This window comes from Panthera pardus, unplaced genomic scaffold (genome assembly GCF_024362965.1).
Source record: "Panthera pardus isolate Hobbes unplaced genomic scaffold, ASM2436296v1 HiC_scaffold_13, whole genome shotgun sequence".
NCBI classification, from domain to species: Eukaryota; Metazoa; Chordata; class Mammalia; order Carnivora; family Felidae; genus Panthera; species Panthera pardus.
Genome location: NW_026526688.1, coordinates 7373167 through 7444432, shown reverse-complemented (window position 1 = coordinate 7444432; position 71266 = coordinate 7373167). Strand labels below are relative to the sequence as shown.

Below are 71266 nucleotides of genomic sequence, written 5' to 3'. Positions count from 1 at the left end.
CACCCACTCCTCCCCTCTAGCAACCCTCACTTTCTTCTCTACACTTAAGGGTTCTCCTGGGGCACGTGGGTGTCTCAGCCGGTGTGGACTCTGATTCCGTCAGCTCATGATCTAAGGGTTTGAGACTTCAAGCCCCGTGTCCGGCGCTGTGATGACAGCTCAGAGCCTGGAGCCTGCTCTGGATTCTGGGTGCACGCCTCTCTCTGACACTCCCCTCGTCATGCTCTGTATCTCTGTCTCTGTCTCTGTCTCTGTGTCTCTCTCTCTCTCTCTCTAAGATAAAGAGAAAACAAAATTTTTTGAAGAGTCTCCTATGGCTTGCACCCGCTGTGATTTTATCTTATTTTATTTATTCTTCGCTTGCCCTAGGTTCTTCTATTTTGTTTTCTATTCCACAGATGAGTGATGACATGGCACGTTCTCAGTCAAAGAGTTCAACAGGGCTAGCTGGATGTTAGATCTCAAAAGACAGGCACACGTGAAATCTATCTTTCCTGTGGATTTGATTCTAAAGTGGGCAGAATCGTGGGTAAAACGCAAACAGTGTATGTGCAACTGAGCCACGAAGGGAAAAGCCACAGAAAATAACCATGCTAGGTCATCCTGTAGAAATTTTGGGATCCAACTTTCTCTTCCTGGATTCAAACCTGAATATCACACGCACACACACACACACACACGGACAATATTTGATCTGGATCTCAAGACGGCCTCCATAAGCATCCAGTCAGCTCCCCAGATGACTAGGACCAGCTCTTCCTGGGTGGCCGTGTGTCACGTGTTCCACCCACACATGATGAAGTCCACACCTCTGGCTCTGTAATCCGTGGGGGAGGTCACAAGAGGGAGTCTTGCACACTGCTCTCTGTCCAGCAGGGGGCGCCGCTGGCCAGCACGGGCATTGCCTAGACTTCCAGGAGGACCTGGCATTGGGCACTTGCTCAGGCTGGCAGGTCGGAGTCTCCATGCCTTGCACTGCAGCCTGAGCATTTCGTGGGGCATAAAGGCGACCATGAACATTTACAGAAGGTCTGGTGGGTCTAGGATTCCCTCCTTGTGACTTCACTTTGGCCGTGCTGGACCCTGGACTCTGAGCTAAAATAGACAACCTTGAGCTGCTCGGGCCACTGGTGACGATATATTTTCCAGGCATTCCAGGGACTTTTCTTTCAAAATATAAATCCAGTGAAGTCAAGACATTCAATTTTAAAAACTGTTGACAATTAGCAAAGAAGATTGCATATGGAAAACCAGGAGGTGGCCTCACGCGCGGTGATGTGGGAGCAATCATGGCAATGGGAACAGCGTTATTTGGTCTCGCCAAATCCAGCCAGCCTAATCTGGATTTCTCACGGAAAGCTTAATTCAGAGAAGTCACCCTGCAATTCCTAAGGGTACTGGTGACGATACAGAAAAGGCAGTGTGGGGGGAGGGGCCAAGGTGGCAGAAGAGCATGGAAGTGTTCTTTGCGTCTTGCATCCATAACATGCAGCCACATCAACACAAAACCATCCTGCACGCCTCGAAAACTGATCTGAGGATTCACGCAACGGGTTGCCCAACCTGAACCACAGAACTCAGTGGGGACGAGGCGCAGAGAGGTGACCTGGGGAAGAGAGAAGCCACAGAGGGCAGGGAGCTGTTTTTGCCTGCAGAGAGAGGACGGAGACAGGGGCAGAATATGGGGAAAGCAATCCCCTCGCCCTCCCCTCCCCCCGCCAAAAGCAGCTGGGGAGAAAGTGGAAATGTGGCAAGAGCCACAGGCACTGAACCAAAAAGGGAGGAAGGAGAAAGGAGCGGGTTTCAATTCCATGAAGACTGTACAAACAGGGGGAGGGCAGAGTGCGAAACTCCGCATCTGATACCTGGCGGTGCTCTGGTCGGAAGGGCGAATCCCGAGAGCAGAGTGAAGACTGGAGGGGTGGAGGAGGGGTGTCTCGAACCACACGGAGAAAGGCGGTTCCCCTGCTGCGAGGACACGAGGTAGTCTGTGTGGCCACCCCAGCCGACCCCAGAGGTCCCAGCAGACCCCGGAGAACAGCCACATTCGCTGGTGCTGGAACAAGGTCGTTAAGGGGGAAGCCCGCTACCAGAAGTGTGTGGTGATTTTCCATAATCCTCGAAACGCTGCTGCTACACCAGCGCGTGAACGTTTTCGGGCGCAGGCTGGCACCCAGCCTCAGTCTCTGGGCATCGGCGGCGGCACGGTGTTGCCGATGTTCCCGGGTGCGGCCGGCACCCGGCCACTGCTCGCTGAGACCCTGACGCAGAGGACCTGAGCAGGTCTCAGCCGCGGGCCCTCAGAAGTGAGGGGTCGGGAAACACAGCCGCCTGGGAGGTAAATCCCACGAGGAAGGTGCCGCCTGGCAACCTGACGGCTGGGCCACGGACAGTGTAAAAGCGGCGAGTGGACAGAAGCCGGAGAGAAAGGACGGGGGTAGGATGGCTGGTCGCAGACAGCCGAGTTCAGATACTACAGACTGGGCACCTGAGTGACGCCAAGGGCTCCGCTCCCGCGCATGCGCATCTGCACCTCCAAGCGCCCCGGCAATCCGCACTTGTAGGCTAGCTGCGCCATCTAGTGGAGAACAGAGCCGTGACACTTAGCACCGCCCAACTGGGCCAACCTGGCTCTTCAGGAACCCAAGTCTCTCCGCCTTCTGAGTGTATGGACTACAAAGTGCTTCATCCTTTGACTTCTAGGGGACAACAATGTAACTTCACTCGTATTTCAGTCTGTTCGCGGGTCCATCTCTTTTCTTGTCTTTTTCATTTCTTTTCTTTTTCATGAAGACAGAAAGAGAAAAAATATGTGGTTATTTTCCAGGGTTTAAAATAATTTCCTTGAGGTTTTTTCGACTATATTCGTTTAATTTTTTGTCAATGTGTCAAATTCCATTTGAATTCCATCATTTCAGTTTATCCTATTTCACTGTGTTCTTTTTTCCAAATTTTCATACGGTTTCCTTTTTTTATGTTCTTTCCCTTCTTCCTCTAATCTAGCAAGCCCATTTCAACAACCAGACCACAACTCACCCAGGATCTAGCATCATTTGTGTGATTCGTGTGTGTGTGTTGTTTCTTATTTTTTAGTTTTGAATTCTTTTATCTTATTCATTCCTTTCCTTCGGTCAAAAGGACGAAGCAACGGAATTCACCCCAACAGAACGAGCAGGAAGAAAGGACAGCCAGGCCCTTAACCAACACAGATAGAAACAAGCAAGATGTTTGAACCAGAATTTAGAATCACGATCATAAGAATACCAGCTGGGGTCGAAAGTAGATGAGAATGCCTTTCTGTGGGGATAAACGAAGGCAAAGCTAGCCAGGATGAAATAAACAATGCTACAAGCGAGCTGCGATCTGGAACAGATGCCACAGCGGCAAGGATGATAAGGCTGAGCAGGAAACCAGCGATAGAGGGGACAAAGCAATGGAGAATAACGAAGCAGAAGGAAAGAGGGAGACTAAAGCAAAAGAGCAGGGTTTAAGAATTCGGGAACTCAGCGACTCATTGAAAAGGAATAACATCACAATCATAGGGGTCCCAGAAGACGAGGAGAGAGAAAAGGGGGTAGAAGGGTTATGTGAGCACATCACAGCAGAAAACTTTCCTAACCTGGGAAAGACACACAAAATCCAGGAAGCACAGAAGACTCCCATTAGATTCGACAACGTCCAACCATCAACAAGGCAGAGCCTAGTGGAGTTCACAAAATACTCAGGCAAGGAAAGAATCATGAAAGCAGCAAGGGAAACAAAAGTCCTTCCCCTACAAGGGACGACTGACCACATTTGCAGCAGACCTATCCACAGAAACCTGGCAGCCCAGAAATGAGTGGCAGGCTATATTCATTGCACTGAGTCCTCAAAGTATGCGGCCAAAACTTATTTGTCCAGCAAAGCTGTCATTCCAAATAGAAGTAGAGATGGAAAGTGTCCCAAGCAAAAATGAAAGGAGTTCCTGACCACTCCACCAGCCCTGCAAGACATTTGAAGGCGGACTCTCCCAGGGGACAAAAGACATAAAAGAAAAAAACAGACCACAGGCAGAAAACACTGGCAAGGATCAGCGAACACCACCAGCAACTCCAACTCTACAAGCAACACAATGGCAATAACTTCATACCTTTCAGTACTCACTCCAAACGTCAATGGACTCAATGCTCCAATCAAAACACATAGGGTAACAGAATGGGTGAGAAAAGAAGATCGTCCATATGCTGCTTACAAGGGACCCACTTGGGACCTAAAGACGCCTTCAGATTGAAAGCAAGGGGATGGAAAACCATCTCTCATGCTCATGGTTGGCAAAAGAAAGCAGGAGTAGCCATACTGATATCGGACAATCTAGACTTTAAAATAAAGACTCTAACGAGACACGTAGAAGGGCGTTATATCATAATTATTGGGTCTGTCCACCAAGAAGACCTCACGATTGTAAACATTTGTGCACCAAATGTGGTGCGCCCAAATAGATACATCAATGCATCACAAACATAAAGAAACTCACTGAGAATGATACCATACTAGGAGGGAACGTCAACACCCCACTTACAGCAACGGACAGCTCACCTAAACCCACAATCAACAAGGAAGCAATGGTTTTGAATGACACACTGGACCAGATGGACTTGACAGATATAGTCAGAACATTTCATCCTAAAGCAGGCAAATATACATTCTTCTCCAGTGCACACGGAACATTCTCCACAATAGACCACATACTGGGACACAAATCAGCCCTCAACAAGGACAAAAAGATCGACACCATATCGTGCATATTCTCAGAACACAATGCTATGAAACTCGAAATCACGACAAGAAACAATGTGGAAATGTAACAAATACTTGGAGACTAAAGAACACCCTACTTAAGAGTGAATGGGCTAACCAAGAAGTTAAAGAGGAAATTAAACAGTCCATGGAAGCAAAGGAGAACGGTAACACCACAGGCCAAAACCTCTGGGACGCAGCAAAGGGGGTCATTCGAGGGAAGTATATAGCAATCCAGGCCTTCTGAAAGAAAGAAGAAACGGCTCAGAGACACAACCTAACCGTTCACCTTAAAGTGTTGGAAAAAGAACAGCAAAGAAAACCCCAAACCAGCAGAGACAGGATATAATGCAGATTAGAGCAGAAATCAATGCTATGGAAACCAAAAAAAAAAAACAAAAACAAAACAAAACAAAACACAAAAACAAACACAAGTACAAAAAGAAAAAAAAAACAAAACCAACGACACTAGAATGGATCAGTGAAACCAGAGCTGATTCGTTGAAAGAATTCACAAAATTGATAAATCCCTAGCCAGTTTGCTCAAAAAGAAAAAGGAAAGGACCCAAAGAAAGGCAATCAAGAATGAAAGAGGAGAGATCACAACCAACACAGCAGAAATACAAACAATACTACGAGCATATTGTGAGCAATTATACACCAATAAAATGGGCAATCTGGGAGAAATGGACAAATCCCAAGAAACATATAAACTACCAAAACTGAAACAGGAAGAAAGAAAATTTGAACAGACCAAAAGAAGTAAAGAAAATGAATTAGTAATCAAAAATCTCCCCCTCCCCCCACCCCCCACGAAAAGAAAAATACAGAGTCCAGGGCCAGACGGCTTTCCAGGGGAATTCTCCCAAACATTTAGAGAAGAGTTCACATCCATTCTCTTGAAGCTGCTCCAAAAGAGATAAACGGAAGGAACACTTCCAAGCTCTTTCTACGAAGCCAGTATTTCCTTGATTCCAAACCCAGACAGAGACCCCATGACAAAGGAGAACGATGGACCCATTTCCCTGAGGAACATGGATGCAAAACTGCTCAACAAGTTGTCAGCCGATCGGATCCAACAGGAATATATCCAAAAAATGATTCGCCACGACCAGGTGGGATCTATACCTGGGATGCAGATCTGGTTCGATATGCACAAAACAATCAATGTGATTCATCACACGCATCTAAGAAAAGAAAGGACAAGAACCACACGATCCTCTCGATCAATGCGGAGAAAGCATGGGACAAAATACAACATCCTATCTTGATACAAACCCTCAAGAAAGTAGGGCTAGAAGGACCATATAAGTCATATACGAAAGACCCAACGCGAATATCATCCCCCATGGGGAAAACCTGAGAGCTTTCCCCCTAAGGACAGGGACAAGACAGGGAGGTCCACTCTTGCCACTGTTATTCACCATCGCATTGGAAGCCTTAGCCTCAGCCATCAGACAACACAAAGAACTCAAAGGCCTCCAAATTGGCCGGGAGAGGTCAAACGTTCCCTCTTGGTGGACGACATGATACTCCATATGGAAAACCCAAAAGATTCCACCACAAACTGCTAGAACTGATCCATGAATTCAGCAAAGGTGCAGGATGTGAAATCAATGCACAGAAACGGGCTGCATTCCGATACACCAATGATGAAGCAACAGGAAGAAAAATCAAGCATCGGTCCCATTGACAATTGCACCCAAAATCATAAAATACCTAGGAATAAATCTAACCAAAGAGATGAAAAACCTATACACTGAAAACTACATGAAATTTTAGAAGACAGAAAACATAATGGAAAAAGATTCCACGCTCCTGGTTGGGAGGAACAAATATGGGTAAAATGTCAGTACCACCCAAAGCAATCTACATACTCCAAGCAACACCTATCCAAAGAACACCAGCACTCCTCGCAGAGCTGGAACACACAATCCTAGAATTTGGATGGGCCCAGAAAAGACCCTGAAGAGCCAAAGCACTGTTGAAAAAGAAAGGAAAGCTCGATGCATCACAATCGCAGTCGTCAAGCTGTAATTACACAGCTGTCATCATCAAGACAGTATGGTACTGGCACAAAAACGGACACTCAGCTCAAGAGAACAGAAATGGACCCACAAATGGATGGCCAACTACTCCTTGACAAAGCAGGAAAGAATATCCAATGGAATAAAGACAGTCTCTTCAACAAGCGGTGCTGGGAAAACTGGACAGCGACATGCAGAAAAAGGAACCCGCACCACTTTCTGACACCGTACACATAAAGAAACTCAAAAGGGAGGAACGTCCTAAGTGTAAGACGGGAAGCCATCAAAACCCTCGAGGAGAAAGCAGGGAAAAGCCTCTGTGATCTGGGCCACAGCAACTTCTTACTCAACGCGTCTCCGGAGGCAAGGGAAACAAAAGGAAACACGACCTATTGAGAACTCATCCAAAGAAAACTCTCCTGCGCCGTGAAGGAAACAGATCAGCTACACTAACACATCAGCTCAATCATCAATGGTAGAAGATATTTGCGAACGACACATCAGAGAAAGGCTCAGTAGACAAATCGATAAAGAACTGATCACACTCAACAGCCAAAACCCAACGAATCCAGCGAAGAATGGGCAAAAGTCATGAATAGACACTGCTCCAGGAAGACATCCAGATGGTCAACTGACACATGAAAAAATGCTCAACCTCACTCATCATCAGGGAAATCCATAGCAAGATCACAATGAGCTACCACTTCACACGTGTCATAATGGCTAACATTAACAAGTCAGGCAACAACCGATGTTGGCCAGGGTGCGGAGCAACAGGATCTCTTTTGCACTGCTGGTGGGAATGCAAACTGGCGCCGCCACTCTGGAAAACAGCATGGAGGTTCCTCAAAAAACTGAAAGCACAGCGACCCTACGAGCCAGCAATTGCACGACTAGGTATTTATCCAAGGGATATGGGTGCGCTGTTTCCAAGGGGCACCTGCACCCAAACACCCCCAAAAGCTTCTAGCAGCACTATCAACAATAGCCAAAGGATGGAAAGAGCCCGAATGTCCATAGATGCATGGAATGGAAAAAGAAGAGGTGGCACATATAGATACAATGGAACATTACGAGGCGATCGAAAGGAAAAACAGGGTGCCATTCGCAACGATGCGGCTACAAGGAGAGGGTATTCTCCTCAGCGAAATGAGTCAGAGAAAGACAACTATCACATGACTTCACTCATATGAAGGCTCTAAGGTGCAAAACAGATGAGCATCAGGGAAGGGAAGGAAAAACAATATAAAAACAGGGAGGGGTACAAAACCAAGCAGGGAGGGGGCCAACGGATATTTGAAGAAGAGGGAAAGGTGTGCTTGTGCCCTGGCCTCGCCCGCCCCCTCCCCCGCCCCCACTCTCTGGGGGCTTCTCCCTGGGGAGTGGTCCTGAGAGTGTCCGGCGCCAGGCTGGCCCCGTGGAGCCACGGCCTGGAAGCGAGGCCAAGCCAACGGAGGTTTGAGAGCATTGGGAAAGGGTGTGGGCATGGGTGTGGCAGGGGTAAGGATGCTGCGTGTAAGGGTGGGGCCGGGGTATGGTGCCATGGAGTGAGGAGGCCAGGCAGAGGCTGAAGGAAGCGGTGGACGGGGCTGGAGGGCCCCAGGTTGGGGGAGGGCCCTGCCTTGAGGGCAGTGGACAGAGGCCACAGGAGCAGCCTCCCGGAGAAGATAGGAAAGGCCAAAGAAAAGCGCACACGACGCCCAATACACGCCAGTGTTCAAGGAGGGAAACCATCCAGGGTGCCCACGGCACTGCCGACGCAGGCCCTCCACCTCGGCCAGTGGGGCCGCTAGCTTTTGCACTGCTGTGGGAGAAAGGCGCTCGCTTGCATGACACTCAGGAATGCCCCGCCGATGGGGTTGCACCTTGTCCCTTGGGTCTGGCCCTTCGGGATCCCAAAGACATCTCCCTGACACAGTGTCCGTGGCTGAGGCCAGCCAGGCCAGGCCAGGAGAAATGGTGGCAATCACACCAACATCCCCCAATGGGAGCAAAAGCGAAACAGAACGTCCGAGGTGATGGGCAACAACAAAGAGCCCCAAACGAGGGGCGTCGGACACAGGGAGCCCCCCCCCCCCGCGTCAACACAGGGACTTGTCAGGAACAGCGACTTGGGTCACGAGACCAAGTGCCAAGGCAGCTAGTTCCCAGGGGACACGGGACATAGGATCCCATTCCTCCGAAGGTCCCAGCAAGCGCAGTCACCGCCCTAGAGACAGAAAGGGGAACGGGGAGGGCAGGGCAGGGTGTGGAGTGAAGGGACACTGCAAATAGCTCATGGACACACCGCTCCCGTTGGGAAAGGGAGAAGCTTGGACACGGAGGACGCCGAAGGGGCCCCCAACCACAGGAACGTACGTGAGGCCAGGGGCCCCGCAAGCTTCCCTGGAGGCCCACGAGAAACACCAGTTTACGAATGAAACAGGCATGCACACACGAGTCTCTTTTTCCAAGGGTGAAGATGTGTTCTGAAACGTCTATCTCCACATGCATGCATACCAGTTACAACGGCAAGAAATCGCTAAACCTCCAGGATTCGTTCCTAGTGTGGAGACGTGAGGAGCACCAAGGTGATGGGCTGCCTGGGATTAAAGTGCCCGAGAGGTCACGTGACCTTGGGCGGGTCTAAGAGCCCGGGAAGGAAGGAAGTGTCCCTCACTGACCGTCCCTCGGGCACGCCGGACGGACGCTGAGTCTCCGCCACGGCAGTCCGCCTGCCACCCGCCGCTCTGGACGTCTCCTGACACACAGGAGGAGCACGTTGGCGATTCAGGTGGGTTGGGACGATCTGGGGTCACACGAGCTTGCACAGAAGTGGGACAGGGAGGAAATGGAGGTTGTGATGCGCCTCGACTCACCAGGTGAAGGACGCTTTAGTGTTGAAGACGAGTGTGAGAACAGAGACTGAGGAAAGGCGTGGCTCTCGGTGTTCCTGAGCACATGAGGTTCTGCTTCCAAAGGAACTGAACCCCAGAGTCGGACTGGTGTGAGGGCGTGCGGGAGCAGTGACAGCATCGTGCTCCATGTCGCCGTGGGGCCTGAGAGCCTAAGGAATTTTCTTGTTCACCCGAATTTCACGGCAAATACTCATTTGCCACGGCTGACACGTGAGTTCAGCGTGGGGCCCCGTCAAGGCCACATGAAAGGAAAGGGTTCAGGCCCTGCGTGGGGAAGCTTCCAGTCGAGTCGAGCAGAAACGAAACGTTTTCATTGACTTTGTCTTTGAGGGTGGTTTCTCTGGGGGTCAAGTAGGAGAGGTACATTCTGGAGAGGCAAGCATCCTTCTCGGTGCACATGCAACCCTGGGTGCCACAGGGAGTATCGCCGTAGCGTGGATTGCGGTGTCCGTGGGGGCCAGGACTTTGTGTGTGGTCTTCCTTCCGGAGGGCCCTGGGAGAGACTTCCCGAAAGTCTCTCCGGTGAGTCACGCAAGACCACCTCCACGGCCTTGCCTGAGGGTGCCGTCCTGCGGGTGGGTCCACGGGAGAGCGTGTAGAACATGCAGGAGGGAGAGGTCCCACCTCCCAGGTGAGGACCGTGTCCGACCTGGTGGGCATGACGCCCCCTCGTGCCCGCTGGGGGAGGAAGGTTCATGAAGGAGTCGTTGTGTCTGTGGGAATGACTCTCCTTTTCCCATTGACTCAGCAAGTCCAGAAACCCATCTTCAAGCAAGGCTGACTTGACCCTTCAAGGAGATGGGGCAGATGGCGGGTGGGCACACCCAGCACGTACCTTCCAGACCCTTGAAAGCCCCAAACGGGAAGAGGCAACGGAGAGCAGCCATGGCGCCCAGGGTTCCCAGGCTAGAGGACGAGGATCCTCGGGTAAGTGGAGCCCTGGAGGCGTGGTGAACCAGTGGGCGGGTTGGAGGGGCTGGGTCGGGTGGGGGTGGGGGAGCCATGCCTCTGAAGCCGGGGATCGCACATGACGAGGGAATGAAGACTCTGTGTCCGGAAGTCGGTCGTCCTTTCCTAGCCCACGGTGGCCTGCCTTGGCATCTCAGCAGCCTGCCCGTTGGGATAAGCTCCCTCGGCCGTAGGGTCGCGTCCAGCCTGGTGTTTGTCCCCATCGTGGCGTGGGGCTCATTCTACGCGGCCTGAGACCTGCAATCCCAACTCCCGGTCCGTCCCTCACAGAGGCTTGGGTAGAATCCTAGGCACTTCCATCTCCTGGCACCTCCCGAGCCGTCCACGATGTGCCCTGTCCCACACCAGTCCTCCGCTCCCCGAGTGTGTCCTTGTCATGTCCTTTGCAGTTGGCCTGTGATTGGTGCTGATTCACTGAGCACCCCACCCCTCCTTGGTCCGCAGCTCAAGTGTAAGGACTGCGGAGCCTTTGGGCACAACGCATCCAGCACCAGGTGCCCCATGAAGCGCTGGGACGGGTGCCTGGCCCCCCAGGCCTTTGTCCCCAGGAAGCCGAAGGAGAATGTGGAACCAGCCCAGCAGCAGGACCAGCACAAGCCCGGGCCCTTCAACCAGGCTGCGAGGGACATGGAAGAGGGACAAAGGTGAGGATGCGGCCGGCTCCGGCCTGCCCGTGGGCTGGCAGCTCAGGTCGCTGAGTCTCTGTACCCGGACACTGGGTGCTGTGTCGTCTTCACACACACACACACACACAGGGGTGGGGGAGGCAGAGAAAGGAGCTCCCCGCCCCCCAGGGGACCTCACGAGCCTATTGTGCTGCTCTGGGGGAGTCCCTGAGGCTGTGTGTCCTGGGGTAGGGAGACAGGGGGAGGCGGCAAATGACAGGCAGTGGCGCACACGGCTCTCGACACGAGGACGTCTTGGGCCAACCTGGACGGCTCGCTGGAGTGGGAGCCAGGGGGGCAGATGAAGAAAGGAGATCTTGCCCAAGCCCCATCACCCGCTCCCCAGGTGAACACACGAAATGCCGCTCCTTCACCTTCCCGTTCTTGGTCGTGCAGGCGAGAAGCCCAGCAGAGGAAGGCGCTGCTGCAGAGATTCCCCAGGATAGCCCCTGGAAGGCAGCAGCGAGCCTGGAGGGACTCCACAGAATCCTGCGACTATGTGAGGGTGAGTGTCCCCCGTCCCTGCTCTCGTTCTCTCCTGGGGACGGGGATGTGACGGGCTTGCCGGCCCTCCTGGCTGAGGAAGGGGGTCCGCCCCGATTGTCAACATGGGGATTTCCGTGCGGGTCCTTTCCAGCCACGTTTGCCGGGTGTCCATGATCCGGCAGGATTCCTTGCATGTGTGCTAACCGGGTGCCGGCTGGGCGTGCCAACATAATTTCGGGACGCTGTGCCCACACCTAGGCCTCTTGGGAGGCACAGGCATCTTTCCCTGGTGACACATAGACCCGCCCCATTGGCCATCCAAACTCAGTAGCCCCCACCGCGAACCTCCACCTGCAGGACGCCTGTACTTTCCCTAGAAGCCTGAATGGACGTGCTTGTCCACTTCGGGAGGCAGGCACGATGCACAACCTTTCTGGTCCGTCGCTCCCATGGAATCAAAGCATCAAGGGGCTACTGCCCAGTGTTTCTTCCCGATCGACGCTGAGCTGGAGGCCCTTGTCCTCTGTCAGTACAATCCTTTCCCGTGTCTCGCGGTTGCTTGCGTTTCTGTCGGTTTCTTTGCTGTGCTTGTCGTGCATGTGTCCTTGGTGGGGAGGAAGGACTAATGGCCGTTGTCTGTGTGTTGTGTGTTCCCACAGCATCCGCACAGGCCGATGCCCGTGTACAGCACCAAGAGGGTGTCCGTGCTGGAGCCGCACGTCCCGGCTGAGCCTCCTAGCGGGACGCCTGACACGACACAGCTGTCCCCGTCGGCTGCTCCTCTCGGGAGACCTGCGGCGAGCACCTTCCCGCCTGCTGGCCGACAGGATGCCCAGCAAGTGGGGACCCCTGCCCGGCCTGCCCCGCCTGCCCCGGCACACCAACGCTCTGCCCGGGATCCAGGCCTCGGTGTCCAGCTGAGACAACACCGGCCCCGATGTGCCTCCCTCGAAGCTTCCAGGGCCGTCTCCAAGGCGTGTGGCATTGGCCACGCCCAGGCACCAGCCAAGCGTCCTGAGGGGAGCCCTGATCCTCCTCCAACCCGTTTGGCTGCGAGTCCCCAGCCCCACATCCAGACACCAGGCACGAGATGGGCCCCGCTCCCCGACGACACGTGCCAGAACCCCCGAAAGAAACCACGTTGCAGCCCCTTCCAGCCACCCCACAAGAGCACAGGGAGCACCCATGTGGGGCTGCGCCAGAGTCTGTGTCGTCCAGCAAGGACAAGTGCATGTGGTCCCACGGGGGCAGCCCAACTGACCAGGAAGACACCTGCCTCGGTGCAAAGCAGGGGCCTCCAGCCTCCACGCCCCCAACCTCACCTGGACACTCTCCAGGCGTGCCCCTGGCCTCTGTGTCCGCCCTGTCCGCAGACACCCGGCCAGCCCCTGCGAATGGTCTTCAGCCGCCTGGACAAAGGCGGCTGGAGCTCCAGGTTCATAGCAGCTCCCTGTCTGCCACCTCCCGAGAGGCCAGTCCCCCCTGGCCAGGGTCCACCCATCACACACCAGTCTGAGGGAGGCTGTGTGCCTGTCTCCCTGAGCATCCTCCACGATGACCTGCAGCTTTCCTCGTCCTCGGAGGAGAGCGACCGGGAGTGAGACACCTCATGTCCTCGGACACTCGTCCTCTGGCCCTTGTGACCCCGAGCAGGTGACTGCGGAGCGGAGGCCAAGGCAGGGCCGTGACCTAGTTTTGCTAAAGCAGCAATTCCCCCAAAGACCTGCAAGGACAAAAACTTGCGTCCACACTGTGTTTGGTGTCCTGCTTGGGGCGGGGAGTGGGTTGAGCGCCCACGTGCAGACGCTCATGGCGCACTTTTCCTTTATGCATCTACACCTTCTGGTTCACCGGCTCCGTCTCAATCAACAAGGTCTCGTTTCTTCCGTTTCAATAGATTCTATGAGAAATTCCCCGCCAGGAGAGCAAGAGGTCGTCCACTCGAATGTCAACTTAAGGATCTGCGAAATGAATGTGTATCGGGTTTGCGAATGTCTGAATTTGGGGACACCGGAGGAATGATTCCAGTCTGGGCTGGGCAAGTGGAGGCAATCTTTTGTTTTAGAATAGTTCACTGATATCGTTTTTCTGCAGATCATATCGGGGACTATTTTACATGCTGTCTGCACTTTTGTTTTTCCCTGGTAGTGCAACGTTGTGTGTAGTGTTACCACAGCTAATAAAATTTGCTCAGAGACGACCGAATGTGCATGGTTTTCTTTTTTGTGTGTACACTGTAGTTTCCCGTCACATAGAGTAGAATCCTGCATTTGTTCCCAAGTGCACTGGGGACTTGGATCCTCACCTAGTGGAGAACAACTAAGGATTCAGAAGCAGCAAAGAAACACGGGTTAACCTCTCTTCTCCTTTCAAGATAAAGTCTCTCCAAGTGTCCTGGGAACAAGACAATGCTAGAGGTGAATTCGAAACCGATGAGGGTCGGGATGCCTGAGTGGCTCAGTCAGAGAAGTGTCTGACCTGGAGGCGGCTCACGTCATGATCTCAGGGTTGGGGAGACTGAACTTTGAGTTTCCCTCCCTCCTCGGGATCACCTCTCTCCTTTTCTCTCTAACCTTCCCCCACATTCTCTCTCCCTCCCTCCCTCCCTCCCTCCCTCCCTCCCTCCCTCTCTCTCTCTGTCTCTCTCTCTGTCTGTCTCTCTCTCTGTCTGTCGACATAAAAACCCATGAACTGAAAGAACATGTGCATGGGAAATCAATCAGCGTTAGGGGCTGCTGTCCGCATGTCTCTCAAAGGCATTTTCATTCACAAGTCACGTCAAGGAGGGTGGCATAGAAGAGATACAAAGGAAAGGATGAGAAAGACATTCCACAGATAGATACTAGAGAGGGGAAGGAGACACGAGAGTTAGGAGATAGACACGTAGAATGATGAGCGATTGATGAGAGAGGACAGAGAATTAGGTGGTCAAAGGTTCTTTGGAAGCAATTCTGCAGGCCTCTTTGCCCACGTGGCAGGTGGCCGGGGCTGAGGCTAGAGAAGCAAGGGGGTGTTCGTGGAGTCTGAAGACCGGCAGGCTCCAGACCCAGGGAGAATGGCCTTGTTGGGGCCAGGCCCTCAGACAGGAGCAGGTGTCTCGTCTTGGGACAGGGGTCAGCTTTATGCTCCAGGAAGGTGTGGAATGGACTGGCTCAAGTCACTACGTTAAATAGGGCAACTTGCTTTGCTCAGACCAGTCACGTGAGAGTTCCTACCATCTAACACCGTCCAGTGAAAACACAACCGGTTTTCTAGGACGAGATGACAACCAAAGGGAGAGATGATTCCTTGCAGAAACAGGTCCAAACTTGGCGCCTGCCAACGGATATTTGAAGAACAGGGAAAGGTGTGCTTGTGCCCTGGCCTCGCTCGCCCCCCTCCTCTGCCCACTCTCTGGTAGATTCTCCTTGGGGTGTGGTCCTGAGAGTGGCTGGCGCCAGGCTGGCCCGGTGGAGCAAAGGCCTGGACGTGAGGCCGGGCCAACCGAGGGCGGAGAGCATTGGGATGAGGTGTGGGCATGGGTGTGGCAGGGGTAAGGATGCTGCGGGTAAAGGTGGGGCCGTGGTCCGGTCCCATGCAGTGAGGCCAGGCAGAGGCTGAAGGAAACGGTGGGTGGGGCTGGAGGGCACCAGGCAGGGAGAGGGCCGTGTCTTCAGGCTGTGGTCACAAGAGTCTGAAGACTCCTTTTGTGCATCCCATTGGGTGTCCTCCTTGACCTCTTGCCCCTTTCCTTCCCCTCACATGAGTGTGTTTGGCACTGAGACACCTCACGTGCTCGCAGCCTTTTCCTCCTAGTTGGTGACCCTGAGGAGGTGACTGTTTAATTGAGGATCCTCTCTCCCTCTCTCTCTGTCTCTCCCTGGCTTGTCCACATGAGCGCTCTCTCTCGCTCTCTGTCTCTCTCTGTCTCTCCGTCTCTCTCTCTCTGTCTCTCTCTCTAAATAAATCAATTAAAATGTTAAAAGTGAAAAGCAAACAAACAGTAGAGAAGAAAGCACATTTTCAGTAGACCTGGTCAGTTCTGAAATCTGGTCTAGAGATACTGACACATTAAAGCCACAGTTTCCTCGAGGGGACATTGTTCCTTGCATGTCTAAATTCCCATTTCAAACCGTCTATAAATGTCACAAATCCACAACAAACATGTCCTGAACCACGGGAACCTGTACCTACCTTGCTATGTGATTTGCTAGGAATACCAGTGACACTTTGGCAAATGATGGGTTTAGGATTTGTTCTCCTATTGGGAAGGGAGCTACAAAATGAAGAAAGCATTTACAAAGCCCGCAACCAGGCCAAGGATATTTCTTGGGACAATTTCTCGGCCACCCCTTGGTAGACAGACGTGTTTCAAAGGACCTTCGTGATAGTTGTATACACAGATCCTATGGAGACAGTTCAGGAGTTTTAGAATCAAATCCATGGACAGTCATCATTCCAGAATAATTTGCTGGTGTCCCATGCGTTCTGGCTGACGGAGAGGAGGTGCTCCTACATGATACCAGAGCTCAATTGGTAAAACGATTTCCATAGCCTAACAAATTCATGGCCGTCATTCCTTGACACTTTGTGTTATCTAAAAGCAAAGTGGATACTCAAAAAAGGATTTCCTCTAGGTTGGAAATGCTCAAGTCCGTCTGTCCAGAGAGGGAGCGATGGAAATGAGGGAGGTGGAGAAAGTGGTGAAACGTGTGTGTGTGTGTGTGTGTGTGTGCCTCTTGAGGAGGGAGGGGCAGGAGGAAGGCTGGGCTGAGTGGTCTGTCTGCAGAAGAGTGGCCACACCCTAAGACCCTTCATCCAACTCCAGCTGGCGGCTGATTGGATGACGTGGTCCTAGTCAGGTGGGTGGGGCGAGCTTTACGAGGGCTGAGGAGAGGGCCACAGCCATCATTCTGAGACTGGCCTCCTGAGAGAAGCATCGCTCTGCAACGTGAGGCTCCACGTTTCAGGAGACATGGAGACGCCCTCTTCCCACTGCCCAGAGGAGTCTCAGATCCATGTCTTTCCAAACCTCAAACCTTGCGGGTCAAATACGGGTGGTGCTGAAGGCCACGGAGGACCCACTCTGCCTGAGAAGCCGTCACCGTCATCGCACACACCCTGCGACCTGCCGAACGGTTGGGCTCCCGCGTCAATAGGTCTGCCCCCCGCAAAGAAACCCGTGAGTTGGAGGAGACCTTCTGTGGTTGGGGCCGGCCTGCAGAACCTGGGGAACACGTGCTATGCGAATGCGGCCCTGCAGTGTCTGACGTACACACCACCCCTCGCCGGCTACATGCTGTCCCAGGAGCACTCCCGAAGCTGTGGGAGGCAGCCATTCTGCGTGCTGTGTGCTCTGCAGGCTCACGTGACCCGGGCCCTCTGCCGTCCGGGAGATGTGATCCGGCCTCCGCCCAAACTGCTCGCTGCCTTCCACACACACAGGCAGGAGGATGCCCATGAGTTTCTGATGTTCACTCTGGATGCTATGCAGCAAGCGTGTTTGCGTGAGGACAAGCCTTCAGAGCCTCAGGCTCAGGACGCCACCCTCATCCGGCAAATCTTTGGCGGGTACTGGAGGTCTCAAATCCAGTGTCTCCACTGCCAGGCTGTCTCCAGCACTTTGGACCCTTACCTGGACATTAGCCTGGATATCAGGGCGGCTCAGAGTGTGAGCCAAGCTTTGCAACACTTGGTGAAGCCCGAACAGTTGGACGGTGAAAATGCCTATCGTTGTAGTACCTGTCTCGACAAGGTACCTGCTTCCAAGACGTTGACTTTGCACACTTGCTCCAAGGTCCTGATGCTGGTATTGAAACGATTCTGCCATTTCACGGGCAGCAAACTGGCTAAGGAAGTGCAATATCCTGAGCGCCTTGACATGCGACGATACGTGTCTGGGCAGAACGGGGGGTCGCTGACTTATGTGCTCTATGCCGTGCTGGTGCACGCGGGCTGGAATTGTCACAGCGGACATTACTTCTGTTACATCAAAGCTGGGAACGGCCAGTGGTACAAAATGGATGATGCGAAGGTGACGGCCAGTGATGCGACGTCTGCCCTGAGCCAACATGCCTATGTCCTCTTTTACATCCAGAAGAGTGAATTGGAAAGAGACCGTGGGAGTGAGCCAGGTGCTGGGGAATCCACATCCCTCCAGGCTGACCACGCAGGCACGGCTGCGGCCCAAGGGGGGCCCGAAACCGACCCCGACATCGAGGTGCCACAATTGGAGGATCACGTGGAAGAGACACCACCGCCAGCAATCACGTTAGACCAGTGGAGATTCCTCCAAGAAAGCCACCGTCCCAAGTCTGAATTCAACCTCAGGAAATTAGAATTTGCCCTTCCCCCCGACGCAGTCCTAATTCACCAGTCCAAATACAGAGACGAGATGGGAAAGGATCACCGTGAACCAAACATCTACCGGCTCAACAGTTCAGCCAGGGACATCCCACCTCAGAGGGCAACGGCCAGTAACCAAGTCCCTTGTCTCCCCGGCAGAGCCAGAGCTACCAAGAGGAAGAACAAGAAGGGACAGAGGTCTCAGGAAGCAGTGCAGGGATCCCACTACAGGCTTTGAGATACATGCCTGCCCACGTGCACACTCACCCGCCCTCACTCACTACTCACTCACTCACAGTCCCTTGTAGGCCATATTTTGTGTGTTGTAGGTGGGTGTGATCCAGACATGTGGAGGGACCATGAATCTGGCTGGATTCATGGGCTATGGCGTTCCAGTGGACCTGGAGAATCCTGAGCTTTAAGGCTGGCTGTCTGTAATGAGGTTATTGGAGAGGTGTGGATTATGCTGGGGACTCGCAAGGTTTCTCCCCTCCATCAGCACCGAGGATCATCGGGCACTCTCAGAGCCTGAAAGGGTCAGAGGGAGTGGCCAATGAGGCATGAAGGTGGAAACAAGGCAGAGCCCCGGGAGTCCCTGTGAAAATGCCTGGGACTCACGGTCCCATCATCCCATTCCCTACTCTCTGTGTATCGGTAAAGTCCATGTGCCCAAACATGTGCGTGTGGGGACTCTCGGTGATATCCAAACATGCGCCGGCAGGGGAAGGAGTTTGAAACAATCTCAGTGCTTCCACACGGAGAAGTGGCAAATGACCAGGAAACGGGAAGAACTCTAGCTCTACGTGGGAGCAGACAGCCTTTTCAGGAATGTTTTGTGTCAGAAGGAGAGGAGCAGAAGGAAACACGAATTCATAACTGTGCAAAGTGTTTCCTTGTATACATAATCTATTTTGTAAAGTCTCCACATGTTCATGTGAACATTGGCTAATTGCCTGGAAATGGCAAAGAGCAAATAAATGCTTATTTCTCAGGAGACGGGTGGGTGGAGCCATCCTGGCCCATGTTCATTAGATTCGGTTCCCTTAACAATCCCCCTCCCATGAGGCTGCAGAGCAAATGGGGGAAAGGAACCTTCTCCCACCTCTTATTGCTCAGCCACCAAGCAGCTCTACCTTGTTCCGCAGAGTTGACCACCATCCCCCCATCGGACAATCTCCTCCACAAGGGAGGAGGCTCAGGGATTTCTGGTCAGTTGCATTGCAATCTTGGTCCTCGGTTGTACACCTCAGAAAAACAGTCTCAAGTGGACACTGAGGCAACAATGTGGTATTTCAGGTCAGGGTATGGATGGATGCTCTAAGTCACAACTGTATTTCATTTCTCAGGAGCGAGAGACTCACTAAATACATTGTTGAATGGGAATTAGTGCATCATCCTTCAATTCCCCCCAGGGGAGGGGGGCCATATAGGAGATCTCTGGTCGTTTGCCAATGGCACTGACAGGATAAAGCCTGTTGTTGCTGCTGCTGTTGTTGTTGTTGTTGTTGTTGTTTCCAGTCTGCATTAAACATACATACCACACTTAGTGGGAACTAACGTCAGCATGTGAATTTTGTACAGGAAATCTTATTGAATTCTGGATGTTCAAATATCAGAGCCGATAGAGGAAAAATACTTTTTCTTCATCTACTTTTAAAATTTATTGGTCTGTTGTTTTCATGTTTTAAACATGAAATAAAACGTTTAAATAAACAGAGAGAGACACACACACAAAAACAGAGACAGAGTGTGAGCATGGGAGGGGCAGAGAGAGAGAAACACAGAATCCAAAGCAGCTCCAGGCTCTGAGCTGTCAGCACAGAGCCCAACGTGGAGCTCAACCCCACGAACCATGAGATCCTGACCTGAGCTGAGGTTGGACACTCAACCGACTGAGGCACCCATTCCCCCCTCCATTTTCCAAATTGAAATCAAATTTAGTTAACATTGAGTGCAGTCTTGGTTTCAGGGGTGGAATTTAGGGCTTCGTCACTTACATGAAACACCCACTGCCAACCCCCACAGGGGCCCTCCATAACGCCCGTTGCCAAGGGAGCCCACCCACTCCTCCCCTCTAGCAACCCTCACTTTCTTCTCTACACTTAAGGGTTCTCCTGGGGCACGTGGGTGTCTCAGCCGGTGTGGACTCTGATTCCGTCAGCTCATGATCTAAGGGTTTGAGACTTCAAGCCCCGTGTCCGGCGCTGTGATGACAGCTCAGAGCCTGGAGCCTGCTCTGGATTCTGGGTGCACGCCTCTCTCTGACACTCCCCTCGTCATGCTCTGTATCTCTGTCTCTGTCTCTGTCTCTGTGTCTCTCTCTCTCTCTCTCTAAGATAAAGAGAAAACAAAATTTTTTGAAGAGTCTCCTATGGCTTGCACCCGCTGTGATTTTATCTTATTTTATTTATTCTTCGCTTGCCCTAGGTTCTTCTATTTTGTTTTCTATTCCACAGATGAGTGATGACATGGCACGTTCTCAGTCAAAGAGTTCAACAGGGCTAGCTGGATGTTAGATCTCAAAAGACAGGCACACGTGAAATCTATCTTTCCTGTGGATTTGATTCTAAAGTGGGCAGAATCGTGGGTAAAACGCAAACAGTGTATGTGCAACTGAGCCACGAAGGGAAAAGCCACAGAAAATAACCATGCTAGGTCATCCTGTAGAAATTTTGGGATCCAACTTTCTCTTCCTGGATTCAAACCTGAATATCACACGCACACACACACACACACACGGACAATATTTGATCTGGATCTCAAGACGGCCTCCATAAGCATCCAGTCAGCTCCCCAGATGACTAGGACCAGCTCTTCCTGGGTGGCCGTGTGTCACGTGTTCCACCCACACATGATGAAGTCCACACCTCTGGCTCTGTAATCCGTGGGGGAGGTCACAAGAGGGAGTCTTGCACACTGCTCTCTGTCCAGCAGGGGGCGCCGCTGGCCAGCACGGGCATTGCCTAGACTTCCAGGAGGACCTGGCATTGGGCACTTGCTCAGGCTGGCAGGTCGGAGTCTCCATGCCTTGCACTGCAGCCTGAGCATTTCGTGGGGCATAAAGGCGACCACGAACATTTACAGAAGGTCTGGTGGGTCTAGGATTCCCTCCTTGTGACTTCACTTTGGCCGTGCTGGACCCTGGACTCTGAGCTAAAATAGACAACCTTGAGCTGCTCGGGCCACTGGTGACGATATATTTTCCAGGCATTCCAGGGACTTTTCTTTCAAAATATAAATCCAGTGAAGTCAAGACATTCAATTTTAAAAACTGTTGACAATTAGCAAAGAAGATTGCATATGGAAAACCAGGAGGTGGCCTCACGCGCGGTGATGTGGGAGCAATCATGGCAATGGGAACAGCGTTATTTGGTCTCGCCAAATCCAGCCAGCCTAATCTGGATTTCTCACGGAAAGCTTAATTCAGAGAAGTCACCCTGCAATTCCTAAGGGTACTGGTGACGATACAGAAAAGGCAGTGTGGGGGGAGGGGCCAAGGTGGCAGAAGAGCATGGAAGTGTTCTTTGCGTCTTGCATCCATAACATGCAGCCACATCAACACAAAACCATCCTGCACGCCTCGAAAACTGATCTGAGGATTCACGCAACGGGTTGCCCAACCTGAACCACAGAACTCAGTGGGGACGAGGCGCAGAGAGGTGACCTGGGGAAGAGAGAAGCCACAGAGGGCAGGGAGCTGTTTTTGCCTGCAGAGAGAGGACGGAGACAGGGGCAGAATATGGGGAAAGCAATCCCCTCGCCCTCCCCTCCCCCCGCCAAAAGCAGCTGGGGAGAAAGTGGAAATGTGGCAAGAGCCACAGGCACTGAACCAAAAAGGGAGGAAGGAGAAAGGAGCGGGTTTCAATTCCATGAAGACTGTACAAACAGGGGGAGGGCAGAGTGCGAAACTCCGCATCTGATACCTGGCGGTGCTCTGGTCCGAAGGGCGAATCCCGAGAGCAGAGTGAAGACTGGAGGGGTGGAGGAGGGGTGTCTCGAACCACACGGAGAAAGGCGGTTCCCCTGCTGCGAGGACACGAGGTAGTCTGTGTGGCCACCCCAGCCGACCCCAGAGGTCCCAGCAGACCCCGGAGAACAGCCACATTCGCTGGTGCTGGAACAAGGTCGTTAAGGGGGAAGCCCGCTACCAGAAGTGTGTGGTGATTTTCCATAATCCTCGAAACGCTGCTGCTACACCAGCGCGTGAACGTTTTCGGGCGCAGGCTGGCACCCAGCCTCAGTCTCTGGGCATCGGCGGCGGCACGGTGTTGCCGATGTTCCCGGGTGCGGCCGGCACCCGGCCACTGCTCGCTGAGACCCTGACGCAGAGGACCTGAGCAGGTCTCAGCCGCGGGCCCTCAGAAGTGAGGGGTCGGGAAACACAGCCGCCTGGGAGGTAAATCCCACGAGGAAGGTGCCGCCTGGCAACCTGACGGCTGGGCCACGGACAGTGTAAAAGCGGCGAGTGGACAGAAGCCGGAGAGAAAGGACGGGGGTAGGATGGCTGGTCGCAGACAGCCGAGTTCAGATACTACAGACTGGGCACCTGAGTGACGCCAAGGGCTCCGCTCCCGCGCATGCGCATCTGCACCTCCAAGCGCCCCGGCAATCCGCACTTGTAGGCTAGCTGCGCCATCTAGTGGAGAACAGAGCCGTGACACTTAGCACCGCCCAACTGGGCCAACCTGGCTCTTCAGGAACCCAAGTCTCTCCGCCTTCTGAGTGTATGGACTACAAAGTGCTTCATCCTTTGACTTCTAGGGGACAACAATGTAACTTCACTCGTATTTCAGTCTGTTCGCGGGTCCATCTCTTTTCTTGTCTTTTTCATTTCTTTTCTTTTTCATGAAGACAGAAAGAGAAAAAATATGTGGTTATTTTCCAGGGTTTAAAATAATTTCCTTGAGGTTTTTTCGACTATATTCGTTTAATTTTTTGTCAATGTGTCAAATTCCATTTGAATTCCATCATTTCAGTTTATCCTATTTCACTGTGTTCTTTTTTCCAAATTTTCATACGGTTTCCTTTTTTTATGTTCTTTCCCTTCTTCCTCTAATCTAGCAAGCCCATTTCAACAACCAGACCACAACTCACCCAGGATCTAGCATCATTTGTGTGATTCGTGTGTGTGTGTTGTTTCTTATTTTTTAGTTTTGAATTCTTTTATCTTATTCATTCCTTTCCTTCGGTCAAAAGGACGAAGCAACGGAATTCACCCCAACAGAACGAGCAGGAAGAAAGGACAGCCAGGCCCTTAACCAACACAGATAGAAACAAGCAAGATGTTTGAACCAGAATTTAGAATCACGATCATAAGAATACCAGCTGGGGTCGAAAGTAGATGAGAATGCCTTTCTGTGGGGATAAACGAAGGCAAAGCTAGCCAGGATGAAATAAACAATGCTACAAGCGAGCTGCGATCTGGAACAGATGCCACAGCGGCAAGGATGATAAGGCTGAGCAGGAAACCAGCGATAGAGGGGACAAAGCAATGGAGAATAACGAAGCAGAAGGAAAGAGGGAGACTAAAGCAAAAGAGCAGGGTTTAAGAATTCGGGAACTCAGCGACTCATTGAAAAGGAATAACATCACAATCATAGGGGTCCCAGAAGACGAGGAGAGAGAAAAGGGGGTAGAAGGGTTATGTGAGCACATCACAGCAGAAAACTTTCCTAACCTGGGAAAGACACACAAAATCCAGGAAGCACAGAAGACTCCCATTAGATTCGACAACGTCCAACCATCAACAAGGCAGAGCCTAGTGGAGTTCACAAAATACTCAGGCAAGGAAAGAATCATGAAAGCAGCAAGGGAAACAAAAGTCCTTCCCCTACAAGGGACGACTGACCACATTTGCAGCAGACCTATCCACAGAAACCTGGCAGCCCAGAAATGAGTGGCAGGCTATATTCATTGCACTGAGTCCTCAAAGTATGCGGCCAAAACTTATTTGTCCAGCAAAGCTGTCATTCCAAATAGAAGTAGAGATGGAAAGTGTCCCAAGCAAAAATGAAAGGAGTTCCTGACCACTCCACCAGCCCTGCAAGACATTTGAAGGCGGACTCTCCCAGGGGACAAAAGACATAAAAGAAAAAAACAGACCACAGGCAGAAAACACTGGCAAGGATCAGCGAACACCACCAGCAACTCCAACTCTACAAGCAACACAATGGCAATAACTTCATACCTTTCAGTACTCACTCCAAACGTCAATGGACTCAATGCTCCAATCAAAACACATAGGGTAACAGAATGGGTGAGAAAAGAAGATCGTCCATATGCTGCTTACAAGGGACCCACTTGGGACCTAAAGACGCCTTCAGATTGAAAGCAAGGGGATGGAAAACCATCTCTCATGCTCATGGTTGGCAAAAGAAAGCAGGAGTAGCCATACTGATATCGGACAATCTAGACTTTAAAATAAAGACTCTAACGAGACACGTAGAAGGGCGTTATATCATAATTATTGGGTCTGTCCACCAAGAAGACCTCACGATTGTAAACATTTGTGCACCAAATGTGGTGCGCCCAAATAGATACATCAATGCATCACAAACATAAAGAAACTCACTGAGAATGATACCATACTAGGAGGGAACGTCAACACCCCACTTACAGCAACGGACAGCTCACCTAAACCCACAATCAACAAGGAAGCAATGGTTTTGAATGACACACTGGACCAGATGGACTTGACAGATATAGTCAGAACATTTCATCCTAAAGCAGGCAAATATACATTCTTCTCCAGTGCACACGGAACATTCTCCACAATAGACCACATACTGGGACACAAATCAGCCCTCAACAAGGACAAAAAGATCGACACCATATCGTGCATATTCTCAGAACACAATGCTATGAAACTCGAAATCACGACAAGAAACAATGTGGAAATGTAACAAATACTTGGAGACTAAAGAACACCCTACTTAAGAGTGAATGGGCTAACCAAGAAGTTAAAGAGGAAATTAAACAGTCCATGGAAGCAAAGGAGAACGGTAACACCACAGGCCAAAACCTCTGGGACGCAGCAAAGGGGGTCATTCGAGGGAAGTATATAGCAATCCAGGCCTTCTGAAAGAAAGAAGAAACGGCTCAGAGACACAACCTAACCGTTCACCTTAAAGTGTTGGAAAAAGAACAGCAAAGAAAACCCCAAACCAGCAGAGACAGGATATAATGCAGATTAGAGCAGAAATCAATGCTATGGAAACCAAAAAAAAAAAACAAAAACAAAACAAAACAAAACACAAAAACAAACACAAGTACAAAAAGAAAAAAAAAAACAAAACCAACGACACTAGAATGGATCAGTGAAACCAGAGCTGATTCGTTGAAAGAATTCACAAAATTGATAAATCCCTAGCCAGTTTGCTCAAAAAGAAAAAGGAAAGGACCCAAAGAAAGGCAATCAAGAATGAAAGAGGAGAGATCACAACCAACACAGCAGAAATACAAACAATACTACGAGCATATTGTGAGCAATTATACACCAATAAAATGGGCAATCTGGGAGAAATGGACAAATCCCAAGAAACATATAAACTACCAAAACTGAAACAGGAAGAAAGAAAATTTGAACAGACCAAAAGAAGTAAAGAAAATGAATTAGTAATCAAAAATCTCCCCCTCCCCCCACCCCCCACGAAAAGAAAAATACAGAGTCCAGGGCCAGACGGCTTTCCAGGGGAATTCTCCCAAACATTTAGAGAAGAGTTCACATCCATTCTCTTGAAGCTGCTCCAAAAGAGATAAACGGAAGGAACACTTCCAAGCTCTTTCTACGAAGCCAGTATTTCCTTGATTCCAAACCCAGACAGAGACCCCATGACAAAGGAGAACGATGGACCCATTTCCCTGAGGAACATGGATGCAAAACTGCTCAACAAGTTGTCAGCCGATCGGATCCAACAGGAATATATCCAAAAAATGATTCGCCACGACCAGGTGGGATCTATACCTGGGATGCAGATCTGGTTCGATATGCACAAAACAATCAATGTGATTCATCACACGCATCTAAGAAAAGAAAGGACAAGAACCACACGATCCTCTCGATCAATGCGGAGAAAGCATGGGACAAAATACAACATCCTATCTTGATACAAACCCTCAAGAAAGTAGGGCTAGAAGGACCATATAAGTCATATACGAAAGACCCAACGCGAATATCATCCCCCATGGGGAAAACCTGAGAGCTTTCCCCCTAAGGACAGGGACAAGACAGGGAGGTCCACTCTTGCCACTGTTATTCACCATCGCATTGGAAGCCTTAGCCTCAGCCATCAGACAACACAAAGAACTCAAAGGCCTCCAAATTGGCCGGGAGAGGTCAAACGTTCCCTCCTGGTGGACGACATGATACTCCATATGGAAAACCCAAAAGATTCCACCACAAACTGCTAGAACTGATCCATGAATTCAGCAAAGGTGCAGGATGTGAAATCAATGCACAGAAACGGGCTGCATTCCGATACACCAATGATGAAGCAACAGGAAGAAAAATCAAGCATCGGTCCCATTGACAATTGCACCCAAAATCATAAAATACCTAGGAATAAATCTAACCAAAGAGATGAAAAACCTATACACTGAAAACTACATGAAATTTTAGAAGACAGAAAACATAATGGAAAAAGATTCCACGCTCCTGGTTGGGAGGAACAAATATGGGTAAAATGTCAGTACCACCCAAAGCAATCTACATACTCCAAGCAACACCTATCCAAAGAACACCAGCACTCCTCGCAGAGCTGGAACACACAATCCTAGAATTTGCATGGGCCCAGAAAAGACCCTGAAGAGCCAAAGCACTGTTGAAAAAGAAAGGAAAGCTCGATGCATCACAATCGCAGTCGTCAAGCTGTAATTACACAGCTGTCATCATCAAGACAGTATGGTACTGGCACAAAAACGGACACTCAGCTCAAGAGAACAGAAATGGACCCACAAATGGATGGCCAACTACTCCTTGACAAAGCAGGAAAGAATATCCAATGGAATAAAGACAGTCTCTTCAACAAGCGGTGCTGGGAAAACTGGACAGCGACATGCAGAAAAAGGAACCCGCACCACTTTCTGACACCGTACACATAAAGAAACTCAAAAGGGAGGAACGTCCTAAGTGTAAGACGGGAAGCCATCAAAACCCTCGAGGAGAAAGCAGGGAAAAGCCTCTGTGATCTGGGCCACAGCAACTTCTTACTCAACGCGTCTCCGGAGGCAAGGGAAACAAAAGGAAACACGACCTATTGAGAACTCATCCAAAGAAAACTCTCCTGCGCCGTGAAGGAAACAGATCAGCTACACTAACACATCAGCTCAATCATCAATGGTAGAAGATATTTGCGAACGACACATCAGAGAAAGGCTCAGTAGACAAATCGATAAAGAACTGATCACACTCAACAGCCAAAACCCAACGAATCCAGCGAAGAATGGGCAAAAGTCATGAATAGACACTGCTCCAGGAAGACATCCAGATGGTCAACTGACACATGAAAAAATGCTCAACCTCACTCATCATCAGGGAAATCCATAGCAAGATCACAATGAGCTACCACTTCACACGTGTCATAATGGCTAACATTAACAAGTCAGGCAACAACCGATGTTGGCCAGGGTGCGGAGCAACAGGATCTCTTTTGCACTGCTGGTGGGAATGCAAACTGGCGCCGCCACTCTGGAAAACAGCATGGAGGTTCCTCAAAAAACTGAAAGCACAGCGACCCTACGAGCCAGCAATTGCACGACTAGGTATTTATCCAAGGGATATGGGTGCGCTGTTTCCAAGGGGCACCTGCACCCAAACACCCCCAAAAGCTTCTAGCAGCACTATCAACAATAGCCAAAGGATGGAAAGAGCCCGAATGTCCATAGATGCATGGAATGGAAAAAGAAGAGGTGGCACATATAGATACAATGGAACATTACGAGGCGATCGAAAGGAAAAACAGGGTGCCATTCGCAACGATGCGGCTACAAGGAGAGGGTATTCTCCTCAGCGAAATGAGTCAGAGAAAGACAACTATCACATGACTTCACTCATATGAAGGCTCTAAGGTGCAAAACAGATGAGCATCAGGGAAGGGAAGGAAAAACAATATAAAAACAGGGAGGGGTACAAAACCAAGCAGGGAGGGGGCCAACGGATATTTGAAGAAGAGGGAAAGGTGTGCTTGTGCCCTGGCCTCGCCCGCCCCCTCCCCCGCCCCCACTCTCTGGGGGCTTCTCCCTGGGGAGTGGTCCTGAGAGTGTCCGGCGCCAGGCTGGCCCCGTGGAGCCACGGCCTGGAAGCGAGGCCAAGCCAACGGAGGTTTGAGAGCATTGGGAAAGGGTGTGGGCATGGGTGTGGCAGGGGTAAGGATGCTGCGTGTAAGGGTGGGGCCGGGGTATGGTGCCATGGAGTGAGGAGGCCAGGCAGAGGCTGAAGGAAGCGGTGGACGGGGCTGGAGGGCCCCAGGTTGGGGGAGGGCCCTGCCTTGAGGGCAGTGGACAGAGGCCACAGGAGCAGCCTCCCGGAGAAGATAGGAAAGGCCAAAGAAAAGCGCACACGACGCCCAATACACGCCAGTGTTCAAGGAGGGAAACCATCCAGGGTGCCCACGGCACTGCCGACGCAGGCCCTCCACCTCGGCCAGTGGGGCCGCTAGCTTTTGCACTGCTGTGGGAGAAAGGCGCTCGCTTGCATGACACTCAGGAATGCCCCGCCGATGGGGTTGCACCTTGTCCCTTGGGTCTGGCCCTTCGGGATCCCAAAGACATCTCCCTGACACAGTGTCCGTGGCTGAGGCCAGCCAGGCCAGGCCAGGAGAAATGGTGGCAATCACACCAACATCCCCCAATGGGAGCAAAAGCGAAACAGAACGTCCGAGGTGATGGGCAACAACAAAGAGCCCCAAACGAGGGGCGTCGGACACAGGGAGCCCCCCCCCCCCCCCGCGTCAACACAGGGACTTGTCAGGAACAGCGACTTGGGTCACGAGACCAAGTGCCAAGGCAGCTAGTTCCCAGGGGACACGGGACATAGGATCCCATTCCTCCGAAGGTCCCAGCAAGCGCAGTCACCGCCCTAGAGACAGAAAGGGGAACGGGGAGGGCAGGGCAGGGTGTGGAGTGAAGGGACACTGCAAATAGCTCACGGACACACCGCTCCCGTTGGGAAAGGGAGAAGCTTGGACACGGAGGACGCCGAAGGGGCCCCCAACCACAGGAACGTACGTGAGGCCAGGGGCCCCGCAAGCTTCCCTGGAGGCCCACGAGAAACACCAGTTTACGAATGAAACAGGCATGCACACACGAGTCTCTTTTTCCAAGGGTGAAGATGTGTTCTGAAACGTCTATCTCCACATGCATGCATACCAGTTACAACGGCAAGAAATCGCTAAACCTCCAGGATTCGTTCCTAGTGTGGAGACGTGAGGAGCACCAAGGTGATGGGCTGCCTGGGATTAAAGTGCCCGAGAGGTCACGTGACCTTGGGCGGGTCTAAGAGCCCGGGAAGGAAGGAAGTGTCCCTCACTGACCGTCCCTCGGGCACGCCGGACGGACGCTGAGTCTCCGCCACGGCAGTCCGCCTGCCACCCGCCGCTCTGGACGTCTCCTGACACACAGGAGGAGCACGTTGGCGATTCAGGTGGGTTGGGACGATCTGGGGTCACACGAGCTTGCACAGAAGTGGGACAGGGAGGAAATGGAGGTTGTGATGCGCCTCGACTCACCAGGTGAAGGACGCTTTAGTGTTGAAGACGAGTGTGAGAACAGAGACTGAGGAAAGGCGTGGCTCTCGGTGTTCCTGAGCACATGAGGTTCTGCTTCCAAAGGAACTGAACCCCAGAGTCGGACTGGTGTGAGGGCGTGCGGGAGCAGTGACAGCATCGTGCTCCATGTCGCCGTGGGGCCTGAGAGCCTAAGGAATTTTCTTGTTCACCCGAATTTCACGGCAAATACTCATTTGCCACGGCTGACACGTGAGTTCAGCGTGGGGCCCCGTCAAGGCCACATGAAAGGAAAGGGTTCAGGCCCTGCGTGGGGAAGCTTCCAGTCGAGTCGAGCAGAAACGAAACGTTTTCATTGACTTTGTCTTTGAGGGTGGTTTCTCTGGGGGTCAAGTAGGAGAGGTACATTCTGGAGAGGCAAGCATCCTTCTCGGTGCACATGCAACCCTGGGTGCCACAGGGAGTATCGCCGTAGCGTGGATTGCGGTGTCCGTGGGGGCCAGGACTTTGTGTGTGGTCTTCCTTCCGGAGGGCCCTGGGAGAGACTTCCCGAAAGTCTCTCCGGTGAGTCACGCAAGACCACCTCCACGGCCTTGCCTGAGGGTGCCGTCCTGCGGGTGGGTCCACGGGAGAGCGTGTAGAACATGCAGGAGGGAGAGGTCCCACCTCCCAGGTGAGGACCGTGTCCGACCTGGTGGGCATGACGCCCCCTCGTGCCCGCTGGGGGAGGAAGGTTCATGAAGGAGTCGTTGTGTCTGTGGGAATGACTCTCCTTTTCCCATTGACTCAGCAAGTCCAGAAACCCATCTTCAAGCAAGGCTGACTTGACCCTTCAAGGAGATGGGGCAGATGGCGGGTGGGCACACCCAGCACGTACCTTCCAGACCCTTGAAAGCCCCAAACGGGAAGAGGCAACGGAGAGCAGCCATGGCGCCCAGGGTTCCCAGGCTAGAGGACGAGGATCCTCGGGTAAGTGGAGCCCTGGAGGCGTGGTGAACCAGTGGGCGGGTTGGAGGGGCTGGGTCGGGTGGGGGTGGGGGAGCCATGCCTCTGAAGCCGGGGATCGCACATGACGAGGGAATGAAGACTCTGTGTCCGGAAGTCGGTCGTCCTTTCCTAGCCCACGGTGGCCTGCCTTGGCATCTCAGCAGCCTGCCCGTTGGGATAAGCTCCCTCGGCCGTAGGGTCGCGTCCAGCCTGGTGTTTGTCCCCATCGTGGCGTGGGGCTCATTCTACGCGGCCTGAGACCTGCAATCCCAACTCCCGGTCCGTCCCTCACAGAGGCTTGGGTAGAATCCTAGGCACTTCCATCTCCTGGCACCTCCCGAGCCGTCCACGATGTGCCCTGTCCCACACCAGTCCTCCGCTCCCCGAGTGTGTCCTTGTCATGTCCTTTGCAGTTGGCCTGTGATTGGTGCTGATTCACTGAGCACCCCACCCCTCCTTGGTCCGCAGCTCAAGTGTAAGGACTGCGGAGCCTTTGGGCACAACGCATCCAGCACCAGGTGCCCCATGAAGCGCTGGGACGGGTGCCTGGCCCCCCAGGCCTTTGTCCCCAGGAAGCCGAAGGAGAATGTGGAACCAGCCCAGCAGCAGGACCAGCACAAGCCCGGGCCCTTCAACCAGGCTGCGAGGGACATGGAAGAGGGACAAAGGTGAGGATGCGGCCGGCTCCGGCCTGCCCGTGGGCTGGCAGCTCAGGTCGCTGAGTCTCTGTACCCGGACACTGGGTGCTGTGTCGTCTTCACACACACACACACACACAGGGGTGGGGGAGGCAGAGAAAGGAGCTCCCCGCCCCCCAGGGGACCTCACGAGCCTATTGTGCTGCTCTGGGGGAGTCCCTGAGGCTGTGTGTCCTGGGGTAGGGAGACAGGGGGAGGCGGCAAATGACAGGCAGTGGCGCACACGGCTCTCGACACGAGGACGTCTTGGGCCAACCTGGACGGCTCGCTGGAGTGGGAGCCAGGGGGGCAGATGAAGAAAGGAGATCTTGCCCAAGCCCCATCACTCGCTCCCCAGGTGAACACACGAAATGCCGCTCCTTCACCTTCCCGTTCTTGGTCGTGCAGGCGAGAAGCCCAGCAGAGGAAGGCGCTGCTGCAGAGATTCCCCAGGATAGCCCCTGGAAGGCAGCAGCGAGCCTGGAGGGACTCCACAGAATCCTGCGACTATGTGAGGGTGAGTGTCCCCCGTCCCTGCTCTCGTTCTCTCCTGGGGACGGGGATGTGACGGGCTTGCCGGCCCTCCTGGCTGAGGAAGGGGGTCCGCCCCGATTGTCAACATGGGGATTTCCGTGCGGGTCCTTTCCAGCCACGTTTGCCGGGTGTCCATGATCCGGCAGGATTCCTTGCATGTGTGCTAACCGGGTGCCGGCTGGGCGTGCCAACATAATTTCGGGACGCTGTGCCCACACCTAGGCCTCTTGGGAGGCACAGGCATCTTTCCCTGGTGACACATAGACCCGCCCCATTGGCCATCCAAACTCAGTAGCCCCCACCGCGAACCTCCACCTGCAGGACGCCTGTACTTTCCCTAGAAGCCTGAATGGACGTGCTTGTCCACTTCGGGAGGCAGGCACGATGCACAACCTTTCTGGTCCGTCGCTCCCATGGAATCAAAGCATCAAGGGGCTACTGCCCAGTGTTTCTTCCCGATCGACGCTGAGCTGGAGGCCCTTGTCCTCTGTCAGTACAATCCTTTCCCGTGTCTCGCGGTTGCTTGCGTTTCTGTCGGTTTCTTTGCTGTGCTTGTCGTGCATGTGTCCTTGGTGGGGAGGAAGGACTAATGGCCGTTGTCTGTGTGTTGTGTGTTCCCACAGCATCCGCACAGGCCGATGCCCGTGTACAGCACCAAGAGGGTGTCCGTGCTGGAGCCGCACGTCCCGGCTGAGCCTCCTAGCGGGACGCCTGACACGACACAGCTGTCCCCGTCGGCTGCTCCTCTCGGGAGACCTGCGGCGAGCACCTTCCCGCCTGCTGGCCGACAGGATGCCCAGCAAGTGGGGACCCCTGCCCGGCCTGCCCCGCCTGCCCCGGCACACCAACGCTCTGCCCGGGATCCAGGCCTCGGTGTCCAGCTGAGACAACACCGGCCCCGATGTGCCTCCCTCGAAGCTTCCAGGGCCGTCTCCAAGGCGTGTGGCATTGGCCACGCCCAGGCACCAGCCAAGCGTCCTGAGGGGAGCCCTGATCCTCCTCCAACCCGTTTGGCTGCGAGTCCCCAGCCCCACATCCAGACACCAGGCACGAGATGGGCCCCGCTCCCCGACGACACGTGCCAGAACCCCCGAAAGAAACCACGTTGCAGCCCCTTCCAGCCACCCCACAAGAGCACAGGGAGCACCCATGTGGGGCTGCGCCAGAGTCTGTGTCGTCCAGCAAGGACAAGTGCATGTGGTCCCACGGGGGCAGCCCAACTGACCAGGAAGACACCTGCCTCGGTGCAAAGCAGGGGCCTCCAGCCTCCACGCCCCCAACCTCACCTGGACACTCTCCAGGCGTGCCCCTGGCCTCTGTGTCCGCCCTGTCCGCAGGCACCCGGCCAGCCCCTGCGAATGGTCTTCAGCCGCCTGGACAAAGGCGGCTGGAGCTCCAGGTTCATAGCAGCTCCCTGTCTGCCACCTCCCGAGAGGCCAGTCCCCCCTGGCCAGGGTCCACCCATCACACACCAGTCTGAGGGAGGCTGTGTGCCTGTCTCCCTGAGCATCCTCCACGATGACCTGCAGCTTTCCTCGTCCTCGGAGGAGAGCGACCGGGAGTGAGACACCTCATGTCCTCGGACACTCGTCCTCTGGCCCTTGTGACCCCGAGCAGGTGACTGCGGAGCGGAGGCCAAGGCAGGGCCGTGACCTAGTTTTGCTAAAGCAGCAATTCCCCCAAAGACCTGCAAGGACAAAAACTTGCGTCCACACTGTGTTTGGTGTCCTGCTTGGGGCGGGGAGTGGGTTGAGCGCCCACGTGCAGACGCTCATGGCGCACTTTTCCTTTATGCATCTACACCTTCTGGTTCACCGGCTCCGTCTCAATCAACAAGGTCTCGTTTCTTCCGTTTCAATAGATTCTATGAGAAATTCCCCGCCAGGAGAGCAAGAGGTCGTCCACTCGAATGTCAACTTAAGGATCTGCGAAATGAATGTGTATCGGGTTTGCGAATGTCTGAATTTGGGGACACCGGAGGAATGATTCCAGTCTGGGCTGGGCAAGTGGAGGCAATCTTTTGTTTTAGAATAGTTCACTGATATCGTTTTTCTGCAGATCATATCGGGGACTATTTTACATGCTGTCTGCACTTTTGTTTTTCCCTGGTAGTGCAACGTTGTGTGTAGTGTTACCACAGCTAATAAAATTTGCTCAGAGACGACCGAATGTGCATGGTTTTCTTTTTTGTGTGTACACTGTAGTTTCCCGTCACATAGAGTAGAATCCTGCATTTGTTCCCAAGTGCACTGGGGACTTGGATCCTCACCTAGTGGAGAACAACTAAGGATTCAGAAGCAGCAAAGAAACACGGGTTAACCTCTCTTCTCCTTTCAAGATAAAGTCTCTCCAAGTGTCCTGGGAACAAGACAATGCTAGAGGTGAATTCGAAACCGATGAGGGTCGGGATGCCTGAGTGGCTCAGTCAGAGAAGTGTCTGACCTGGAGGCGGCTCACGTCATGATCTCAGGGTTGGGGAGACTGAACTTTGAGTTTCCCTCCCTCCTCGGGATCACCTCTCTCCTTTTCTCTCTAACCTTCCCCCACATTCTCTCTCCCTCCCTCCCTCCCTCCCTCCCTCCCTCCCTCCCTCCCTCCCTCTCTCTCTCTGTCTCTCTCTCTGTCTGTCTCTCTCTCTGTCTGTCGACATAAAAACCCATGAACTGAAAGAACATGTGCATGGGAAATCAATCAGCGTTAGGGGCTGCTGTCCGCATGTCTCTCAAAGGCATTTTCATTCACAAGTCACGTCAAGGAGGGTGGCATAGAAGAGATACAAAGGAAAGGATGAGAAAGACATTCCACAGATAGATACTAGAGAGGGGAAGGAGACACGAGAGTTAGGAGATAGACACGTAGAATGATGAGCGATTGATGAGAGAGGACAGAGAATTAGGTGGTCAAAGGTTCTTTGGAAGCAATTCTGCAGGCCTCTTTGCCCACGTGGCAGGTGGCCGGGGCTGAGGCTAGAGAAGCAAGGGGGTGTTCGTGGAGTCTGAAGACCGGCAGGCTCCAGACCCAGGGAGAATGGCCTTGTTGGGGCCAGGCCCTCAGACAGGAGCAGGTGTCTCGTCTTGGGACAGGGGTCAGCTTTATGCTCCAGGAAGGTGTGGAATGGACTGGCTCAAGTCACTACGTTAAATAGGGCAACTTGCTTTGCTCAGACCAGTCACGTGAGAGTTCCTACCATCTAACACCGTCCAGTGAAAACACAACCGGTTTTCTAGGACCAGATGACAACCAAAGGGAGAGATGATTCCTTGCAGAAACAGGTCCAAACTTGGCGCCTGCCAACGGATATTTGAAGAACAGGGAAAGGTGTGCTTGTGCCCTGGCCTCGCTCGCCCCCCTCCTCTGCCCACTCTCTGGTAGATTCTCCTTGGGGTGTGGTCCTGAGAGTGGCTGGCGCCAGGCTGGCCCGGTGGAGCAAAGGCCTGGACGTGAGGCCGGGCCAACCGAGGGCGGAGAGCATTGGGATGAGGTGTGGGCATGGGTGTGGCAGGGGTAAGGATGCTGCGGGTAAAGGTGGGGCCGTGGTCCGGTCCCATGCAGTGAGGCCAGGCAGAGGCTGAAGGAAACGGTGGGTGGGGCTGGAGGGCACCAGGCAGGGAGAGGGCCGTGTCTTCAGGCTGTGGTCACAAGAGTCTGAAGACTCCTTTTGTGCATCCCATTGGGTGTCCTCCTTGACCTCTTGCCCCTTTCCTTCCCCTCACATGAGTGTGTTTGGCACTGAGACACCTCACGTGCTCGCAGCCTTTTCCTCCTAGTTGGTGACCCTGAGGAGGTGACTGTTTAATTGAGGATCCTCTCTCCCTCTCTCTCTGTCTCTCCCTGGCTTGTCCACATGAGCGCTCTCTCTCGCTCTCTGTCTCTCTCTGTCTCTCCGTCTCTCTCTCTCTGTCTCTCTCTCTAAATAAATCAATTAAAATGTTAAAAGTGAAAAGCAAACAAACAGTAGAGAAGAAAGCACATTTTCAGTAGACCTGGTCAGTTCTGAAATCTGGTCTAGAGATACTGACACATTAAAGCCACAGTTTCCTCGAGGGGACATTGTTCCTTGCATGTCTAAATTCCCATTTCAAACCGTCTATAAATGTCACAAATCCACAACAAACATGTCCTGAACCACGGGAACCTGTACCTACCTTGCTATGTGATTTGCTAGGAATACCAGTGACAATTTGGCAAATGATGGGTTTAGGATTTGTTCTCCTATTGGGAAGGGAGCTACAAAATGAAGAAAGCATTTACAAAGCCCGCAACCAGGCCAAGGATATTTCTTGGGACAATTTCTCGGCCACCCCTTGGTAGACAGACGTGTTTCAAAGGACCTTCGTGATAGTTGTATACACAGATCCTATGGAGACAGTTCAGGAGTTTTAGAATCAAATCCATGGACAGTCATCATTCCAGAATAATTTGCTGGTGTCCCATGCGTTCTGGCTGACGGAGAGGAGGTGCTCCTACATGATACCAGAGCTCAATTGGTAAAATGATTTCCATAGCCTAACAAATTCATGGCCGTCATTCCTTGACACTTTGTGTTATCTAAAAGCAAAGTGGATACTCAAAAAAGGATTTCCTCTAGGTTGGAAATGCTCAAGTCCGTCTGTCCAGAGAGGGAGCGATGGAAATGAGGGAGGTGGAGAAAGTGGTGAAACGTGTGTGTGTGTGTGCCTCTTGAGGAGGGAGGGGCAGGAGGAAGGCTGGGCTGAGTGGTCTGTCTGCAGAAGAGTGGCCACACCCTAAGACCCTTCATCCAACTCCAGCTGGCGGCTGATTGGATGACGTGGTCCTAGTCAGGTGGGTGGGGCGAGCTTTACGAGGGCTGAGGAGAGGGCCACAGCCATCATTCTGAGACTGGCCTCCTGAGAGAAGCATCGCTCTGCAACGTGAGGCTCCACGTTTCAGGAGACATGGAGACGCCCTCTCCCCACAGCCGAGAGGAGTCTCAGATCCATGTCTTTCCAAACCTCAAACCTTGCGGGTCAAATACGGGTGGTGCTGAAGGCCACGGAGGACCCACTCTGCCTGAGAAGCCGTCACCGTCATCGCACACACCCTGCGACCTGCCGAACGGTTGGGCTCCCGCGTCAATAGGTCTGCCCCCCGCAAAGAAACCCGTGAGTTGGAGGAGACCTTCTGTGGTTGGGGCCGGCCTGCAGAACCTGGGGAACACGTGCTATGCGAATGCGGCGCTGCAGTGTCTGACGTACACACCACCCCTCGCCGGCTACATGCTGTCCCAGGAGCACTCCCGAAGCTGTGGGAGGCAGCCATTCTGCGCGCTGTGTGCTCTGCAGGCTCACGTGACCCGGGCCCTCTGCCGTCCGGGAGATGTGATCCGGCCTCCGCCCAAACTGCTCGCTGCCTTCCACACACACAGGCAGGAGGATGCCCATGAGTTTCTGATGTTCACTCTGGATGCTATGCAGCAAGCGTGTTTGCGTGAGGACAAGCCTTCAGAGCCTCAGGCTCAGGACGCCACCCTCATCCGGCAAATCTTTGGCGGGTACTGGAGGTCTCAAATCCAGTGTCTCCACTGCCAGGCTGTCTCCAGCACTTTGGACCCTTACCTGGACATTAGCCTGGATATCAGGGCGGCTCAGAGTGTGAGCCAAGCTTTGCAACACTTGGTGAAGCCCGAACAGTTGGACGGTGAAAATGCCTATCGTTGTAGTACCTGTCTCGACAAGGTACCTGCTTCCAAGACGTTGACTTTGCACACTTGCTCCAAGGTCCTGATGCTGGTATTGAAACGATTCTGCCATTTCACGGGCAGCAAACTGGCTAAGGAAGTGCAATATCCTGAGCGCCTTGACATGCGACGATACGTGTCTGGGCAGAACGGGGGGTCGCTGACTTATGTGCTCTATGCCGTGCTGGTGCACGCGGGCTGGAATTGTCACAGCGGACATTACTTCTGTTACATCAAAGCTGGGAACGGCCAGTGGTACAAAATGGATGATGCGAAGGTGACGGCCAGTGATGCGACGTCTGCCCTGAGCCAACATGCCTATGTCCTCTTTTACATCCAGAAGAGTGAATTGGAAAGAGACCGTGGGAGTGAGCCAGGTGCTGGGGAATCCACATCCCTCCAGGCTGACCACGCAGGCACGGCTGCGGCCCAAGGGGGGCCCGAAACCGACCCCGACATCGAGGTGCCACAATTGGAGGATCACGTGGAAGAGACACCACCGCCAGCAATCACGTTAGACCAGTGGAGATTCCTCCAAGAAAGCCACCGTCCCAAGTCTGAATTCAACCTCAGGAAATTAGAATTTGCCCTTCCCCCCGACGCAGTCCTAATTCACCAGTCCAAATACAGAGACGAGATGGGAAAGGATCACCGTGAACCAAACATCTACCGGCTCAACAGTTCAGCCAGGGACATCCCACCTCAGAGGGCAACGGCCAGTAACCAAGTCCCTTGTCTCCCCGGCAGAGCCAGAGCTACCAAGAGGAAGAACAAGAAGGGACAGAGGTCTCAGGAAGCAGTGCAGGGATCCCACTACAGGCTTTGAGATACATGCCTGCCCACGTGCACACTCACCCGCCCTCACTCACTACTCACTCACTCACAGTCCCTTGTAGGCCATATTTTGTGTGTTGTAGGTGGGTGTGATCCAGACATGTGGAGGGACCATGAATCTGGCTGGATTCATGGGCTATGGCGTTCCAGTGGACCTGGAGAATCCTGAGCTTTAAGGCTGGCTGTCTGTAATGAGGTTATTGGAGAGGTGTGGATTATGCTGGGGACTCGCAAGGTTTCTCCCCTCCATCAGCACCGAGGATCATCGGGCACTCTCAGAGCCTGAAAGGGTCAGAGGGAGTGGCCAATGAGGCATGAAGGTGGAAACAAGGCAGAGCCCCGGGAGTCCCTGTGAAAATGCCTGGGACTCACGGTCCCATCATCCCATTCCCTACTCTCTGTGTATCGGTAAAGTCCATGTGCCCAAACATGTGCGTGTGGGGACTCTCGGTGATATCCAAACATGCGCCGGCAGGGGAAGGAGTTTGAAACAATCTCAGTGCTTCCACACGGAGAAGTGGCAAATGACCAGGAAACGGGAAGAACTCTAGCTCTACGTGGGAGCAGACAGCCTTTTCAGGAATGTTTTGTGTCAGAAGGAGAGGAGCAGAAGGAAACACGAATTCATAACTGTGCAAAGTGTTTCCTTGTATACATAATCTATTTTGTAAAGTCTCCACATGTTCATGTGAACATTGGCTAATTGCCTGGAAATGGCAAAGAGCAAATAAATGCTTATTTCTCAGGAGACGGGTGGGTGGAGCCATCCTGGCCCATGTTCATTAGATTCGGTTCCCTTAACAATCCCCCTCCCATGAGGCTGCAGAGCAAATGGGGGAAAGGAACCTTCTCCCACCTCTTATTGCTCAGCCACCAAGCAGCTCTACCTTGTTCCGCAGAGTTGACCACCATCCCCCCATCGGACAATCTCCTCCACAAGGGAGGAGGCTCAGGGATTTCTGGTCAGTTGCATTGCAATCTTGGTCCTCGGTTGTACACCTCAGAAAAACAGTCTCAAGTGGACACTGAGGCAACAATGTGGTATTTCAGGTCAGGGTATGGATGGATGCTCTAAGTCACAACTGTATTTCATTTCTCAGGAGCGAGAGACTCACTAAATACATTGTTGAATGGGAATTAGTGCATCATCCTTCAATTCCCCCCAGGGGAGGGGGGCCATATAGGAGATCTCTGGTCGTTTGCCAATGGCACTGACAGGATAAAGCCTGTTGTTGCTGCTGCTGTTGTTGTTGTTGTTGTTGTTGTTTCCAGTCTGCATTAAACATACATACCACACTTAGTGGGAACTAACGTCAGCATGTGAATTTTGTACAGGAAATCTTATTGAATTCTGGATGTTCAAATATCAGAGCCGATAGAGGAAAAATACTTTTTCTTCATCTACTTTTAAAATTTATTGGTCTGTTGTTTTCATGTTTTAAACATGAAATAAAACGTTTAAATAAACAGAGAGAGACACACACACAAAAACAGAGACAGAGTGTGAGCATGGGAGGGGCAGAGAGAGAGAAACACAGAATCCAAAGCAGCTCCAGGCTCTGAGCTGTCAGCACAGAGCCCAACGTGGAGCTCAACCCCACGAACCATGAGATCCTGACCTGAGCTGAGGTTGGACACTCAACCGACTGAGGCACCCATTCCCCCCTCCATTTTCCAAATTGAAATCAAATTTAGTTAACATTGAGTGCAGTCTTGGTTTCAGGGGTGGAATTTAGGGCTTCGTCACTTACATGAAACACCCACTGCCAACCCCCACAGGGGCCCTCCATAACGCCCGTTGCCAAGGGAGCCCACCCACTCCTCCCCTCTAGCAACCCTCACTTTCTTCTCTACACTTAAGGGTTCTCCTGGGGCACGTGGGTGTCTCAGCCGGTGTGGACTCTGATTCCGTCAGCTCATGATCTAAGGGTTTGAGACTTCAAGCCCCGTGTCCGGCGCTGTGATGACAGCTCAGAGCCTGGAGCCTGCTCTGGATTCTGGGTGCACGCCTCTCTCTGACACTCCCCTCGTCATGCTCTGTATCTCTGTCTCTGTCTCTGTCTCTGTGTCTCTCTCTCTCTCTCTCTAAGATAAAGAGAAAACAAAATTTTTTGAAGAGTCTCCTATGGCTTGCACCCGCTGTGATTTTATCTTATTTTATTTATTCTTCGCTTGCCCTAGGTTCTTCTATTTTGTTTTCTATTCCACAGATGAGTGATGACATGGCACGTTCTCAGTCAAAGAGTTCAACAGGGCTAGCTGGATGTTAGATCTCAAAAGACATGCACACGTGAAATCTATCCTTCCTGTGGATTTGATTCTAAAGTGGGCAGAATCGTGGGTAAAACGCAAACAGTGTATGTGCAACTGAGCCACGAAGGGAAAAGCCACAGAAAATAACCATGCTAGGTCATCCTGTAGAAATTTTGGGATCCAACTTTCTCTTCCTGGATTCAAACCTGAATATCACACGCACACACACACACACACACACACGGACAATATTTGATCTGGATCTCAAGACGGCCTCCATAAGCCTCCAGTCATCTCCCCAGATGACTAGGACCAGCTCTTCCTGGGTGGCCGTGTGTCACGTGTTCCACCCACACATGATGAAGTCCACACCTCTGGCTCTGTAATCCGTGGGGGAGGTCACAAGAGGGAGTCTTGCACACTGCTCTCTGTCCAGCAGGGGGCGCCGCTGGCCAGCACGGGCATTGCCTAGACTTCCAGGAGGACCTGGCATTGGGCACTTGCTCAGGCTGGCAGGTCGGAGTCTCCATGCCTTGCACTGCAGCCTGAGCATTTCGTGGGGCATAAAGGCGACCACGAACATTTACAGAAGGTCTGGTGGGTCTAGGATTCCCTCCTTGTGACTTCACTTTGGCCGTGCTGGACCCTGGACTCTGAGCTAAAATAGACAACCTTGAGCTGCTCGGGCCACTGGTGACGATATATTTTCCAGGCATTCCAGGGACTTTTCTTTCAAAATATAAATCCAGTGAAGTCAAGACATTCAATTTTAAAAACTGTTGACAATTAGCAAAGAAGATTGCATATGGAAAACCAGGAGGTGGCCTCACGTGCGGTGATGTGGGAGCAATCATGGCAATGGGAACAGCGTTATTTGGTCTCGCCAAATCCAGCCAGCCTAATCTGGATTTCTCACGGAAAGCTTAATTCAGAGAAGTCACCCTGCAATTCCTAAGGGTATTGGTGACGATACAGAAAAGGCAGTGTGGGGGGAGGGGCCAAGATGGCAGAAGAGCATGGAAGTGTTCTTTGCGTCTTGCATCCATAACATGCAGCCACATCAACACAAAACCATCCTGCACGCCTCGAAAACTGATCTGAGGATTCACGCAACGGGTTGCCCAACCTGAACCACAGAACTCAGTGGGGACGAGGCGCAGAGAGGTGACCTGGGGAAGAGAGAAGCCACAGAGGGCAGGGAGCTGTTTTTGCCTGCAGAGAGAGGACGGAGACAGGGGCAGAATATGGGGAAAGCAATCCCCTCGCCCTCCCCTCCCCCCGCCAAAAGCAGCTGGGGAGAAAGTGGAAATGTGGCAAGAGCCACAGGCACTGAACCAAAAAGGGAGGAAGGAGAAAGGAGCGGGTTTCAATTCCATGAAGACTGTACAAACAGGGGGAGGGCAGAGTGCGAAACTCCGCATCTGATACCTGGCGGTGCTCTGGTCGGAAGGGCGAATCCCGAGAGCAGAGTGAAGACTGGAGGGGTGGAGGAGGGGTGTCTCGAACCACACGGAGAAAGGCGGTTCCCCTGCTGCGAGGACACGAGGTAGTCTGTGTGGCCACCCCAGCCGACCTCAGAGGTCCCAGCAGACCCCGGAGAACAGCCACATTCGCTGGTGCTGGAACAAGGTCGTTAAGGGGGAAGCCCGCTACCAGAAGTGTGTGGTGATTTTCCATAATCCTCGAAACGCTGCTGCTACACCAGCGCGTGAACGTTTTCGGGCGCAGGCTGGCACCCAGCCTCAGTCTCTGGGCATCGGCGGCGGCACGGTGTTGCCGATGTTCCCGGGTGCGGCCGGCACCCGGCCACTGCTCGCTGAGACCCTGACGCAGAGGACCTGAGCAGGTCTCAGCCGCGGGCCCTCAGAAGTGAGGGGTCGGGAAACACAGCCGCCTGGGAGGTAAATCCCACGAGGAAGGTGCCGCCTGGCAACCTGACGGCTGGGCCACGGACAGTGTAAAAGCGGCGAGTGGACAGAAGCCGGAGAGAAAGGACGGGGGTAGGATTGCTGGTCGCAGACAGCCGAGTTCAGATACTACAGACTGGGCACCTGAGTGACGCCAAGGGCTCCGCTCCCGCGCATGCGCATCTGCACCTCCAAGCGCCCCGGCAATCCGCACTTGTAGGCTAGCTGCGCCATCTAGTGGAGAACAGAGCCGTGACACTTAGCACCGCCCAACTGGGCCAACCTGGCTCTTCAGGAACCCAAGTCTCTCCGCCTTCTGAGTGTATGGACTACAAAGTGCTTCATCCTTTGACTTCTAGGGGACAACAATGTAACTTCACTCGTATTTCAGTCTGTTCGCTGGTCCATCTCTTTTCTTGTCTTTTTCATTTCTTTTCTTTTTCATGAAGACAGAAAGAGAAAAAATATGTGGTTATTTTCCAGGGTTTAAAATAATTTCCTTGAGGTTTTTTCGACTATATTCGTTTAATTTTTTGTCAATGTGTCAAATTCCATTTGAATTCCATCATTTCAGTTTATCCTATTTCACTGTGTTCTTTTTTCCAAATTTTCATACGGTTTCCTTTTTTTATGTTCTTTCCCTTCTTCCTCTAATCTAGCAAGCCCATTTCAACAACCAGACCACAACTCACCCAGGATCTAGCATCATTTGTGTGATTCGTGTGTGTGTGTTGTTTCTTATTTTTTAGTTTTGAATTCTTTTATCTTATTCATTCCTTTCCTTCGGTCAAAAGGACGAAGCAACGGAATTCACCCCAACAGAACGAGCAGGAAGAAAGGACAGCCAGGCCCTTAACCAACACAGATAGAAACAAGCAAGATGTTTGAACCAGAATTTAGAATCACGATCATAAGAATACCAGCTGGGGTCGAAAGTAGATGAGAATGCCTTTCTGTGGGGATAAACGAAGGCAAAGCTAGCCAGGATGAAATAAACAATGCTACAAGCGAGCTGCGATCTGGAACAGATGCCACAGCGGCAAGGATGATAAGGCTGAGCAGGAAACCAGCGATAGAGGGGACAAAGCAATGGAGAATAACGAAGCAGAAGGAAAGAGGGAGACTAAAGCAAAAGAGCAGGGTTTAAGAATTCGGGAACTCAGCGACTCATTGAAAAGGAATAACATCACAATCATAGGGGTCCCAGAAGACGAGGAGAGAGAAAAGGGGGTAGAAGGGTTATGTGAGCACATCACAGCAGAAAACTTTCCTAACCTGGGAAAGACACACAAAATCCAGGAAGCACAGAAGACTCCCATTAGATTCGACAACGTCCAACCATCAACAAGGCAGAGCCTAGTGGAGTTCACAAAATACTCAGGCAAGGAAAGAATCATGAAAGCAGCAAGGGAAACAAAAGTCCTTCCCCTACAAGGGACGACTGACCACATTTGCAGCAGACCTATCCACAGAAACCTGGCAGCCCAGAAATGAGTGGCAGGCTATATTCATTGCACTGAGTCCTCAAAGTATGCGGCCAAAACTTATTTGTCCAGCAAAGCTGTCATTCCAAATAGAAGTAGAGATGGAAAGTGTCCCAAGCAAAAATGAAAGGAGTTCCTGACCACTCCACCAGCCCTGCAAGACATTTGAAGGCGGACTCTCCCAGGGGACAAAAGACATAAAAGAAAAAAACAGACCACAGGCAGAAAACACTGGCAAGGATCAGCGAACACCACCAGCAACTCCAACTCTACAAGCAACACAATGGCAATAACTTCATACCTTTCAGTACTCACTCCAAACGTCAATGGACTCAATGCTCCAATCAAAACACATAGGGTAACAGAATGGGTGAGAAAAGAAGATCGTCCATATGCTGCTTACAAGGGACCCACTTGGGACCTAAAGACGCCTTCAGATTGAAAGCAAGGGGATGGAAAACCATCTCTCATGCTCATGGTTGGCAAAAGAAAGCAGGAGTAGCCATACTGATATCGGACAATCTAGACTTTAAAATAAAGACTCTAACGAGACACGTAGAAGGGCGTTATATCATAATTATTGGGTCTGTCCACCAAGAAGACCTCACGATTGTAAACATTTGTGCACCAAATGTGGTGCGCCCAAATAGATACATCAATGCATCACAAACATAAAGAAACTCACTGAGAATGATACCATACTAGGAGGGAACGTCAACACCCCACTTACAGCAACGGACAGCTCACCTAAACCCACAATCAACAAGGAAGCAATGGTTTTGAATGACACACTGGACCAGATGGACTTGACAGATATAGTCAGAACATTTCATCCTAAAGCAGGCAAATATACATTCTTCTCCAGTGCACACGGAACATTCTCCACAATAGACCACATACTGGGACACAAATCAGCCCTCAACAAGGACAAAAAGATCGACACCATATCGTGCATATTCTCAGAACACAATGCTATGAAACTCGAAATCACAAGAAACAATGTGGAAATGTAACAAATACTTGGAGACTAAAGAACACCCTACTTAAGAGTGAATGGGCTAACCAAGAAGTTAAAGAGGAAATTAAACAGTCCATGGAAGCAAAGGAGAACGGTAACACCACAGGCCAAAACCTCTGGGACGCAGCAAAGGGGGTCATTCGAGGGAAGTATATAGTAATCCAGGCCTTCTGAAAGAAAGAAGAAACGGCTCAGAGACACAACCTAACCGTTCACCTTAAAGTGTTGGAAAAAGAACAGCAAAGAAAACCCCAAACCAGCAGAGACAGGATATAATGCAGATTAGAGCAGAAATCAATGCTATGGAAACCAAAAAAAAAAAAAAAAAAAACAAAACAAAACAAAACAAAACACAAAAACAAACACAAGTACAAAAAGAAAAAAAAAACAAAACCAACGACACTAGAATGGATCAGTGAAACCAGAGCTGATTCGTTGAAAGAATTCACAAAATTGATAAATCCCTAGCCAGTTTGCTCAAAAAGAAAAAGGAAAGGACCCAAAGAAAGGCAATCAAGAATGAAAGAGGAGAGATCACAACCAACACAGCAGAAATACAAACAATACTACGAGCATATTGTGAGCAATTATACACCAATAAAATGGGCAATCTGGGAGAAATGGACAAATCCCAAGAAACATATAAACTACCAAAACTGAAACAGGAAGAAAGAAAATTTGAACAGACCAAAAGAAGTAAAGAAAATGAATTAGTAATCAAAAATCTCCCCCTCCCCCCACCCCCCACGAAAAGAAAAATACAGAGTCCAGGGCCAGACGGCTTTCCAGGGGAATTCTCCCAAACATTTAGAGAAGAGTTCACATCCATTCTCTTGAAGCTGCTCCAAAAGAGATAAACGGAAGGAACACTTCCAAGCTCTTTCTACGAAGCCAGTATTTCCTTGATTCCAAACCCAGACAGAGACCCCATGACAAAGGAGAACGATGGACCCATTTCCCTGAGGAACATGGATGCAAAACTGCTCAACAAGTTGTCAGCCGATCGGATCCAACAGTAATATATCCAAAAAATGATTCACCACGACCAGGTGGGATCTATACCTGGGATGCAGATCTGGTTCGATATGCACAAAACAATCAATGTGATTCATCACATCTAAGAAAAGAAAGGACAAGAACCACACGATCCTCTCGATCAATGCGGAGAAAGCATGGGACAAAATACAACATCCTATCTTGATACAAACCCTCAAGAAAGTAGGGCTAGAAGGACCATATAAGTCATATACGAAAGACCCAACGCGAATATCATCCCCCATGGGGAAAACCTGAGAGCTTTCCCCCTAAGGACAGGGACAAGACAGGGAGGTCCACTCTTGCCACTGTTATTCACCATCGCATTGGAAGCCTTAGCCTCAGCCATCAGACAACACAAAGAACTCAAAGGCCTCCAAATTGGCCGGGAGAGGTCAAACGTTCCCTCCTGGTGGACGACATGATACTCCATATGGAAAACCCAAAAGATTCCACCACAAACTGCTAGAACTGATCCATGAATTCAGCAAAGGTGCAGGATGTGAAATCAATGCACAGAAACGGGCTGCATTCCGATACACCAATGATGAAGCAACAGGAAGAAAAATCAAGCATCGGTCCCATTGACAATTGCACCCAAAATCATAAAATACCTAGGAATAAATCTAACCAAAGAGATGAAAAACCTATACACTGAAAACTACATGAAATTTTAGAAGACAGAAAACATAATGGAAAAAGATTCCACGCTCCTGGTTGGGAGGAACAAATATGGGTAAAATGTCAGTACCACCCAAAGCAATCTACATACTCCAAGCAACACCTATCCAAAGAACACCAGCACTCCTCGCAGAGCTGGAACACACAATCCTAGAATTTGGATGGGCCCAGAAAAGACCCTGAAGAGCCAAAGCACTGTTGAAAAAGAAAGGAAAGCTCGATGCATCACAATCGCAGTCGTCAAGCTGTAATTACACAGCTGTCATCATCAAGACAGTATGGTACTGGCACAAAAACGGACACTCAGCTCAAGAGAACAGAAATGGACCCACAAATGGATGGCCAACTACTCCTTGACAAAGCAGGAAAGAATATCCAATGGAATAAAGACAGTCTCTTCAACAAGCGGTGCTGGGAAAACTGGACAGCGACATGCAGAAAAAGGAACCCGCACCACTTTCTGACACCGTACACATAAAGAAACTCAAAAGGGAGGAACGTCCTAAGTGTAAGACGGGAAGCCATCAAAACCCTCGAGGAGAAAGCAGGGAAAAGCCTCTGTGATCTGGGCCACAGCAACTTCTTACTCAACGCGTCTCCGGAGGCAAGGGAAACAAAAGGAAACACGACCTATTGAGAACTCATCCAAAGAAAACTCTCCTGCGCCGTGAAGGAAACAGATCAGCTACACTAACACATCAGCTCAATCATCAATGGTAGAAGATATTTGCGAACGACACATCAGAGAAAGGCTCAGTAGACAAATCGATAAAGAACTGATCACACTCAACAGCCAAAACCCAACGAATCCAGCGAAGAATGGGCAAAAGTCATGAATAGACACTGCTCCAGGAAGACATCCAGATGGTCAACTGACACATGAAAAAATGCTCAACCTCACTCATCATCAGGGAAATCCATAGCAAGATCACAATGAGCTACCACTTCACACGTGTCATAATGGCTAACATTAACAAGTCAGGCAACAACCGATGTTGGCCAGGGTGCGGAGCAACAGGATCTCTTTTGCACTGCTGGTGGGAATGCAAACTGGCGCCGCCACTCTGGAAAACAGCATGGAGGTTCCTCAAAAAACTGAAAGCACAGCGACCCTACGAGCCAGCAATTGCACGACTAGGTATTTATCCAAGGGATATGGGTGTGCTGTTTCCAAGGGGCACCTGCACCCAAACACCCCCAAAAGCTTCTAGCAGCACTATCAACAATAGCCAAAGGATGGAAAGAGCCCGAATGTCCATAGATGCATGGAATGGAAAAAGAAGAGGTGGCACATATAGATACAATGGAACATTACGAGGCGATCGAAAGGAAAAACAGGGTGCCATTCGCAACGATGCGGCTACAAGGAGAGGGTATTCTCCTCAGCGAAATGAGTCAGAGAAAGACAACTATCACATGACTTCACTCATATGAAGGCTCTAAGGTGCAAAACAGATGAGCATCAGGGAAGGGAAGGAAAAACAATATAAAAACAGGGAGGGGTACAAAACCAAGCAGGGAGGGGGCCAACGGATATTTGAAGAAGAGGGAAAGGTGTGCTTGTGCCCTGGCCTCGCCCGCCCCCTCCCCCGCCCCCACTCTCTGGGGGCTTCTCCCTGGGGAGTGGTCCTGAGAGTGTCCGGCGCCAGGCTGGCCCCGTGGAGCCACGGCCTGGAAGCGAGGCCAAGCCAACGGAGGTTTGAGAGCATTGGGAAAGGGTGTGGGCATGGGTGTGGCAGGGGTAAGGATGCTGCGTGTAAGGGTGGGGCCGGGGTATGGTGCCATGGAGTGAGGAGGCCAGGCAGAGGCTGAAGGAAGCGGTGGACGGGGCTGGAGGGCCCCAGGTTGGGGGAGGGCCCTGCCTTGAGGGCAGTGGACAGAGGCCACAGGAGCAGCCTCCCGGAGAAGATAGGAAAGGCCAAAGAAAAGCGCACACGACGCCCAATACACGCCAGTGTTCAAGGAGGGAAACCATCCAGGGTGCCCACGGCACTGCCGACGCAGGCCCTCCACCTCGGCCAGTGGGGCCGCTAGCTTTTGCACTGCTGTGGGAGAAAGGCGCTCGCTTGCATGACACTCAGGAATGCCCCGCCGATGGGGTTGCACCTTGTCCCTTGGGTCTGGCCCTTCGGGATCCCAAAGACATCTCCCTGACACAGTGTCCGTGGCTGAGGCCAGCCAGGCCAGGCCAGGAGAAATGGTGGCAATCACACCAACATCCCCCAATGGGAGCAAAAGCGAAACAGAACGTCCGAGGTGATGGGCAACAACAAAGAGCCCCAAACGAGGGGCGTCGGACACAGGGAGCCCCCCCCCCCCCCGCGTCAACACAGGGACTTGTCAGGAACAGCGACTTGGGTCACGAGACCAAGTGCCAAGGCAGCTAGTTCCCAGGGGACACGGGACATAGGATCCCATTCCTCCGAAGGTCCCAGCAAGCGCAGTCACCGCCCTAGAGACAGAAAGGGGAACGGGGAGGGCAGGGCAGGGTGTGGAGTGAAGGGACACTGCAAATAGCTCATGGACACACCGCTCCCGTTGGGAAAGGGAGAAGCTTGGACACGGAGGACGCCGAAGGGGCCCCCAACCACAGGAACGTACGTGAGGCCAGGGGCCCCGCAAGCTTCCCTGGAGGCCCACGAGAAACACCAGTTTACGAATGAAACAGGCATGCACACACGAGTCTCTTTTTCCAAGGGTGAAGATGTGTTCTGAAACGTCTATCTCCACATGCATGCATACCAGTTACAACGGCAAGAAATCGCTAAACCTCCAGGATTCGTTCCTAGTGTGGAGACGTGAGGAGCACCAAGGTGATGGGCTGCCTGGGATTAAAGTGCCCGAGAGGTCACGTGACCTTGGGCGGGTCTAAGAGCCCGGGAAGGAAGGAAGTGTCCCTCACTGACCGTCCCTCGGGCACGCCGGACGGACGCTGAGTCTCCGCCACGGCAGTCCGCCTGCCACCCGCCGCTCTGGACGTCTCCTGACACACAGGAGGAGCACGTTGGCGATTCAGGTGGGTTGGGACGATCTGGGGTCACACGAGCTTGCACAGAAGTGGGACAGGGAGGAAATGGAGGTTGTGATGCGCCTCGACTCACCAAGTGAAGGACGCTTTAGTGTTGAAGACGAGTGTGAGAACAGAGACTGAGGAAAGGCGTGGCTCTTGGTGTTCCTGAGCACATGAGGTTCTGCTTCCAAAGGAACTGAACCCCAGAGTCGGACTGGTGTGAGGGCGTGCAGGAGCAGTGACAGCATCGTGCTCCATGTCGCCGTGGGGCCTGAGAGCCTAAGGAATTTTCTTGTTCACCCGAATTTCACGGCAAATACTCATTTGCCACGGCTGACACGTGAGTTCAGCGTGGGGCCCCGTCAAGGCCACATGAAAGGAAAGGGTTCAGGCCCTGCGTGGGGAAGCTTCCAGTCGAGTCGAGCAGAAACGAAACGTTTTCATTGACTTTGTCTTTGAGGGTGGTTTCTCTGGGGGTCAAGTAGGAGAGGTACATTCTGGAGAGGCAAGCATCCTTCTCGGTGCACATGCAACCCTGGGTGCCACAGGGAGTATCGCCGTAGCGTGGATTGCGGTGTCCGTGGGGGCCAGGACTTTGTGTGTGGTCTTCCTTCCGGAGGGCCCTGGGAGAGACTTCCCAAAAGTCTCTCCGGTGAGTCACGCAAGACCACCTCCACGGCCTTGCCTGAGGGTGCCGTCCTGCGGGTGGGTCCACGGGAGAGCGTGTAGAACATGCAGGAGGGAGAGGTCCCACCTCCCAGGTGAGGACCGTGTCCGACCTGGTGGGCATGACGCCCCCTCGTGCCCGCTGGGGGAGGAAGGTTCATGAAGGAGTCGTTGTGTCTGTGGGAATGACTCTCCTTTTCCCATTGACTCAGCAAGTCCAGAAACCCATCTTCAAGCAAGGCTGACTTGACCCTTCAAGGAGATGGGGCAGATGGCGGGTGGGCACACCCAGCACGTACCTTCCAGACCCTTGAAAGCCCCAAACGGGAAGAGGCAACGGAGAGCAGCCATGGCGCCCAGGGTTCCCAGGCTAGAGGACGAGGATCCTCGGGTAAGTGGAGCCCTGGAGGCGTGGTGAACCAGTGGGCGGGTTGGAGGGGCTGGGTCGGGTGGGGGTGGGGGAGCCATGCCTCTGAAGCCGGGGATCGCACATGACGAGGGAATGAAGACTCTGTGTCCGGAAGTCGGTCGTCCTTTCCTAGCCCACGGTGGCCTGCCTTGGCATCTCAGCAGCCTGCCCGTTGGGATAAGCTCCCTCGGCCGTAGGGTCGCGTCCAGCCTGGTGTTTGTCCCCATCGTGGCGTGGGGCTCATTCTACGCGGCCTGAGACCTGCAATCCCAACTCCCGGTCCGTCCCTCACAGAGGCTTGGGTAGAATCCTAGGCACTTCCATCTCCTGGCACCTCCCGAGCCGTCCACGATGTGCCCTGTCCCACACCAGTCCTCCGCTCCCCGAGTGTGTCCTTGTCATGTCCTTTGCAGTTGGCCTGTGATTGGTGCTGATTCACTGAGCACCCCACCCCTCCTTGGTCCGCAGCTCAAGTGTAAGGACTGCGGAGCCTTTGGGCACAACGCATCCAGCACCAGGTGCCCCATGAAGCGCTGGGACGGGTGCCTGGCCCCCCAGGCCTTTGTCCCCAGGAAGCCGAAGGAGAATGTGGAACCAGCCCAGCAGCAGGACCAGCACAAGCCCGGGCCCTTCAACCAGGCTGCGAGGGACATGGAAGAGGGACAAAGGTGAGGATGCGGCCGGCTCCGGCCTGCCCGTGGGCTGGCAGCTCAGGTCGCTGAGTCTCTGTACCCGGACACTGGGTGCTGTGTCGTCTTCACACACACACACACACACAGGGGTGGGGGAGGCAGAGAAAGGAGCTCCCCGCCCCCCAGGGGACCTCACGAGCCTATTGTGCTGCTCTGGGGGAGTCCCTGAGGCTGTGTGTCCTGGGGTAGGGAGACAGGGGGAGGCGGCAAATGACAGGCAGTGGCGCACACGGCTCTCGACACGAGGACGTCTTGGGCCAACCTGGACGGCTCGCTGGAGTGGGAGCCAGGGGGGCAGATGAAGAAAGGAGATCTTGCCCAAGCCCCATCACTCGCTCCCCAGGTGAACACACGAAATGCCGCTCCTTCACCTTCCCGTTCTTGGTCGTGCAGGCGAGAAGCCCAGCAGAGGAAGGCGCTGCTGCAGAGATTCCCCAGGATAGCCCCTGGAAGGCAGCAGCGAGCCTGGAGGGACTCCACAGAATCCTGCGACTATGTGAGGGTGAGTGTCCCCCGTCCCTGCTCTCGTTCTCTCCTGGGGACGGGGATGTGACGGGCTTGCCGGCCCTCCTGGCTGAGGAAGGGGGTCCGCCCCGATTGTCAACATGGGGATTTCCGTGCGGGTCCTTTCCAGCCACGTTTGCCGGGTGTCCATGATCCGGCAGGATTCCTTGCATGTGTGCTAACCGGGTGCCGGCGCGGCGTGCCAACATAATTTCGGGACGCTGTGCCCACACCTAGGCCTCTTGGGAGGCACAGGCATCTTTCCCTGGTGACACATAGACCCGCCCCATTGGCCATCCAAACTCAGTAGCCCCCACCGCGAACCTCCACCTGCAGGACGCCTGTACTTTCCCTAGAAGCCTGAATGGACGTGCTTGTCCACTTCGGGAGGCAGGCACGATGCACAACCTTTCTGGTCCGTCGCTCCCATGGAATCAAAGCATCAAGGGGCTACTGCCCAGTGTTTCTTCCCGATCGACGCTGAGCTGGAGGCCCTTGTCCTCTGTCAGTACAATCCTTTCCCGTGTCTCGCGGTTGCTTGCGTTTCTGTCGGTTTCTTTGCTGTGCTTGTCGTGCATGTGTCCTTGGTGGGGAGGAAGGACTAATGGCCGTTGTCTGTGTGTTGTGTGTTCCCACAGCATCCGCACAGGCCGATGCCCGTGTACAGCACCAAGAGGGTGTCCGTGCTGGAGCCGCACGTCCCGGCTGAGCCTCCTAGCGGGACGCCTGACACGACACAGCTGTCCCCGTCGGCTGCTCCTCTCGGGAGACCTGCGGCGAGCACCTTCCCGCCTGCTGGCCGACAGGATGCCCAGCAAGTGGGGACCCCTGCCCGGCCTGCCCCGCCTGCCCCGGCACACCAACGCTCTGCCCGGGATCCAGGCCTCGGTGTCCAGCTGAGACAACACCGGCCCCGATGTGCCTCCCTCGAAGCTTCCAGGGCCGTCTCCAAGGCGTGTGGCATTGGCCACGCCCAGGCACCAGCCAAGCGTCCTGAGGGGAGCCCTGATCCTCCTCCAACCCGTTTGGCTGCGAGTCCCCAGCCCCACATCCAGACACCAGGCACGAGATGGGCCCCGCTCCCCGACGACACGTGCCAGAACCCCCGAAAGAAACCACGTTGCAGCCCCTTCCAGCCACCCCACAAGAGCACAGGGAGCACCCATGTGGGGCTGCGCCAGAGTCTGTGTCGTCCAGCAAGGACAAGTGCATGTGGTCCCACGGGGGCAGCCCAACTGACCAGGAAGACACCTGCCTCGGTGCAAAGCAGGGGCCTCCAGCCTCCACGCCCCCAACCTCACCTGGACACTCTCCAGGCGTGCCCCTGGCCTCTGTGTCCGCCCTGTCCGCAGGCACCCGGCCAGCCCCTGCGAATGGTCTTCAGCCGCCTGGACAAAGGCGGCTGGAGCTCCAGGTTCATAGCAGCTCCCTGTCTGCCACCTCCCGAGAGGCCAGTCCCCCCTGGCCAGGGTCCACCCATCACACACCAGTCTGAGGGAGGCTGTGTGCCTGTCTCCCTGAGCATCCTCCACGATGACCTGCAGCTTTCCTCGTCCTCGGAGGAGAGCGACCGGGAGTGAGACACCTCATGTCCTCGGACACTCGTCCTCTGGCCCTTGTGACCCCGAGCAGGTGACTGCGGAGCGGAGGCCAAGGCAGGGCCGTGACCTAGTTTTGCTAAAGCAGCAATTCCCCCAAAGACCTGCAAGGACAAAAACTTGCGTCCACACTGTGTTTGGTGTCCTGCTTGGGGCGGGGAGTGGGTTGAGCGCCCACGTGCAGACGCTCATGGCGCACTTTTCCTTTATGCATCTACACCTTCTGGTTCACCGGCTCCGTCTCAATCAACAAGGTCTCGTTTCTTCCGTTTCAATAGATTCTATGAGAAATTCCCCGCCAGGAGAGCAAGAGGTCGTCCACTCGAATGTCAACTTAAGGATCTGCGAAATGAATGTGTATCGGGTTTGCGAATGTCTGAATTTGGGGACACCGGAGGAATGATTCCAGTCTGGGCTGGGCAAGTGGAGGCAATCTTTTGTTTTAGAATAGTTCACTGATATCGTTTTTCTGCAGATCATATCGGGGACTATTTTACATGCTGTCTGCACTTTTGTTTTTCCCTGGTAGTGCAACGTTGTGTGTAGTGTTACCACAGCTAATAAAATTTGCTCAGAGACGACCGAATGTGCATGGTTTTCTTTTTTGTGTGTACACTGTAGTTTCCCGTCACATAGAGTAGAATCCTGCATTTGTTCCCAAGTGCACTGGGGACTTGGATCCTCACCTAGTGGAGAACAACTAAGGATTCAGAAGCAGCAAAGAAACACGGGTTAACCTCTCTTCTCCTTTCAAGATAAAGTCTCTCCAAGTGTCCTGGGAACAAGACAATGCTAGAGGTGAATTCGAAACCGATGAGGGTCGGGATGCCTGAGTGGCTCAGTCAGAGAAGTGTCTGACCTGGAGGCGGCTCACGTCATGATCTCAGGGTTGGGGAGACTGAACTTTGAGTTTCCCTCCCTCCTCGGGATCACCTCTCTCCTTTTCTCTCTAACCTTCCCCCACATTCTCTCTCCCTCCCTCCCTCCCTCCCTCCCTCCCTCCCTCCCTCCCTCTCTCTCTCTGTCTCTCTCTCTGTCTGTCTCTCTCTCTGTCTGTCGACATAAAAACCCATGAACTGAAAGAACATGTGCATGGGAAATCAATCAGCGTTAGGGGCTGCTGTCCGCATGTCTCTCAAAGGCATTTTCATTCACAAGTCACGTCAAGGAGGGTGGCATAGAAGAGATACAAAGGAAAGGATGAGAAAGACATTCCACAGATAGATACTAGAGAGGGGAAGGAGACACGAGAGTTAGGAGATAGACACGTAGAATGATGAGCGATTGATGAGAGAGGACAGAGAATTAGGTGGTCAAAGGTTCTTTGGAAGCAATTCTGCAGGCCTCTTTGCCCACGTGGCAGGTGGCCGGGGCTGAGGCTAGAGAAGCAAGGGGGTGTTCGTGGAGTCTGAAGACCGGCAGGCTCCAGACCCAGGGAGAATGGCCTTGTTGGGGCCAGGCCCTCAGACAGGAGCAGGTGTCTCGTCTTGGGACAGGGGTCAGCTTTATGCTCCAGGAAGGTGTGGAATGGACTGGCTCAAGTCACTACGTTAAATAGGGCAACTTGCTTTGCTCAGACCAGTCACGTGAGAGTTCCTACCATCTAACACCGTCCAGTGAAAACACAACCGGTTTTCTAGGACCAGATGACAACCAAAGGGAGAGATGATTCCTTGCAGAAACAGGTCCAAACTTGGCGCCTGCCAACGGATATTTGAAGAACAGGGAAAGGTGTGCTTGTGCCCTGGCCTCGCTCGCCCCCCTCCTCTGCCCACTCTCTGGTAGATTCTCCTTGGGGTGTGGTCCTGAGAGTGGCTGGCGCCAGGCTGGCCCGGTGGAGCAAAGGCCTGGACGTGAGGCCGGGCCAACCGAGGGCGGAGAGCATTGGGATGAGGTGTGGGCATGGGTGTGGCAGGGGTAAGGATGCTGCGGGTAAAGGTGGGGCCGTGGTCCGGTCCCATGCAGTGAGGCCAGGCAGAGGCTGAAGGAAACGGTGGGTGGGGCTGGAGGGCACCAGGCAGGGAGAGGGCCGTGTCTTCAGGCTGTGGTCACAAGAGTCTGAAGACTCCTTTTGTGCATCCCATTGGGTGTCCTCCTTGACCTCTTGCCCCTTTCCTTCCCCTCACATGAGTGTGTTTGGCACTGAGACACCTCACGTGCTCGCAGCCTTTTCCTCCTAGTTGGTGACCCTGAGGAGGTGACTGTTTAATTGAGGATCCTCTCTCCCTCTCTCTCTGTCTCTCCCTGGCTTGTCCACATGAGCGCTCTCTCTCGCTCTCTGTCTCTCTCTGTCTCTCCGTCTCTCTCTCTCTGTCTCTCTCTCTAAATAAATCAATTAAAATGTTAAAAGTGAAAAGCAAACAAACATTAGAGAAGAAAGCACATTTTCAGTAGACCTGGTCAGTTCTGAAATCTGGTCTAGAGATACTGACACATTAAAGCCACAGTTTCCTCGAGGGGACATTGTTCCTTGCATGTCTAAATTCCCATTTCAAACCGTCTATAAATGTCACAAATCCACAACAAACATGTCCTGAACCACGGGAACCTATACCTACCTTGCTATGTGATTTGCTAGGAATACCAGTGACACTTTGGCAAATGATGGGTTTAGGATTTGTTCTCCTATTGGGAAGGGAGCTACAAAATGAAGAAAGCATTTACAAAGCCCGCAACCAGGCCAAGGATATTTCTTGGGACAATTTCTCGGCCACCCCTTGGTAGACAGACGTGTTTCAAAGGACCTTCGTGATAGTTGTATACACAGATCCTATGGAGACAGTTCAGGAGTTTTAGAATCAAATCCATGGACAGTCATCATTCCAGAATAATTTGCTGGTGTCCCATGCGTTCTGGCTGACGGAGAGGAGGTGCTCCTACATGATACCAGAGCTCAATTGGTAAAATGATTTCCATAGCCTAACAAATTCATGGCCGTCATTCCTTGACACTTTGTGTTATCTAAAAGCAAAGTGGATACTCAAAAAAGGATTTCCTCTAGGTTGGAAATGCTCAAGTCCGTCTGTCCAGAGAGGGAGCGATGGAAATGAGGGAGGTGGAGAAAGTGGTGAAACGTGTGTGTGTGTGTGCCTCTTGAGGAGGGAGGGGCAGGAGGAAGGCTGGGCTGAGTGGTCTGTCTGCAGAAGAGTGGCCACACCCTAAGACCCTTCATCCAACTCCAGCTGGCGGCTGATTGGATGACGTGGTCCTAGTCAGGTGGGTGGGGCGAGCTTTACGAGGGCTGAGGAGAGGGCCACAGCCATCATTCTGAGACTGGCCTCCTGAGAGAAGCATCGCTCTGCAACGTGAGGCTCCACGTTTCAGGAGACATGGAGACGCCCTCTCCCCACAGCCGAGAGGAGTCTCAGATCCATGTCTTTCCAAACCTCAAACCTTGCGGGTCAAATACGGGTGGTGCTGAAGGCCACGGAGGACCCACTCTGCCTGAGAAGCCGTCACCGTCATCGCACACACCCTGCGACCTGCCGAACGGTTGGGCTCCCGCGTCAATAGGTCTGCCCCCCGCAAAGAAACCCGTGAGTTGGAGGAGACCTTCTGTGGTTGGGGCCGGCCTGCAGAACCTGGGGAACACGTGCTATGCGAATGCGGCGCTGCAGTGTCTGACGTACACACCACCCCTCGCCGGCTACATGCTGTCCCAGGAGCACTCCCGAAGCTGTGGGAGGCAGCCATTCTGCGCGCTGTGTGCTCTGCAGGCTCACGTGACCCGGGCCCTCTGCCGTCCGGGAGATGTGATCCGGCCTCCGCCCAAACTGCTCGCTGCCTTCCACACACACAGGCAGGAGGATGCCCATGAGTTTCTGATGTTCACTCTGGATGCTATGCAGCAAGCGTGTTTGCGTGAGGACAAGCCTTCAGAGCCTCAGGCTCAGGACGCCACCCTCATCCGGCAAATCTTTGGCGGGTACTGGAGGTCTCAAATCCAGTGTCTCCACTGCCAGGCTGTCTCCAGCACTTTGGACCCTTACCTGGACATTAGCCTGGATATCAGGGCGGCTCAGAGTGTGAGCCAAGCTTTGCAACACTTGGTGAAGCCCGAACAGTTGGACGGTGAAAATGCCTATCGTTGTAGTACCTGTCTCGACAAGGTACCTGCTTCCAAGACGTTGACTTTGCACACTTGCTCCAAGGTCCTGATGCTGGTATTGAAACGATTCTGCCATTTCACGGGCAGCAAACTGGCTAAGGAAGTGCAATATCCTGAGCGCCTTGACATGCGACGATACGTGTCTGGGCAGAACGGGGGGTCGCTGACTTATGTGCTCTATGCCGTGCTGGTGCACGCGGGCTGGAATTGTCACAGCGGACATTACTTCTGTTACATCAAAGCTGGGAACGGCCAGTGGTACAAAATGGATGATGCGAAGGTGACGGCCAGTGATGCGACGTCTGCCCTGAGCCAACATGCCTATGTCCTCTTTTACATCCAGAAGAGTGAATTGGAAAGAGACCGTGGGAGTGAGCCAGGCGCTGGGGAATCCACATCCCTCCAGGCTGACCACGCAGGCACGGCTGCGGCCCAAGGGGGGCCCGAAACCGACCCCGACATCGAGGTGCCACAATTGGAGGATCACGTGGAAGAGACACCACCGCCAGCAATCACGTTAGACCAGTGGAGATTCCTCCAAGAAAGCCACCGTCCCAAGTCTGAATTCAACCTCAGGAAATTAGAATTTGCCCTTCCCCCCGACGCAGTCCTAATTCACCAGTCCAAATACAGAGACGAGATGGGAAAGGATCACCGTGAACCAAACATCTACCGGCTCAACAGTTCAGCCAGGGACATCCCACCTCAGAGGGCAACGGCCAGTAACCAAGTCCCTTGTCTCCCCGGCAGAGCCAGAGCTACCAAGAGGAAGAACAAGAAGGGACAGAGGTCTCAGGAAGCAGTGCAGGGATCCCACTACAGGCTTTGAGATACATGCCTGCCCACGTGCACACTCACCCGCCCTCACTCACTACTCACTCACTCACAGTCCCTTGTAGGCCATATTTTGTGTGTTGTAGGTGGGTGTGATCCAGACATGTGGAGGGACCATGAATCTGGCTGGATTCATGGGCTATGGCGTTCCAGTGGACCTGGAGAATCCTGAGCTTTAAGGCTGGCTGTCTGTAATGAGGTTATTGGAGAGGTGTGGATTATGCTGGGGACTCGCAAGGTTTCTCCCCTCCATCAGCACCGAGGATCATCGGGCACTCTCAGAGCCTGAAAGGGTCAGAGGGAGTGGCCAATGAGGCATGAAGGTGGAAACAAGGCAGAGCCCCGGGAGTCCCTGTGAAAATGCCTGGGACTCACGGTCCCATCATCCCATTCCCTACTCTCTGTGTATCGGTAAAGTCCATGTGCCCAAACATGTGCGTGTGGGGACTCTCGGTGATATCCAAACATGCGCCGGCAGGGGAAGGAGTTTGAAACAATCTCAGTGCTTCCACACGGAGAAGTGGCAAATGACCAGGAAACGGGAAGAACTCTAGCTCTACGTGGGAGCAGACAGCCTTTTCAGGAATGTTTTGTGTCAGAAGGAGAGGAGCAGAAGGAAACACGAATTCATAACTGTGCAAAGTGTTTCCTTGTATACATAATCTATTTTGTAAAGTCTCCACATGTTCATGTGAACATTGGCTAATTGCCTGGAAATGGCAAAGAGCAAATAAATGCTTATTTCTCAGGAGACGGGTGGGTGGAGCCATCCTGGCCCATGTTCATTAGATTCGGTTCCCTTAACAATCCCCCTCCCATGAGGCTGCAGAGCAAATGGGGGAAAGGAACCTTCTCCCACCTCTTATTGCTCAGCCACCAAGCAGCTCTACCTTGTTCCGCAGAGTTGACCACCATCCCCCCATCGGACAATCTCCTCCACAAGGGAGGAGGCTCAGGGATTTCTGGTCAGTTGCATTGCAATCTTGGTCCTCGGTTGTACACCTCAGAAAAACAGTCTCAAGTGGACACTGAGGCAACAATGTGGTATTTCAGGTCAGGGTATGGATGGATGCTCTAAGTCACAACTGTATTTCATTTCTCAGGAGCGAGAGACTCACTAAATACATTGTTGAATGGGAATTAGTGCATCATCCTTCAATTCCCCCCAGGGGAGGGGGGCCATATAGGAGATCTCTGGTCGTTTGCCAATGGCACTGACAGGATAAAGCCTGTTGTTGCTGCTGCTGTTGTTGTTGTTGTTGTTGTTGTTTCCAGTCTGCATTAAACATACATACCACACTTAGTGGGAACTAACGTCAGCATGTGAATTTTGTACAGGAAATCTTATTGAATTCTGGATGTTCAAATATCAGAGCCGATAGAGGAAAAATACTTTTTCTTCATCTACTTTTAAAATTTATTGGTCTGTTGTTTTCATGTTTTAAACATGAAATAAAACGTTTAAATAAACAGAGAGACACACACACACAAAAACAGAGACAGAGTGTGAGCATGGGAGGGGCAGAGAGAGAGAAACACAGAATCCAAAGCAGCTCCAGGCTCTGAGCTGTCAGCACAGAGCCCAACGTGGAGCTCAACCCCACGAACCATGAGATCCTGACCTGAGCTGAGGTTGGACACTCAACCGACTGAGGCACCCATTCCCCCCTCCATTTTCCAAATTGAAATCAAATTTAGTTAACATTGAGTGCAGTCTTGGTTTCAGGGGTGGAATTTAGGGCTTCGTCACTTACATGAAACACCCACTGCCAACCCCCACAGGGGCCCTCCATAACGCCCGTTGCCAAGGGAGCCCACCCACTCCTCCCCTCTAGCAACCCTCACTTTCTTCTCTACACTTAAGGGTTCTCCTGGGGCACGTGGGTGTCTCAGCCGGTGTGGACTCTGATTCCGTCAGCTCATGATCTAAGGGTTTGAGACTTCAAGCCCCGTGTCCGGCGCTGTGATGACAGCTCAGAGCCTGGAGCCTGCTCTGGATTCTGTGTGCACGCCTCTCTCTGACACTCCCCTCGTCATGCTCTGTATCTCTGTCTCTGTCTCTGTCTCTGTGTCTCTCTCTCTCTCTCTCTAAGATAAAGAGAAAACAAAATTTTTTGAAGAGTCCCCTATGGCTTGCACCCGCTGTGATTTTATCTTATTTTATTTATTCTTCGCTTGCCCTAGGTTCTTCTATTTTGTTTTCTATTCCACAGATGAGTGATGACATGGCACGTTCTCAGTCAAAGAGTTCAACAGGGCTAGCTGGATGTTAGATCTCAAAAGACATGCACACGTGAAATCTATCCTTCCTGTGGATTTGATTCTAAAGTGGGCAGAATCGTGGGTAAAACGCAAACAGTGTATGTGCAACTGAGCCACGAAGGGAAAAGCCACAGAAAATAACCATGCTAGGTCATCCTGTAGAAATTTTGGGATCCAACTTTCTCTTCCTGGATTCAAACCTGAATATCACACGCACACACACACACACACACACGGACAATATTTGATCTGGATCTCAAGACGGCCTCCATAAGCCTCCAGTCATCTCCCCAGATGACTAGGACCAGCTCTTCCTGGGTGGCCGTGTGTCACGTGTTCCACCCACACATGATGAAGTCCACACCTCTGGCTCTGTAATCCGTGGGGGAGGTCACAAGAGGGAGTCTTGCACACTGCTCTCTGTCCAGCAGGGGGCGCCGCTGGCCAGCACGGGCATTGCCTAGACTTCCAGGAGGACCTGGCATTGGGCACTTGCTCAGGCTGGCAGGTCGGAGTCTCCATGCCTTGCACTGCAGCCTGAGCATTTCGTGGGGCATAAAGGCGACCACGAACATTTACAGAAGGTCTGGTGGGTCTAGGATTCCCTCCTTGTGACTTCACTTTGGCCGTGCTGGACCCTGGACTCTGAGCTAAAATAGACAACCTTGAGCTGCTCGGGCCACTGGTGACGATATATTTTCCAGGCATTCCAGGGACTTTTCTTTCAAAATATAAATCCAGTGAAGTCAAGACATTCAATTTTAAAAACTGTTGACAATTAGCAAAGAAGATTGCATATGGAAAACCAGGAGGTGGCCTCACGTGCGGTGATGTGGGAGCAATCATGGCAATGGGAACAGCGTTATTTGGTCTCGCCAAATCCAGCCAGCCTAATCTGGATTTCTCACGGAAAGCTTAATTCAGAGAAGTCACCCTGCAATTCCTAAGGGTATTGGTGACGATACAGAAAAGGCAGTGTGGGGGGAGGGGCCAAGATGGCAGAAGAGCATGGAAGTGTTCTTTGCGTCTTGCATCCATAACATGCAGCCACATCAACACAAAACCATCCTGCACGCCTCGAAAACTGATCTGAGGATTCACGCAACGGGTTGCCCAACCTGAACCACAGAACTCAGTGGGGACGAGGCGCAGAGAGGTGACCTGGGGAAGAGAGAAGCCACAGAGGGCAGGGAGCTGTTTTTGCCTGCAGAGAGAGGACGGAGACAGGGGCAGAATATGGGGAAAGCAATCCCCTCGCCCTCCCCTCCCCCCGCCAAAAGCAGCTGGGGAGAAAGTGGAAATGTGGCAAGAGCCACAGGCACTGAACCAAAAAGGGAGGAAGGAGAAAGGAGCGGGTTTCAATTCCATGAAGACTGTACAAACAGGGGGAGGGCAGAGTGCGAAACTCCGCATCTGATACCTGGCGGTGCTCTGGTCGGAAGGGCGAATCCCGAGAGCAGAGTGAAGACTGGAGGGGTGGAGGAGGGGTGTCTCGAACCACACGGAGAAAGGCGGTTCCCCTGCTGCGAGGACACGAGGTAGTCTGTGTGGCCACCCCAGCCGACCCCAGAGGTCCCAGCAGACCCCGGAGAACAGCCACATTCGCTGGTGCTGGAACAAGGTCGTTAAGGGGGAAGCCCGCTACCAGAAGTGTGTGGTGATTTTCCATAATCCTCGAAACGCTGCTGCTACACCAGCGCGTGAACGTTTTCGGGCGCAGGCTGGCACCCAGCCTCAGTCTCTGGGCATCGGCGGCGGCACGGTGTTGCCGATGTTCCCGGGTGCGGCCGGCACCCGGCCACTGCTCGCTGAGACCCTGACGCAGAGGACCTGAGCAGGTCTCAGCCGCGGGCCCTCAGAAGTGAGGGGTCGGGAAACACAGCCGCCTGGGAGGTAAATCCCACGAGGAAGGTGCCGCCTGGCAACCTGACGGCTGGGCCACGGACAGTGTAAAAGCGGCGAGTGGACAGAAGCCGGAGAGAAAGGACGGGGGTAGGATTGCTGGTCGCAGACAGCCGAGTTCAGATACTACAGACTGGGCACCTGAGTGACGCCAAGGGCTCCGCTCCCGCGCATGCGCATCTGCACCTCCAAGCGCCCCGGCAATCCGCACTTGTAGGCTAGCTGCGCCATCTAGTGGAGAACAGAGCCGTGACACTTAGCACCGCCCAACTGGGCCAACCTGGCTCTTCAGGAACCCAAGTCTCTCCGCCTTCTGAGTGTATGGACTACAAAGTGCTTCATCCTTTGACTTCTAGGGGACAACAATGTAACTTCACTCGTATTTCAGTCTGTTCGCTGGTCCATCTCTTTTCTTGTCTTTTTCATTTCTTTTCTTTTTCATGAAGACAGAAAGAGAAAAAATATGTGGTTATTTTCCAGGGTTTAAAATAATTTCCTTGAGGTTTTTTCGACTATATTCGTTTAATTTTTTGTCAATGTGTCAAATTCCATTTGAATTCCATCATTTCAGTTTATCCTATTTCACTGTGTTCTTTTTTCCAAATTTTCATACGGTTTCCTTTTTTTATGTTCTTTCCCTTCTTCCTCTAATCTAGCAAGCCCATTTCAACAACCAGACCACAACTCACCCAGGATCTAGCATCATTTGTGTGATTCGTGTGTGTGTGTTGTTTCTTATTTTTTAGTTTTGAATTCTTTTATCTTATTCATTCCTTTCCTTCGGTCAAAAGGACGAAGCAACGGAATTCACCCCAACAGAACGAGCAGGAAGAAAGGACAGCCAGGCCCTTAACCAACACAGATAGAAACAAGCAAGATGTTTGAACCAGAATTTAGAATCACGATCATAAGAATACCAGCTGGGGTCGAAAGTAAATGAGAATGCCTTTCTGTGGGGATAAACGAAGGCAAAGCTAGCCAGGATGAAATAAACAATGCTACAAGCGAGCTGCGATCTGGAACAGATGCCACAGCGGCAAGGATGATAAGGCTGAGCAGGAAACCAGCGATAGAGGGGACAAAGCAATGGAGAATAACGAAGCAGAAGGAAAGAGGGAGACTAAAGCAAAAGAGCAGGGTTTAAGAATTCGGGAACTCAGCGACTCATTGAAAAGGAATAACATCACAATCATAGGGGTCCCAGAAGACGAGGAGAGAGAAAAGGGGGTAGAAGGGTTATGTGAGCACATCACAGCAGAAAACTTTCCTAACCTGGGAAAGACACACAAAATCCAGGAAGCACAGAAGACTCCCATTAGATTCGACAACGTCCAACCATCAACAAGGCAGAGCCTAGTGGAGTTCACAAAATACTCAGGCAAGGAAAGAATCATGAAAGCAGCAAGGGAAACAAAAGTCCTTCCCCTACAAGGGACGACTGACCACATTTGCAGCAGACCTATCCACAGAAACCTGGCAGCCCAGAAATGAGTGGCAGGCTATATTCATTGCACTGAGTCCTCAAAGTATGCGGCCAAAACTTATTTGTCCAGCAAAGCTGTCATTCCAAATAGAAGTAGAGATGGAAAGTGTCCCAAGCAAAAATGAAAGGAGTTCCTGACCACTCCACCAGCCCTGCAAGACATTTGAAGGCGGACTCTCCCAGGGGACAAAAGACATAAAAGAAAAAAACAGACCACAGGCAGAAAACACTGGCAAGGATCAGCGAACACCACCAGCAACTCCAACTCTACAAGCAACACAATGGCAATAACTTCATACCTTTCAGTACTCACTCCAAACGTCAATGGACTCAATGCTCCAATCAAAACACATAGGGTAACAGAATGGGTGAGAAAAGAAGATCGTCCATATGCTGCTTACAAGGGACCCACTTGGGACCTAAAGACGCCTTCAGATTGAAAGCAAGGGGATGGAAAACCATCTCTCATGCTCATGGTTGGCAAAAGAAAGCAGGAGTAGCCATACTGATATCGGACAATCTAGACTTTAAAATAAAGACTCTAACGAGACACGTAGAAGGGCGTTATATCATAATTATTGGGTCTGTCCACCAAGAAGACCTCACGATTGTAAACATTTGTGCACCAAATGTGGTGCGCCCAAATAGATACATCAATGCATCACAAACATAAAGAAACTCACTGAGAATGATACCATACTAGGAGGGAACGTCAACACCCCACTTACAGCAACGGACAGCTCACCTAAACCCACAATCAACAAGGAAGCAATGGTTTTGAATGACACACTGGACCAGATGGACTTGACAGATATAGTCAGAACATTTCATCCTAAAGCAGGCAAATATACATTCTTCTCCAGTGCACACGGAACATTCTCCACAATAGACCACATACTGGGACACAAATCAGCCCTCAACAAGGACAAAAAGATCGACACCATATCGTGCATATTCTCAGAACACAATGCTATGAAACTCGAAATCACGACAAGAAACAATGTGGAAATGTAACAAATACTTGGAGACTAAAGAACACCCTACTTAAGAGTGAATGGGCTAACCAAGAAGTTAAAGAGGAAATTAAACAGTCCATGGAAGCAAAGGAGAACGGTAACACCACAGGCCAAAACCTCTGGGACGCAGCAAAGGGGGTCATTCGAGGGAAGTATATAGCAATCCAGGCCTTCTGAAAGAAAGAAGAAACGGCTCAGAGACACAACCTAACCGTTCACCTTAAAGTGTTGGAAAAAGAACAGCAAAGAAAACCCCAAACCAGCAGAGACAGGATATAATGCAGATTAGAGCAGAAATCAATGCTATGGAAACCAAAAAAAAAAAAAAAAAAAAAAAAAAAAAAAAAAAAAACACAAAAACAAACACAAGTACAAAAAGAAAAAAAAAAACAAAACCAACGACACTAGAATGGATCAGTGAAACCAGAGCTGATTCGTTGAAAGAATTCACAAAATTGATAAATCCCTAGCCAGTTTGCTCAAAAAGAAAAAGGAAAGGACCCAAAGAAAGGCAATCAAGAATGAAAGAGGAGAGATCACAACCAACACAGCAGAAATACAAACAATACTACGAGCATATTGTGAGCAATTATACACCAATAAAATGGGCAATCTGGGAGAAATGGACAAATCCCAAGAAACATATAAACTACCAAAACTGAAACAGGAAGAAAGAAAATTTGAACAGACCAAAAGAAGTAAAGAAAATGAATTAGTAATCAAAAATCTCCCCCTCCCCCCACCCCCCACGAAAAGAAAAATACAGAGTCCAGGGCCAGACGGCTTTCCAGGGGAATTCTCCCAAACATTTAGAGAAGAGTTCACATCCATTCTCTTGAAGCTGCTCCAAAAGAGATAAACGGAAGGAACACTTCCAAGCTCTTTCTACGAAGCCAGTATTTCCTTGATTCCAAACCCAGACAGAGACCCCATGACAAAGGAGAACGATGGACCCATTTCCCTGAGGAACATGGATGCAAAACTGCTCAACAAGTTGTCAGCCGATCGGATCCAACAGTAATATATCCAAAAAATGATTCACCACGACCAGGTGGGATCTATACCTGGGATGCAGATCTGGTTCGATATGCACAAAACAATCAATGTGATTCATCACATCTAAGAAAAGAAAGGACAAGAACCACACGATCCTCTCGATCAATGCGGAGAAAGCATGGGACAAAATACAACATCCTATCTTGATACAAACCCTCAAGAAAGTAGGGCTAGAAGGACCATATAAGTCATATACGAAAGACCCAACGCGAATATCATCCCCCATGGGGAAAACCTGAGAGCTTTCCCCCTAAGGACAGGGACAAGACAGGGAGGTCCACTCTTGCCACTGTTATTCACCATCGCATTGGAAGCCTTAGCCTCAGCCATCAGACAACACAAAGAACTCAAAGGCCTCCAAATTGGCCGGGAGAGGTCAAACGTTCCCTCCTGGTGGACGACATGATACTCCATATGGAAAACCCAAAAGATTCCACCACAAACTGCTAGAACTGATCCATGAATTCAGCAAAGGTGCAGGATGTGAAATCAATGCACAGAAACGGGCTGCATTCCGATACACCAATGATGAAGCAACAGGAAGAAAAATCAAGCATCGGTCCCATTGACAATTGCACCCAAAATCATAAAATACCTAGGAATAAATCTAACCAAAGAGATGAAAAACCTATACACTGAAAACTACATGAAATTTTAGAAGACAGAAAACATAATGGAAAAAGATTCCACGCTCCTGGTTGGGAGGAACAAATATGGGTAAAATGTCAGTACCACCCAAAGCAATCTACATACTCCAAGCAACACCTATCCAAAGAACACCAGCACTCCTCGCAGAGCTGGAACACACAATCCTAGAATTTGGATGGGCCCAGAAAAGACCCTGAAGAGCCAAAGCACTGTTGAAAAAGAAAGGAAAGCTCGATGCATCACAATCGCAGTCGTCAAGCTGTAATTACACAGCTGTCATCATCAAGACAGTATGGTACTGGCACAAAAACGGACACTCAGCTCAAGAGAACAGAAATGGACCCACAAATGGATGGCCAACTACTCCTTGACAAAGCAGGAAAGAATATCCAATGGAATAAAGACAGTCTCTTCAACAAGCGGTGCTGGGAAAACTGGACAGCGACATGCAGAAAAAGGAACCCGCACCACTTTCTGACACCGTACACATAAAGAAACTCAAAAGGGAGGAACGTCCTAAGTGTAAGACGGGAAGCCATCAAAACCCTCGAGGAGAAAGCAGGGAAAAGCCTCTGTGATCTGGGCCACAGCAACTTCTTACTCAACGCGTCTCCGGAGGCAAGGGAAACAAAAGGAAACACGACCTATTGAGAACTCATCCAAAGAAAACTCTCCTGCGCCGTGAAGGAAACAGATCAGCTACACTAACACATCAGCTCAATCATCAATGGTAGAAGATATTTGCGAACGACACATCAGAGAAAGGCTCAGTAGACAAATCGATAAAGAACTGATCACACTCAACAGCCAAAACCCAACGAATCCAGCGAAGAATGGGCAAAAGTCATGAATAGACACTGCTCCAGGAAGACATCCAGATGGTCAACTGACACATGAAAAAATGCTCAACCTCACTCATCATCAGGGAAATCCATAGCAAGATCACAATGAGCTACCACTTCACACGTGTCATAATGGCTAACATTAACAAGTCAGGCAACAACCGATGTTGGCCAGGGTGCGGAGCAACAGGATCTCTTTTGCACTGCTGGTGGGAATGCAAACTGGCGCCGCCACTCTGGAAAACAGCATGGAGGTTCCTCAAAAAACTGAAAGCACAGCGACCCTACGAGCCAGCAATTGCACGACTAGGTATTTATCCAAGGGATATGGGTGTGCTGTTTCCAAGGGGCACCTGCACCCAAACACCCCCAAAAGCTTCTAGCAGCACTATCAACAATAGCCAAAGGATGGAAAGAGCCCGAATGTCCATAGATGCATGGAATGGAAAAAGAAGAGGTGGCACATATAGATACAATGGAACATTACGAGGCGATCGAAAGGAAAAACAGGGTGCCATTCGCAACGATGCGGCTACAAGGAGAGGGTATTCTCCTCAGCGAAATGAGTCAGAGAAAGACAACTATCACATGACTTCACTCATATGAAGGCTCTAAGGTGCAAAACAGATGAGCATCAGGGAAGGGAAGGAAAAACAATATAAAAACAGGGAGGGGTACAAAACCAAGCAGGGAGGGGGCCAGCGGATATTTGAAGAAGAGGGAAAGGTGTGCTTGTGCCCTGGCCTCGCCCGCCCCCTCCCCCGCCCCCACTCTCTGGGGGCTTCTCCCTGGGGAGTGGTCCTGAGAGTGTCCGGCGCCAGGCTGGCCCCGTGGAGCCACGGCCTGGAAGCGAGGCCAAGCCAACGGAGGTTTGAGAGCATTGGGAAAGGGTGTGGGCATGGGTGTGGCAGGGGTAAGGATGCTGCGTGTAAGGGTGGGGCCGGGGTATGGTGCCATGGAGTGAGGAGGCCAGGCAGAGGCTGAAGGAAGCGGTGGACGGGGCTGGAGGGCCCCAGGTTGGGGGAGGGCCCTGCCTTGAGGGCAGTGGACAGAGGCCACAGGAGCAGCCTCCCGGAGAAGATAGGAAAGGCCAAAGAAAAGCGCACACGACGCCCAATACACGCCAGTGTTCAAGGAGGGAAACCATCCAGGGTGCCCACGGCACTGCCGACGCAGGCCCTCCACCTCGGCCAGTGGGGCCGCTAGCTTTTGCACTGCTGTGGGAGAAAGGCGCTCGCTTGCATGACACTCAGGAATGCCCCGCCGATGGGGTTGCACCTTGTCCCTTGGGTCTGGCCCTTCGGGATCCCAAAGACATCTCCCTGACACAGTGTCCGTGGCTGAGGCCAGCCAGGCCAGGCCAGGAGAAATGGTGGCAATCACACCAACATCCCCCAATGGGAGCAAAAGCGAAACAGAACGTCCGAGGTGATGGGCAACAACAAAGAGCCCCAAACGAGGGGCGTCGGACACAGGGAGCCCCCCCCCCCCCCCGCGTCAACACAGGGACTTGTCAGGAACAGCGACTTGGGTCACGAGACCAAGTGCCAAGGCAGCTAGTTCCCAGGGGACACGGGACATAGGATCCCATTCCTCCGAAGGTCCCAGCAAGCGCAGTCACCGCCCTAGAGACAGAAAGGGGAACGGGGAGGGCAGGGCAGGGTGTGGAGTGAAGGGACACTGCAAATAGCTCATGGACACACCGCTCCCGTTGGGAAAGGGAGAAGCTTGGACACGGAGGACGCCGAAGGGGCCCCCAACCACAGGAACGTACGTGAGGCCAGGGGCCCCGCAAGCTTCCCTGGAGGCCCACGAGAAACACCAGTTTACGAATGAAACAGGCATGCACACACGAGTCTCTTTTTCCAAGGGTGAAGATGTGTTCTGAAACGTCTATCTCCACATGCATGCATACCAGTTACAACGGCAAGAAATCGCTAAACCTCCAGGATTCGTTCCTAGTGTGGAGACGTGAGGAGCACCAAGGTGATGGGCTGCCTGGGATTAAAGTGCCCGAGAGGTCACGTGACCTTGGGCGGGTCTAAGAGCCCGGGAAGGAAGGAAGTGTCCCTCACTGACCGTCCCTCGGGCACGCCGGACGGACGCTGAGTCTCCGCCACGGCAGTCCGCCTGCCACCCGCCGCTCTGGACGTCTCCTGACACACAGGAGGAGCACGTTGGCGATTCAGGTGGGTTGGGACGATCTGGGGTCACACGAGCTTGCACAGAAGTGGGACAGGGAGGAAATGGAGGTTGTGATGCGCCTCGACTCACCAAGTGAAGGACGCTTTAGTGTTGAAGACGAGTGTGAGAACAGAGACTGAGGAAAGGCGTGGCTCTTGGTGTTCCTGAGCACATGAGGTTCTGCTTCCAAAGGAACTGAACCCCAGAGTCGGACTGGTGTGAGGGCGTGCAGGAGCAGTGACAGCATCGTGCTCCATGTCGCCGTGGGGCCTGAGAGCCTAAGGAATTTTCTTGTTCACCCGAATTTCACGGCAAATACTCATTTGCCACGGCTGACACGTGAGTTCAGCGTGGGGCCCCGTCAAGGCCACATGAAAGGAAAGGGTTCAGGCCCTGCGTGGGGAAGCTTCCAGTCGAGTCGAGCAGAAACGAAACGTTTTCATTGACTTTGTCTTTGAGGGTGGTTTCTCTGGGGGTCAAGTAGGAGAGGTACATTCTGGAGAGGCAAGCATCCTTCTCGGTGCACATGCAACCCTGGGTGCCACAGGGAGTATCGCCGTAGCGTGGATTGCGGTGTCCGTGGGGGCCAGGACTTTGTGTGTGGTCTTCCTTCCGGAGGGCCCTGGGAGAGACTTCCCAAAAGTCTCTCCGGTGAGTCACGCAAGACCACCTCCACGGCCTTGCCTGAGGGTGCCGTCCTGCGGGTGGGTCCACGGGAGAGCGTGTAGAACATGCAGGAGGGAGAGGTCCCACCTCCCAGGTGAGGACCGTGTCCGACCTGGTGGGCATGACGCCCCCTCGTGCCCGCTGGGGGAGGAAGGTTCATGAAGGAGTCGTTGTGTCTGTGGGAATGACTCTCCTTTTCCCATTGACTCAGCAAGTCCAGAAACCCATCTTCAAGCAAGGCTGACTTGACCCTTCAAGGAGATGGGGCAGATGGCGGGTGGGCACACCCAGCACGTACCTTCCAGACCCTTGAAAGCCCCAAACGGGAAGAGGCAACGGAGAGCAGCCATGGCGCCCAGGGTTCCCAGGCTAGAGGACGAGGATCCTCGGGTAAGTGGAGCCCTGGAGGCGTGG

The 71266-nt window shown here is 52.3% G+C and overlaps 3 protein-coding genes across 3 annotated transcripts; all 3 read left to right on the top strand.

Moving 5' to 3' along the window:
* The first annotated feature begins 16738 nt into the window (after positions 1-16738).
* Positions 16739-18998, top strand: LOC128776475 (ubiquitin carboxyl-terminal hydrolase 17-like protein 6). Its single transcript, XM_053900783.1, has one exon. The coding sequence runs from the start codon at positions 16775-16777 to the stop codon at positions 18380-18382; it is 1608 nt and encodes a 535-aa protein (XP_053756758.1). The 5' UTR covers positions 16739-16774; the 3' UTR covers positions 18383-18998.
* Positions 18999-36978: 17980 nt separating this feature from the next.
* Positions 36979-39202, top strand: LOC128776477 (ubiquitin carboxyl-terminal hydrolase 17-like protein 6). The gene has a single exon (XM_053900786.1). The coding sequence runs from the start codon at positions 36979-36981 to the stop codon at positions 38584-38586; it is 1608 nt and encodes a 535-aa protein (XP_053756761.1). The 3' UTR covers positions 38587-39202.
* Positions 39203-57180: 17978 nt separating this feature from the next.
* LOC128776478 (ubiquitin carboxyl-terminal hydrolase 17-like protein 6) lies at positions 57181-59404 on the top strand. The gene has a single exon (XM_053900787.1). It carries the CDS (start codon positions 57181-57183, stop codon positions 58786-58788), a length of 1608 nt encoding a protein of 535 aa, XP_053756762.1. The 3' UTR covers positions 58789-59404.
* The last annotated feature ends 11862 nt before the right edge of the window (positions 59405-71266 follow it).

Bases quoted from the DNA above. Each gene is read 5' to 3' on its own strand.
- LOC128776475 (XM_053900783.1), top strand. From the start codon at position 16,775: ATGGAGACGCCCTCTTCCCACTGCCCAGAGGAGTCTCAGATCCATGTC.
- LOC128776477 (XM_053900786.1), top strand. From the start codon at position 36,979: ATGGAGACGCCCTCTCCCCACAGCCGAGAGGAGTCTCAGATCCATGTC.
- LOC128776478 (XM_053900787.1), top strand. From the start codon at position 57,181: ATGGAGACGCCCTCTCCCCACAGCCGAGAGGAGTCTCAGATCCATGTC.